Raw genomic sequence first — 71,661 nt, forward strand, 5'->3', positions numbered from 1 at the left:
CGGAGTCTCCGGGTAGCACAGAAAACCACGCACATAACCTGTCAGAACTAGCCGTTACACTAACATGGAGTATCCGGGTTCACCCGGAGTCTCCGGGTAACACTTTGAGGAAAAAAACGGCTAGAACACAAGTTCGGAGGATGCCCGGAAGATCCAAAAGTATCAGGACTCGGAGACTCCGAACCAAATCGGAGACTCCAGCTAAAAACCTTAGCTAACCAGGAGCCTTTCTCGGAGTCTCACTCGGAGACTCCGGGACATAACAGCATCCAGAGTATCCGAACTAACTCGGAGACTCCGGGCTTAAAATTAAATCAAAACCGAGAGCTCTTCTCGAAGTCTCACTCAGAGGCTCCTGGCAATCCCAGAGACTCTGGGCACAAAATTAAAGCCAAACCGAGAGCTCTTCATGGAGTCTCACTCGGAGACTCCGGAACACCTACAAAGTCCAGAGTTTCCAGACCAACCCGGAGACTTCGGAACCAGACAATTATGCCCTATGTTCCCGGTGTTCGTGAGTGATAGTGTCTCTCAAAAATTTATTTTCACAAAATACTTTGAGCACTGAGACACTACCAAAACTACAAAAAGCATCCCTCTTAATAGTACGACATTCCTAAAACTCTAATTTAAATTAAAAATGAGTTGGACTCTAAGAGTTTCTTCATGTTGCTTCTCCTTTCTTTTTGAGAGTCATTGACTTCTTTTATCCTTTTTCAATGGGACTAAAATATGTTCATACACTTGATAAAACTATTAATCCCTTAATCGTTTGTCATCAATTATTCAAAACCCACAAGGGGCCTAGATGCACTTTCAGTAAAGGCTGGTCGTAGGACCATATTATATTGCGAGGAGGCTAGCCGCACAAGCCTTGCGCTGGTCATACGAGCCAAGGGCTAGTCGCTTGATGGGCCATGGTTCAGGAAAAATCCCCCGCCGGTCGCCATATTTCTCATGGAACCCGTTAGCTAGAATGCCCCCTTACTCAATACTCCAACAAAGTACCACTTTTCCAACCGTACATCACATACCAGCCTTATCATACCACTTGCTCAAATTCTTATGCCATGTTGCTACAAATATTATTTGATCATATTTTATCATTGTTTCATTGGACCATTTTCAAGTTCATAGAGAAATTATCATAATCACCATCCCAAAGCAAGGCTAAGCATCATCTATCCTTTCATAACCCATAATCATACTATGACGACAAGGATGATAAGAGAAAACTATGGTAAAACCTAACTCTTAGGATTCCCAACTAAATTATTAGCATGCATGTTTGTAAAACAAAATATTTGTAAAACTAGGATAAATATGATCAAGAACATAACTTGCATTCACTAAACTCAGTTGGGTGTTCAAAATTCGGACTTGCAGACCTTCTAGCTCCTCCTGAACGTTGGCATCTACTCGCAACATACGCAGAAAAAACAACACATAAACACCAAGATCCAAAAAGAATCAAACATCACACAACAAATATCATCACTCACAAGTTTATAGTATTCCGGATAATCCGGCAAAAGAATGGGTCAAAATGGAGCTACAGTTAACAAGTTATGTTTTTATAAAGATTATCTATAGATGAAATTAAAAATCAATTAAAGCCAAACCGAGAGCTCTTCACGGAGTCTCGCTCGGAGACTCCGGAACACCTATAGAGTCCGGAGTTTCTGGACCAACCTGGAGACTCCGGAACCAGACAATTATGCCCTATGCTCCCGGTGTTCGTGAGTGATGGTGTCTCTCAAGAATTTGTTTCACAAAATACTTTGAGCACTGAGACACTACCAAAATTACAAAAATCATCCCTCTTAATAGTACGACATTCCTAAAACTCAAATTCAAATTAAAAATGAGTTGGACTCTAAGAGTTTCTTCATGTCGCTTTCTCCTTTCTTTTTTTAGGATCATTGACTTCTTTTATCCTTTTTCAACAGGACTAAAACATGTTCATACACTTGATAAAACCATTAGTCCCTTAATCGTTTGTCATTAATTATCCAAAACTCACAAGAGGCCTAGATGCACTTTCAATCTTCCCCTTTTTGGTGATTGATGACAACCCGATTAAAGCTTATAAAAGATAATAGAATTTAAAGGTTTTGAATTTTAAGATATTTGGTAAGATCCCCCTAAATGTGTGCATTGTCTTGAAATTAGAATTTAAGAGAATGCACATATTTAAAGAAAATTTGCGAGAGCTCCCTGTATATCTTAGAATTCGTGGGGTGCAAAGTGTGTGAACATTTATATACGTGATGCATATGACATGATATTTCACAAAATCTAAGAAATAGAGAAACAAACATTGCATCAACCAATTCATTGCATCACACTAGCACAAATTTAGTCTTATGAATTTAAAAAGTCTACTACAAGCACACCACATGGTTCATTACAATTATTACATATGTCTCAATTAACCCAAGGAAACGATGAAGGGATTAAGAAAGAAGATAGACAGGACATATCGGATTCCTCTCCCCCTTTGGCATCAAGCACCAAAAAGAAAGAGAAGCAGAATGAGAAATTAGTCGTTGTCTTCCTCATAGTCGTCATCGCCACCGTCATCGGATCCATCTTCATTGCCATCTTTCGAAGAACTTGCTTCAGCTTCTTCTATTTCCTCGTTGTCATCTGTCTCCTCATCACCTTGAGCATGGGAGGGACCCTTAGCAGGTCTTTGGGCTTCATCATACCAAGCCCAAGGGTTTTTGAACTCTGGCTCACTCGCTTCTGCTTCATGAATGATTGGAGAGCAAGGTGGTTGAATGCCAAGGTGAGTGTGAATTTCCTTCTACCTTGCTTCAATTTTATCCATCCTAATTTTGGTCTCTCGAATTTGAGTGGCATTGTGAGTGCAGACTCGAAATATTGCCTTGAGTGCACTCTTGATAAAAGACTGAGAGCCTCTAGAGGATGGAACACATTGAGGAGCCATTCGTTGTGCACTGGGAGCTGCAGGTGGAGGAGAGGGTGAAGGAGATGACCGAGAGCTCACAATTCTCATCCTATAAGGTTCGTACTTCACCTCCTTGAAGAATTTTTTCTTTGTCACCCTTTCAATCATATACATGATATAGGGTGCATATGCACAACTCTTGTTGGGAGTATATGAGGTTGCATGGATTTCCTCCCAAACAAAGTCTATCACACTGAAGGGTTTGCCCCCATTAGACATCCGTGCTAGGAGGTTTCTTGAGACTCCATGAACATTGGTCGCATCACCTCCTTTTGGATTCAATGTGAGACGAAATAGATTGTTCAAATATTTATAGTAGGGCTTCATCCATGTAGTTGTGCCATGTATCACCCTTCCTCGATCCAAGTACATAAAATCAATATCATCAGGTGATAACTGATTCTCATTGTGTATCTCGGAGTTGTGCAAGTCACGAATGTCAAAACCAAATATGTGAGCAAAGGTTTGATATGAGATCCTATATTTCTCTCCTTCAATCATCCAAAACATGGACTGATTCTCCTCATGATCATAAGAAAGTGTAGCATAAACTGGGCAATCACTTCTACGCTCCAATCACATTTCAGACTCATAAACTTCTTAATTTTCTTCTCTTCACATGCAGCAATGATAGCATTGAATGTTTGATCATTCTTCTGCTCCATGAACTCCCAATCAATCCACTGCATTGGAGTAACAGGGTTCTTCTTGGTGAGGATCACACTTTCATAGAAGTCGGCGTGAAACTCGTTCCAAAAGCGGGGGTCTGCCACGCTCTTCTCATATTCATAAGGATCTTCACCTCTATACTTCTTGTATTTAGCAGCTTTCTTCATATAATCAATCATCCTTCTTGGAATTTCATGTGCTTGATGAGCTCTGTAGGGCCTATGTAGCTTTAGGGGTGCTAACACAATGTTCTCCTCCTCTATTTCATCATCCTCCCCATGGATGCTAGAACCAGCATCCTTGGCTTTTCCTTTTCCACGGCCAGCAGTTACAGGAGCCATTCCTCTTGGCCTGAAAGTGCCTCTTCCTCTCATGGCTTGTAATTTAGTCGATCCGCCAGGCACATTTTCTAATTGTGCCGGCTCCTCAATCTGAATTCCTCTTGATTCAACTTGCTGAGGAGGGGCATCGCTTTGGCCTTGAGCATGAGAATCACTTTTCTGTTTCTTCCTCCTCTTATACCCATATCCCTTGTTTCTATCCATCTCAAAAGCCTTGAGATATACATGAAAGATATATAAGAGAAGGCACAAGGGTTGGTTGAGAAAGAATTTAGAATTGAAGGAATGCTGAAAATTTTTGACTGACCCAGAGTATCCGAGCCAACCCGGATACTCCAAGTAGCCTAACTCCAGGGCAAGAATTTGAAAATTTTGTGATTCTTCTTCCACATTGCAAAAACCTTTCTAGGGATTGATTCTAGGGACCATAAGGTATATTTTCACCGAAGGAATTTGATTTTAGACCAAGATATTTAGAGATCGGGTGAAAAGTACCTTTTAGGGCTAGATGAAGCACGAAGATTCAATCCGGAGGAAAGGTCAAAGATTCTGAGCTAGGAATGATGAAGAATCCAAGAACTTCATGAAAAATCCTTGGATGAAGCTTGAAATCGCCGGAGCTCTCTTTTTTGTGGAGAGGGGAAGGAAAAAGAAGTGAAAGGATGGAAGAGAGAGGAAAAACTGACGGGGTTTGCTATATAAACTAGGTAGCCCGGAGACTCCGGTCTGGCCTGGAGACTCCGGGTGGAGTCAGAAGTCCGAACCGAAAGCTCGTCCCAGAGGGTGACCCGGATCCTCCGGGTTGAGTAACAGAATCCGGATACTCCGGGTGGACCCGGAGACTCCGGGTTCTGTCAACTCAACAGAATCAGAAGCTCACAAAATAGTGTTAGATTCCGAATACTCCGAATAGTCCGGACATTCTGGGATATGTAGATTTTGCAGATTGAGCTAGGAGCTGAGATTCGACAGGAAGAAGATTATTGGACAATTGAGACATATATATTTACCACTTGTGATCAGCCAACAAACATCATTACATAACTATGATCAGAAGTAGAAAATTATGATCCAAAGATCAAAGATCCAAATTTTTCAAATATTGCACACAAGAGTTTTGAAAAAGCCTATCTATAAAACTACAAATCTACAACAATCAATTGTATGCAATATGTCAAGCCATGTTGCAAGAATCTAGGATATTGAGCTCACATCTCAACTCGCAAATCCTCCACTCATCTAATGGCTTTGTGAGGACATCGGCTAGTTATTTTTCAGTTCTCACATGGCGAATATCGATATCCCCTTTTGTAGAGTGGTCTCTCAAGAAGTGGTGATGTATATCTATGTGTTTAGTTTCTTGAGTGTTGTACGGGATTATTGGCTATTTTTACGGCACTTTCATTGTCACACAAAAGTGGGACTTTGGTCATGTTATAGCCATAATCTCTCAATGTTTGCCTCATCCAAAGTAGTTGAGCGCAACAAGCGTCTGCTGCAACATACTCAGCTTCGGCGGTGGATAGGGCTACGGAATTTAGTTTTTTGGATGACCAAGACACCAAGGACCTACCCAAGAATTGACAAGTCTCGGATTTACACTTCCTATCCACTTTACAATCAGCATAATCAGCGTCCGAATAGCCGATAAGTTCGAAGGATGAACTTTTGGGGTACCATAAGTCAAGGTATGGAGTATGAACTAAATATCTAAGAATTCTCTTAAAGGGCATTAAATGGCACAACTTATGAGCGGCTTGAAATCTTGCACACATGCACACACTAAGCATAATATCGAGCCTAGATGCGCAAAGGTAAAGTAAAGAACCAATCATAGAATGATATACCTTTTGATCCACGGCCTTGCCTTCTTCATATAGGTCGAGATGCCTATTTGATTGCATTGGAGTCTTGATGGGCTTTGCATTCTCCATATCAAACTTCTTAAGCATATCCTTGATATACTTCATTTGACAAATAAAAGTTCTTTCCTTGAGTTGTTTGATTTGAAATCCTAGGAAGACCTTTAATTCACCCATCATTGACATCTCAAACCTCTTGATCATAATCCTACTAAACTCTTCACAAAACATCTTGTTAGTAGAACCAAATATAATGTCATCGACATATATTTGGTAAATAAATAAATCATTATCAATATTTTTAGTAATGGGGAGTCACCCGCTGATGGGCGACAACGCGTGCTCGGGGAGAGAGACGACGGTCCTGCAATCTTGGGGATAGGATGGAGGAATCTGACGCCTTCCTACGCAGGGGAGGTCAGTGGTAGGGCTGCTTGCCCTCTTCTTGCTCTCGCCGGATGATGTTCTCCTCCTCTTGTGTGGTCACTTGGCTCTGGATCACGTCGCGGAGGTCACGTTGGCACAGAGAGTCATGCAGGTCAGAGGGTTGGATGTCCCAACACGACGGGGGTCTCCGAGTGCTCCCCGTTACTGGGGGAGGACGAGATCTTTCCTATCATGAGGGTTGTCATGATTCTTAACGATCGCGACCTTCACCAGTCCTAGTGACAGATGTGGAGTTCACCACTGTAGTTTGGCGTAATGCGGTCTCAACCAGGAGGACGAGGTCACGCAACCATGGCACAACTAGCGAAACCTTCGGTACTGCTACCAGTGGGTGGCTAAGAAGCATTCGCATGGTCTGCAGATTCGGTATAAGTGTCATGGCCTCATAGTCGAGCGTGAAGTGGTGACATATCGTGAGGGGGAGCCCCCGGCATTCGTGCGGTGTGACGGCCTCAGTGACGACACCGCCAAAGACTGGGTCCTCTGCGGTAGCTCCTTCGGGCGATGCTGTGGTGGTTGGGGCAATGCCAGAGCGTCCTCGTGTCTGGCGCCAGTATGGTTCCCCTGTGGGTGCGTGGCCTGGGGATCATCGTCGGCACCCGAAAAACGGGAGCTTCCGGTGCCTCCTGTTGCATGAACTGTCATGCAAGCATCCCGTTGAGCCTCAGGTCCCTCGGACTCCGATTCGATATCCCATTCCTAGAGCACACCAAGCTCATCTGGGTCGCATCCCATGATGAATATCTCACGGTGACCGGGGTCCTTCGAACGAGACTCAACGATTACCGTGGATCCAGTCATGGGTAGCCCAATCTAATCTTCAACACCTACCAAAAAGCAGAAATGCACCCCCTACCTAGCGTGCCAACTATGGAGGGTTAATTCCTGACAATGATTCTAGAGTGTACCGATCGATGGGCACGTAAACAACGCTTACGATGTGCATATATTTGTGATAAACTAAAGAACACGGGTATTATCCAGGTTTAGGTCTCCTTAAGGATAATAGCCCGACATCATGTGTATTTTGCTATCAATGTTTGTGAACTGGTTACCGATGAGTCCTTTTGACTCATGCCTCCTCCTATCTTTATATACTAGAAAGAAGGAGAACTTACAGGTGAGCCCTATTTAGCATAACCATGTTTAGATAGATATCTACTCTTATATCATTATCATGGAGAACCGGGTGAACCTAACTTTCCCTGAGAGCTTTGCCTATCCGTCCCATCTGTGGAACACCGCCGCACCTGCCTCCCCCGGTCACCTAGCCTGTCTCATCGCCGTGTGCCACAAGTTTGCCTGCCAGGCCATCCTGTCCCTGTGCTTCGTGAGTCTACCTACAAAATCATCCACTTGCCTGGTCGTTCTGCACATCCTATCCCATCCATCACGTGGCACAAGTCGGTAAGCAACACCCTACTCCATGGCAATTAATGCTACGAGATAGGGCATTGCCCATTTGCATCGGCCACGACTTTGTTAACAAGAGGAGGTGCTTCAGGAAGGAAAACACTTGAGTAGACACCAATAAATGCGATTAGACAAGTTAGGTATAGGCGTCCCGCAACCAGTAAGTGAAAGTCCTTGATATCGACTAGAGGGGGGTGAATAATCATTTCTGAAATTTAAAACTCAGCAGCGGATTAAACATTGTCCGAAGACTCCGGCTCAATCTGGATACTCCGGGTTCCGAAGTATCTGAATTCACCCGGATTATCCTTACTATACAGGAACTCAAAATCAAAGTAAGTTTAAGAAAATCTACTAGAGACTATGAGCTACCACTGAATCTCTAAGATGGATATGTTCTTCTCAACAATACTCCTGCACTCAAATACTAGCAAGCAACAATATTGAGGCAAATCATCAAATAACAATTTGAATGAATAACTTGCAAGAAATTAAATGGAGACAATATTTAAATCCGAAGTTCGACCACCTCACAAAGAAGTGCCTACGTCTCCGCTGAGAAGCTCACAAAGAGCCGGGTCTTTTCCAACCCTATCCTCACCTAAGCGACCACAAAGATCGAGCTAGGATTCTTACTCAATTCGTGGGTGATACAAACTTCCCGTGGCACTCCACTACGATTGGGTGCTCTACGGGTGACCTCTTGCCGTCTAGAAGCACAAAGCTTCAAGAGAAAAAGATTGCAATTCACAGCTTGGCATGAACTCAAAATTCTCATAGATTTTCTTTTTGCTCTCTTGCTCCAAATCTCACTCCCCAAACCAAACTCACAAATCTTAGCAAAGATTGGGCGCTAGAGGGGTTTGGGAGGGCTATTGAATGCTCTAGAGAGAGTGTATGCACTGATGGTTCAACAAGCATTGAATGAGACGGGGTGAAGAAGTATTTATACTCTTTCCCCAAAAACTAGTCGTTACTGTGCTATTCAGACAGACTAGGAGATCCGGGTTCACCCGGAGTCTCCAGGTAGCACAGAAAACCACGCACCTAACCTGTCAGAACTAGCTGTTACACTGACTTGGAGTATCCGGGTTCACCCGGAGTCTCCGGGTAACACTTTCAAAAAAAACGTCTAGAACACTAGTTCGGATGATGCCCGGAAGATCCGGAAGCATCAGGACTCGGAGACTCCGAACCAACTCGGAGACTCTGGCTAAAAACCTTAGCTAACCAAGAGCCTTTCTCGGAGTCTCACTCGGAGACTCCGGGACTTAAAAGCATCCGAAGTATCCGAACTAACTCGGAGACTCCAAGCTTAAAATTAAATCAAAACCGAGAGCTCTTCTCGGAGTCTCGCTCGGAGGCTCCGAAACATTTGCACTGTCCAGAGTATTCGGGCTATCCCGGAGACTTCAGGCACAAAATTAAAGCCAAACTGAGAGCTCTTCATGAAGTCTCACTCGGAGACTCCGGAACACCTACAGAGTTCGGAGTTTCCGGACCAACCCAGAGACTCCAGAACCAGACAATTCTGCCCTATGTTCCCGGTGTTCGTGAGTGATGATATCTCTCAAAATTTTGTTTTCACAACATACTTTGAGCATTGAGACACTACCAAAACTACAAAAAGCATCCCTCTTAATAGTACGACATTCCTAAAACTCAAATTCAAATTAAAAATGAGTTTGACTCTAAGAGTTTCTTCATGTCAATTCTCCTTTCTTTTTGAGGGTCATTGACTTCTTTTATCCTTTTTCAACGGGACTAAAACCTGTTCATACACTTGATAAAACCATTAGTCCCTTAATCGTTTGTCATCAATTATCCAAAACCCAAAAGGGGCCTAGATGCACTTTCAGTAAGGGCTGGTCATAGGACCATATTATATTGTGAGGAGGCTAGCCGCACAAGCCTTGCGCTAGTCATACGAGCCAAGGGCTAGTCGTTTGATGGGCCATAGTTCAGGAAAAATCCCCCGCCGGTCGCCATATTCCTCATGGAGACCATTTTCAAGTTCATAGAGAAATTATCATAATCACCATCCCAAAGCAAGGCTAAGCATCATCTATCCTTTCATAACCCATAATCAAACTATGACGACAAGGATGATAAGGGCAAACTATGATAAAACCTAACTCTTAGGATTCTCAACTAAATTATTAGCATGCATGTTTGTAAAATAAAATATTTGTAAAACTAGGATAAATATGATCAAGAATATAACTTGTCTTCACTAAACTCAGTTGAGTCTTCAAAATTCTGATCCTGCAGACCTTCTAGCTCCTCCTGAACGTTGGCATCTACTCGCAACATACGCAGAAAAAATAACACATAAACACCAAGATCTAAAAAGAACAAAACATCACACAACAAATATCATCACTCACAAGTTTATACTATTCCAGATAATCCGGCGAAAGAACGGGTCAAAACAAAGCTACAGTTAACAAGTTATATTTTTATAAAGATTAAAACAGGACTAAAAAGATTATTTACAGATAAAATTTTGATAGAAATTATCTAGAATTTTTCTAAAGCCATCTATGATTTTCTAGGATTTTTCTAGAATTTTCTAGCATTTATTTGAATTATAAACTATTTAAAAATATTAAATAGAATTAAATAAACATTATTAAATATTATCAAAAATAGTTTCCTAATGATTATTATTTTTGGAATTATTTTCATACTAAAAATCTATTTATTGTGTAATATTTACTATTTATGACATTAGCAAAAAAATTAAAAAAATTAAAAAAAAAAAGAAAAGCTAACTAGGCTACTGCTGAGCACTGCATGCTGCCATGGCACGACACGTCAGCAAAAGTGTTGACGTGGCTTGATGACGTGACAAGGCCGACTGGGATTATGTAAGACGCATGGCGCGCTACGGTTGGCTGACGAAGGGGTATGAGCTGATCTAATCTTCATCGTCGAATCTAGATCCAACTGCTCAAATGCAGTGGTGCTCGGCTCTGATGGAATAGAAGGCGGCGATGACCATCCTGCAGTGGAGCATCGCCGGAATCAGGACGGAACGGCACTCCGGTGATCTAAACTCAACAGCTAGTGGCGGAAAAGGATCGTGGCGGCATGGGGGAACTCACCTAGGGCACATGTCGACGTCGGTAATGCTTCAGCGAGGCTAGCAACGGCGAGGGGCGGCTCGAAGCTTCGGAGCTCGTCAAAGATGCGTTTTGGGCGTTGATTTCTCAGCGAGAAGTTGGGGGAAAGGCTTAAGATGCTCCAAGGGAGGTCTAGGGACACATATTTATAGGTAGGAGGCTTTCTTATCTCGAGTTCAATTCGGATTTTGAAAGAGAGGCGGCGGTGGCGATCTAGCACAGATCTGGTGGCTCAAACACGCTCGGGAGTCTATCTCTTGGGAAAAAGCTCGCAAATAGGTCCTAGAATCTTCATCCTTTTGATTCATTGCCCGTCTCTATCTCTATCTCGCGAATTCGAGTGGGATTTTAGGTGACCGACGGATGAACTCAAGTGTCCATGTCGGTTTTGGCTCAAACGCTGGGAAAAATGGCTCGGGCTTTAGCTTCTAGACGCTCTAGAGAGTCCATTTGGTGGTTATGTGATCGATCTCCAGCTCGGACACGTCGGCGTCTACGTGGGTAGCGGCCGGCTGCTTGTTGCTTCTGTGCTGTGAGCTGAAGCAGAGAGTAGAGAAGTGAGGGGAGATAGCGGGCTGGGCTAGGCCGAACATAGAAGAGAAGAGATAGGAGAGAAAGAGATGCACTTCAGCCTGATTCAAAATATTTTCTTTTTTATTTCCATTTTCTCTCATGTGTATATCTATGTTTGTGTACTAGCTCACAAAATTAAGCAATCAAACAAGCATTCAAATATAAACGCATATACTCTTAATATTCTTTAACTTTGTAAATTTTTTTATTTTCTCTGAAAAAGTTATAACTTTCTTAGTTTTGAGAATTTGGGCTGTTACAGGGTTACCAGAACTCTGGTGTCTTAGAAAATGGATTCCGGGAGGGAGGCATGACAGGCGGAGGAGGCGGCGCAGGGGTGGCACGGCGAGACGGTGGTGGCGTCGCCGGCCGCGGGCGAGCAATGGACCTCTGGTGGGCCAGCGTTGGGGCAGGGGCATCACATCTACCTTGGTTAGCGTGGCGGGGGCGGCGGAGGTGGACCCGGTGGCGGGGACGGGAGTAGGCTGGGGCGAGCACGCCGACAAGCACGCACACGAGAGAAAACGCGCGAGAGAGATGAGCTTAGGAGAGGGGGGTAGAAGAAAGAAGATCAGACATCAGATTGAGATCCAAGGGCTGAGCAACATTGAATAAAAAATTCTAAAATTTAGCATACCCACCCTTAGTTAAAAGAGAGAGAGATTCAAAGTGAGGAGCTAAAATGTTTTGAAACGCCTTTTCTATCATATAACTTAAAAGAATATCGGTTTCTCCATCGAAGTTCGTAATTTTCCCCATTGAAAGTTTCAAATTTAAAATTTTTGGTTCCAGTTCAAAATCTCAAAATAGGAATAAAAAAACTGAAATGCTACTTTTCAGATCATATGATTTCATATTATCTGCTGAAGTATAACGGGTTAAAATTGTACGCCAAAGACTATCGTAGAATAAACAGACAATATTATTTTGTAAACAAATTGTGCGTACCTTGCCTGCAGGCCTTTACAGAACTCGTAAATTTTAGGGAACAAAACAACTGTTTGATATAATATAGCGAAAGTCCTCATGGGGTTAGATTACATTTTTCATAATTGGCCGGTAAAGAAAATACCACCAGATCTACCACTTGGTCACCTTCTGCCTCACGGTGCCCTCCCACGGCACCCCCAAGCGCTGGTGAGGATCAAGTGAGAAATCAAAAAAGTAATGGAAGAACATATATTTTCAATGGAATCAGAATTCTGGTTGGACGATTCTTGTACGCAAAAAGCCAACTAAAATGGTAGGAACGAAATGCCTAAGCGAAGTCAATGGCACATATTTTCAACAACAAAAATGTGTATTTTCCGGTACCGGCTCAAGAATGGTGATGCGAATGTAAACCTCCATTTAGGACGCCTATGAAAACTCGTACATTATGCATACAAATGTTGAACGACAGCATTTGCAGGCCAAATTTTAAGAGGCCAGGTTACGCTCCATTGCATAGCAAAACCACAGTGCAGTGGCAAGGTACTGCAATCCTGCAATAGTATCTGAGACCATCAAGTTTAAACACGGAACACATACGAAGAACCCGGAAAACAAGAGTTACTGTTTGCAGTCCGATTTAAACAGCACAGATGACAACTCTTCCAGAGGCAGTAGTGACCTGACGACTTAACAAGCACCAGTGAAGATAGGACTTGCCCTTGGCACAAAATGGCAGTCCACAGGTAAGGTGGCCTCTCCATATGTCGGCACGGTTCGAGTAAGACTAAGCCTAACTGGCATATATGTACACCGAACAATTTGACACCAGGACATTTTAAGACATAATTCTAACCACAAACAAGTTAAGTTTATCAATTTTAGAGTCTGCGTCGATATCTGCAAGTCACCGGGTCAGGTGTCCCTGTACAGGAAAACGTCAGGGACAGAAGCTGGATCAAGCTCGTAGAAGCCCCGGAGCTTGCCACCTCTTTGTTCTGTCAGACGAAAAGAGGGAATACGGTGAGAAAACCTCAATCTCTCTCCAGCAGGTATCTCCAGGACACCCTTTCGCTTGTCAGATTTGAACACTGATCTGTAACCACCAACTTGAGCCAGGAAAGTGAGCTTTGTGCAAGCTTCAGTGCGCTCGATGATCTCGCCAATGGCAAATTCACAAGCATCAATGCTGAAAGGAGCCCAGTCAGGTGCCCAGTTCATGTAGATGGCCCATATATCACCTACTTGTGGAAGAATTTCAACCTGCCACTTAATGCCAGTTTGTTTGGCATCTACTAAATGAGAGAAAGTATCATTTGTACCATAATTGGTTCTCCAGTTTCGAACTTTAAATGTACCACAGCTGATTGGTATCTCCTGCTCCAACCACCATTTCTCCTGCTCCTCTTGAGGGCAAGCCTCAAGCCAGGTCAAATGCACTCTGAAAGGTTCTGACTCGACTTCTCTTATCCAGCCATAGAACTTGGGGAGTTTATCAATACCACTGTATAAAGCCCATATTTGTCCGCATTCAAACTTCTCACACGAGCGGCCTTCTTCAAAATTGTGGAAATCAGAATCAGGATATGTGTATATATTGGGGGAGAGGCAGTTTTGCTGAGAGGAATCACCAAATTCATTGGCACCACCAGCACTTTTCTGCGAGGGTGTATTTTGTTCAAAAGATATATCTTCATGATTATCTGTAGACATTGGGTGACAATCATGTGCTTCAGAGTGATTTTCCTTTTGAGCAATTTGCTCACCTCCAGAATCCATTCTACTACTTGTATTGTCAGTAACCATATCAACAAATGTGCTGTTTATTTTCTTGCCGAGAGATATGTAAGAGTCAAGAGTAACAGAAGAAAATGCTACATCCAGGTCAGCAGGGAGACATGCATTGTCGAGTTCCAGAAACCCTCCCGGGACACCAACTTTTTCATTTCCATTTGTCCTATAAAATGGGATGCAGTGAGAAAATCGAAGTAGCTCACTTGATGGTATCACAAATGAGGATTTGTCCTTAGCTGTCGCAAATAAACTGACAAAGCCCTTAATCCTGACCAGTGGGATAACAGTAGCACCATCATTGACTGACATATCTGACAGGACTTCCACAACCTCGTACTCGTATGATCTATGGTTACCTGCATCTGAGCTCCATTCCATGCTCCATCCCTTGTAAAGAGCCCATACCTCACCCTTATTAGGATATATGACATATGAGTTTCTTTTTTTACCTTTTGTCCATGCAACAATGTGAGAAAACATGGACCTGTCTTGTGATATATCTCTTGCTTTCCGAACGCAAAAGTTTCCACAAGCAATAGGCAGTTCTTCATAAATCCATTTCTCCTCGTCTTCATTCATTGTATCATACTCCAGCCAAGTCAAATGTACTTTGAAGTTGCAAGCATCAAAATGCTTTATTTGAGCATAATATCTTGGCATACCATCAAGGTTATCATAAAGGGCCCATATCTGACCAACTGCAAACAGATTGACATCCCTGAACTTCTCAAAATAAAAGAAGTCTGGATCAGGTAAGGAGACGCACTCGGAATAGCAAGGCATCTTCTCGCCAACAGTTTCAGTAGCTTCTTCCTTGATATTGCCCTGATCACTTATATCTGTAGTTTTCGCCTTCTCTTGGACGTCTACTTTGTTGGACACATGGGGTGGATCTGATTGTCTGTCAGAACAAGTGACATTATCATCAAATATTTGCTTACAGCTCATGTTAACATTAGATGGCAAATCATTCTTCCTCTGCCTCTTTTTGCTATCAGAGCTCAAGCAAATGTTGCCATCAGCATCTTGCTGCCTCCTACCTGACCTACGGGGACCGGAGGATCCTACAGCACTTGGCACTGTAGATGCATCTTCTCTACCCAAGTTCCTTCTGTCAATATTTAGATCGACAGGATCTGGCATGGACCTTCCACCTGCATTCTTATTTGTCATTGAAATTTCAACTCCCCCCCTCATCATCTCTGACCGGTTAGCTTTCTTCTCACCACCTGAGCTGCTATATCCTTTTATGTATTCATTGTGTCCTGCAACATTTATCCTTGGATCCCCATCCGCTTTTCCACCTGCAGAAGAAAGCTCTGCAGAACCCGGCACATTCATGGCATCTGGTACTGCAGACGCATCTTCTCCAACCGGTTTCTGTCTGTCGACAATGTTTGGATCAGCAGGATCTGGCATGGACCTTCCACGCATATTCCCATTTTCAGCTGGGACAGAAGATTTATCTTGCTTCAGTGTTGAAAACTGAAATTTCCCCCTTGTCACCTCTGAGTGATTAGCTTTCTCATCACTGCCTGGCCTTCTATACTCTTTCACATATTCATCACGTTGGGCCACATTCATCCTTGGCTTCGCATCTGCGTCTCCGCCAGAAGAAGGCTTCACAGGATGACCATGTTGACTGGGAATGCCATGCTGTTGATTTGGAAACATGTTTGCAGGGACTTGGGAAACATTTGGCTTCACAACTGTGTCTCTGCCTGCACACGAAGGCTTCACAGGGTGACCTTGTTGACTGAGAGTGTCACGCTGTTTATTTGGAAACATGTTTGCAGGAACTTGGGAACCATTAGGTACACTTGATGAAGTAGGCATGGGGTGTTCCTTTAGATGATACGCAAAGAAATTCTTTTTGCAGTTCAGACAGAGGACCATGTTGTTCAGGATATAGCTGTAGTACTGGTATCGTATCTGACAGTGTGGGCATATGGTCCAAAATGTTGGTCCGGATCCAGGCACACTCCCTTTATTTGCATCAGTTCTCTTTGATGGCTGCTGTTTAGATTGCTTTGGCACATTCCTAAACCCATTCTTCCTTTTGATGTCATATTGAGAACGCTTTGCTCGATCACATAGTACAGAATGAGCTTCAGAAACCAACTTGAAAGCTGCTTCAGCACCAGCATAACTATTTTTATCAGGATGAAGTGAAAATGCAAGCTTGCGGTATTGCTTTCTTATCATGGCTTCATCCGCTCCTTCCTCCACTTGAAGGATTCCATACAAGTCCTTCTCTCCGTTCACCCTTACCTCTGCTGCGCAGTGCACATTACAGATAGTTAACAGCTGAGATACACTCTCAAGCTCTGGAAAAAGCTTTTGAGCTTTAAGTACAATCTTCTCAGCACCAACAAAATCTTTATTCTCCATCTTCTTTACAGCAACTTCCCTGGCCCTGAAGGCCTCTTCTCTGTTGCACTCGACCATATTCTCTGAAAAAAAAACAGCAGAAAAAGGCCTCAGATAAAGTTCTATCAGCTGCAAATCAGTATGCTCTGAGTCATTCTTTAAGCAGAAATTATCTGAAAGTGGATACACACCTTTGGATCACTTTCTCAAACAATATTATGCCAAAACCTTAAGTGCATCAGGCCATGAAATTTACAAAGGAGATAATAATTCTTAGTAACTGAAACCATGCCCCTAAAAAAATAGCATTAGTAGCACCTGAAAATACACATTTATTTGAATTCTATAAGGGGTTTGCTCACCAAACTCAGCTATGATCAGAGCCTCTTCTCTATGGGAGAAGCCCGGCGATTTGAGGGCGATCTGCCCCTATCCTATCTGTTGCTCTGATGCCAAATATTATGGTATGAGAACAACAGATACGATAGGGGCAGATCACCCTCTAATTGCCAGGCTTCTCCCGTCGAGAAGAGGCTCTAATCATAGCCGAGTTTGGTGGGAAAAGCCCTTTACTAGATTGACTCTTGATTGATTCCTAAACAAGACTAAGGCTACCTTTATATACTAGGAGTCATCTAAATAAAGTAAGGAACAGACTAGGACTAAGAGCTAATTGACTAGGACTAATAGCAATCAATCTAACAAACTTGGAAAGTATTAATATGGTTTCCATAACAGAAAAATACTAACATGAAACTAATGATGGAGTAATGACAAATTAAGTAATTCAAGGAGAAATGCAAAACCATGCCAAAAATGCCATCCTCTTTCCAACATAACTCACTTGACTGCAATGCTAGTTCTGTTCTGTTGATAGTTGAATTGAAAACAATAAAAAATACAATGAGATCAAGCAGGAAAGAATACTCAGTGATTCTATCTGTCATTCGGCATGATGCAATCAATATTTTCTTTACATATGCAAAACCAATGTATAAATTAAACTCATATGATCTTGCCCATAATTGTGCTTGAACATTTGGATAATATTTTCAATATATCCCTTTTCCAAATATAAGCTATTTAGCTGCACAATTATCATATGAGGGCAGAATGACGAATGATCCAAATTCCAAACATTGATTATAAATGGGGAAAAGACACTCTCCTTGCAAATGAATAGCAAATTCACAAGTACGTATATGACCTCACAAACTATTGCAGCATCTGGCATATCATTGAGCCAACAAACATAAGTGAACAGTCTACATATAAACCTACTGAGACTGTATATGATATATCACTGTAAATAACATGTTTTTCAACACATCCAATGGCATGTCATTACAAAGGCAATAATAGAATAACACAAGACCAAGAAAAATAAACACACATTGGTAAAGTGTGCACAGGATCAAGATTGACAAAATGAACATTTACATCAGTATGGAATCACTTACAGTGACAAGTTCAAGTGGAGAAGTATTCTTTATCCTCTAGACGTATCAACGTTCGTGAGGAAGTAGTATATATGGCTTCTGTGGTTGGCTGTCATCAAAGAATAGCACGAGGTAGCAGGTTTCAATGGATAAGACCTGTTAACATCATTCGTGTTGTGCATGATTTAATAACCCAAAAAAAACATGCTACAAATGGCTTAAGGTGCTCTATTCTAGCTCACTGATTTTTTAATTTGACTACTAAATAAATCAGGGTAACAAAGATATTCAAGTATTCGTAGTTACATTTATTTCGACCAGTTTGTAACGAAGTTTATCCTTCACCTCTCTTACCCAATACGAAATTTTGTTATAAACTAGTCCATATGGGACATATGATCAAAGGATGATCAACTTTGAACATATTATCAAAGGTTGATCAACTTGGGGACATATAATCAATTTTCCCACTTAAAAAATCAGTGAGCTAGAATAGAGTTAAGAAAGTGGCATCCCCACCGATTCTAGAGAGTAGAAGCAAAGGAAAACTCACCAGAGAAAGGTTAACACCAGCTACCAAATTGCAACTGTAATGGCGTGTTCAAAGGGTAGGGAAGGAGTTTGATGGGGCCCCAAGTAAGAGAAGTGAACAGGGGAGCTGTCTGAGGGGACTCACAGCAGGCTCACAGCAAAACTGACACTTGATTTCAAATCTACAGGTTTAAACGTGCAGCTGTTGCAAAAAAATATTGGATATGTTCTTCATGGTGAAAGAAGGGAAAATAAAAGGGAAAAACGAGGGGGTTCCTGAGAGTTGAAAGGCAGGATTAATTCCCAATTGAAAGAGGGAGTGGCATTTTGGCAGACTGGGGGTTCGAAACTTTGAATAGCCTGCAGTAGTGCAGTGTGAAAAAATCACCCTAGGCTGAGAAAATTATCTAACTGCTACACCCGATTACAATACACTCACTGTGTATAGGGCTCTCCTACAAGATATGTAAACTAACTTTATGGAATCCTAACAAGTATGGAAAGTAACAACTCTACAAGGCAGAACGTCTGAGTAACCACTATTACTTGCAAGCTTCTAAACAGCAAAAAGCGGTGTTCATTCGATCACCCACCTCATTATGATCATACAGTCTAATCAGCCTGATTAGGCCTAAACAACAATTACACAGTAACAAGGAGACCCAAACATACTATATGGCCAAGAAGCCTTGTTTTAGAATACTGATTATTTGTGCATATAATTCAATCTAAGCCCATCCAAAGTCTTCAATTCCCAGACAAATATGTATCAATGTACTTTCAAGTTTTTGGGCCTTCCCAATGACAGTGTTAAGACTGCACTCTCTGCATTAAAAAATGATACAGCATAGGGCTACATATAGCTAGAAACCGTACTTATTTACGTGACCAAAATGCAGGCTTATCATACAACATGCAGATGAAACTAGAAACAAAATCATCAATATCTACAGACCAAGCCAAACGCCAAACGCCTACAGCTACTTCAGAATGAGCATATCAGGTAAACAGCACCAAAGATAAGATTCCCTGATTTTGATGTATAAAACCGTCAAACAATACTGGTTCATTTTAGTACCCCCAAAAGCTCGACCATCTCCTTCATGTACCATTCCCTCGCAATCCTCTAACCGACGTTCTTTTATCCTCCATTTCTCTTCCCCCTCTCCTCTTCTGCTTCCACCATCACACTGCTCTGTCCTCCTGCATGGTCACGGACTCACAGACATGCGAAGTGCAGCAGGGAAGTTCTCGCAAATGGGGCACAGCCCAAACCCTTTCGCGTTTCTGAGACAATGCCGCTGGAAGCCCCGCCGGAATCCTCACCGGCAACCTCAAACACCGCTGCGACTCGACTCCACTGTCCACTCGCCTCAAAATGCACGTCTCCTGGCAGCAACCCTACGCGCCGCCCCAGGATCTCCCGCCGTCCCCCGCACTCCCGCGCCTCCCTCACTCTACCCAGGCCCCATTGAAGTGTTCTTCCCTCAAATGTGCATTGCTGGTCACAGCGTGAGAAGACGATGCAATAGCGAACAAACTCGATTAAGATTTAGCCGAAGCTGGCGGTGCCGTACCTGAGCAGGCCGTCGCGGTCGGTCGTGGCGGCGCTCCGGCGAGCCGTCTGTCGTTCGCCGCGGCGGAGGGCGGAGGAAGCCGGAGGGAGCGCGGTGAGGCGGTGGAGGTTTGGGCGGAGGGGAATTGGAATTTGTGGGTGATCGCTTTAGTGCTTTTGGTGAGGCTAGTGAAATTACAAATTTGGCCATTATATGAAATGACTTAAAGTGTCTACTGGGCCGGCCTCACGGCCCAGGCACGGTACGACCCGATTATCGATGGACCGGGCCGGCACGGCACGACGCCACGGGTCGTGCCTGAGCCGAGCGTGCGGCACGACGGGCCGGCACGGCACGGCCCGGTCAAGTCGGGCCGGCACGGGCACGGTCCGGCCCGGCACTATTTTCTTTTTTTTATTTATATTTTTAAATATTTTTATCTATTTTTAAATATTTTTTATCTATTTTTATATTTTTATCTATTTTCTATATATTTTTATGTATTTTTTCATTTTTTAATATTTTTATCTATTTCGGCCCGTCGGGCCGACCGGGCCATCGGGCCGAAATCGTGCCCGGACCGGCCCGGCACGGCACGGTCACCGACGGGCCGTGCCGTGGGCCAAGGGGAAGGCACGCGGGCCGGCACGGCACGGCCCGTTACTGTAGATGGGTCGTTTGGGCCGTGTCATAACCGAGCCGTGCCGAGTCGGGCCGGCACGAACGGCCCATTTAACCATATTTAAAATGACTATTTTGCTCTGAAAATTAGGAATAGCATATGGGTTACCCCTTATGCTTTGAGTAGATATGCTAATTGTACCTATCTATTTATGGCAAAATATACTAATAGAGCTATATATAATCCTTCTTCTCTGTCTATGGGCAAATCCTTGGGCAAGCATGTCTGCTTGGCGGGCAGACAAGCAAGGGTATGGGTAAAGATTACTTTACCTCTATCCACTGTTTAATTATGTATTTATATGGTATGTAGGTTAAAAATAAAATACTAAGTCACAAACGGGCGGTAGACACAGGTAAAGCTATTTCATTCCGATACCCGCTAGATTGTTCTCACCCGTAGACGACGAGTATACTTTCTTTACCCATCGCTATTAACGGGTGAGAAAAATTTAACATGACATGGATAGCAGGGAGCATTATCTATGTCCCTTGCATTCGTTTATCTATGAGATTGAAGAATGAGAACTCTACATGTAACTTTTGTATCAAATTTATCATAGTAGAAATAAAAGTATAAATGCTTAGTTGGTGAGTAAAGGTCCATCGTGTACTAGTAACGGTGTTTTCTACCTACCTAAAATGTCCTTCATAATTTGGAGATGAAGCCACAGGTGTTACTTCTGGGGCTTTGTTCTAGGCTAAATATGGCCAGGTTGCCCTTAATAATTGTATGATATAGGCCACCTTAAATAAGAAGAATGAGAACTCTTTTCTTAATACAAAATTACAGCTCCCGGTCTATGCACCAGAAAGGCATCTAAGACATCAAAGATGCACATAACTATTACACTGTCATAACTCAAAAAATAAAACAAATCTGCTTTAGGATACTAGAAAGAAACAAAAAGAAATTAAGGGCATGCCTGCTAGGATTAAGGTTCTCTTAGAAACGTTTCAATTCTAAATTTTCTATGAAAATATTTTCCAGTGAATCAAAATCACCTCTGAAAATCGTTTGTCTAGTTGGCTAGATTCGGTTTGTTGAAAGAGAGGATAGTGATGTAATTGACCACTTTTGTCCTATACTGATATGCTGTTTTTTGGTTTTTATTTGATTTTTGTTTTTAACACAAATAATATTTATTTGATTTTTCTTTTAACACAAGTAATATATATCTCTCTCCCTTATTTCTCCTTATCTCTCCCCTTATCTCCCTCCCTCATCTCTCTCTTCCTTATCCATTCGACATGTCGGGCAGAGCAGCAGTGACCGGACGAGCGGCACGGGCGGCAGCCGAGCAGCGAGGGCAAGGTACAAACTGGGTGAGAAAATTGGCTAAAACACCTCCAATCCTGTTTCAGCGATTCACCCTGATTCTCCGAAACATTTTGCAGCGCCCTGTTTGGCATTCGATTCTCCGGAATCGGAATTGATGGAGTGTGCCCTTAGTATGCACACAACAATACTAAATTTCAAAGCACCACACTCCCTTGGTGCCAAGACGCTTGTTTGTTGTAACTTCCAACTCTCACTTAAAAAGAGGAATACCAGCCTCTAGTGTCTTCCTTTGTGGATTAGCAAAACTATCGGTTCCCCAAAACTTCAATATACTCCGTCATAAATGGGAGAGAGAAGGATAGGAGCATATGCCAATGCAAGCAATCTATCAGGCGGTCAAAGCAAAGTACAATATCTAAGTCTGCCCCAGCATGAAGAGTGAGAACTTTATATAGTGCAAATTGTTGGTTCAATATGACCGAGTTCTACTCCATCCGTTAAAGAATGCAAGACGTATTTTGTTTTCGAAAAAGTCAAACTTTATAAGTTTTTACTGACAATTAGTTAAATTATATCCATATTTAGTATACAAACTGTGTTTCAATATATTTGTATTTCATTATACTTTTAATATGATATTGATTTTATAGCAATTGATAATATATTTAAAAAATTAACGATCAAAGTTTACTTTTTGTGAATTTTTAAAATAAAATACACCTTACATTCTTAAATGGATGGAGTATTAATGATGATATGATGGGTTTATGGTAGTGTAGAGCCATTAGGTCGAGAGGGGGGTTGTGGTTGGGGAGGGGGAGGGGGATAGAGGATGGGCAAAACACTCCTCACAAGAATTATAGAAAATGGTTACTAAATTGGAATAAGTCATCAACTCGTATAAGGAAATTAATATACGAGCATAAAATATGAAGATACAAAATGACTTATAATCGTATAAGAAATTTAGTATTGGATTATGCCTATCAATACAACCAAACCTCAAAACCTACCAGTCGTCCCATACCATGAATTGTCCGACCATCACTACCGATAAAATTATCGATGGTAGAGCAAAGAAGGGGTGGATCCAACAGGGGGACAAGGGGCGATCATCTCCCCCCTACCCAAGCGTGTACCTGTTTTCACGTACATGTTTCGCAACCTGCGTAGTAAAAGATCACACTCTTTTTCGAGGGCCTTCGAGTTTGAATCAGCCAAGTCCATAATAACAAAAGTTGTAAAGGATTCCATAAGCTTTCCGGGTTGTATTTTATGAGTTTTTTGGCTAAGTAAATTGACAGATACGGATTTCACAAGTTTATTGAATAATATGTCATCAACAGACTAGGTTGTCTCGATTTTGAGTAGTTTTGGGGGCCTTAGAGCCTGAATCACTTCTGAGTGTAGTTGAAGATGTTGTATATCGTTTAATTATCTTTCTAAGTAGCTCTCACACATCTTTTTTATCTTGAGTAATTTGAGTGATATGGAGCTCTAAAATTTGCCATAAGCGTTAAGGGTGTTTTGAAGTTCAGTTTAAGCATGCTAGTTGTTCGAATTAAATTAGGGCATGAACAGAGAAGTTGAATTTCTTTTTGCGTATATGATTAAAATGTATTTATTTACCCCATAGCTTCTGTAGAAAAAATGATGCAATTGTTAAGTGATAGTACTGCAATGAACTGAAGGTTGTCGGGGCTGTTTTGGGGAAACTGAGGCATTTGAGCATAGGAACGTGTTATGTTCTGTACTTAGTTGATAATGTAGTTTTAAATATGCCGTCACTACTATGAAACTTGTCAAGACACCAGCGAGGATTTTCATCTATGAAACTTGTGACACGTCTTTGAAATAAAATGGGACATGACTTTCTTTGGCATTACATGATCATCTATATCGAGAAGAAACTGGCTGCAAAGGTCACCATTTAAGAGGTCATCAACTTGTTCGATGAGCTTAGTAGTCGTAGACCTAAACTTAAACTCATAGAAATATAGCTTTCTTTTGTATTACCAAACAATGATGCTATACGATATCAATGCTATATTTGAGACTTAATATATTGCTATATTACATCTCTTGATTGCTCTCTTCTTCGCCCCCTCATCTTCAAATCCTGGCTCTGCCGACAAACTAGTTGACCCCCTCATAGCTAAATCCTAGCTCCACCCCTGGAGCCGAGAGTAAGGCACAGTTTGAACTAGTTGACCCCCTCATTTTCAAATCCTAGCTCCACCCCTAGAGCTGAGGGTAAGGCATAGTTTAAACTTCTGTTAGAGTAGCACGACAAACTTGTTGGGTCAACCCCTTGGAATGAATGGTTGACTAAGGGACACTACGTGGTGGCAAAGAAGCAACATGAGCCATATGATAAGGGGCATATTTGCGTGTGTGAATACACATGTGGTGATGTGTGCCTGTAAGTTGTCCTTGTAATCACAAAATAACATGAGCCGCATTTGAGCCTAGTGATGTAGAATGAGCCGAGGGCACGATGCAGACTAAGTGCAACGGTGAGGCACAACGCGGGTAAGTACCAGCTGGCAGTTTGTAACGATGGATGCCATGCCATGTCACGCGACACCAGCATACCTCCAAGACTCGTACCTCCGCTGCCTACCACATCATGGTAGTCCAATACGGAACAGGCAACTTTGCAGTTGCAAATAAGGATGGTAGTTGCTGCCAACCTATTGCATTCAAGAATGGCAGCCGCTGCACGCTGCTGTCTTTCAACGTTACCAAGCCAATATCCATCTAGATTGCCTTCAGTATTTCAGCTAGAACTGAAGTTCCACTTGCATCGGTATAACACACCAGGAAAGAACTCGTAAGTCCCACAAAAGATATCAGCTCAACCCAAAATCTTCTACAGAATCAAACCTAGACAAGATGGAGAAACGTCTTCTGCTCTGAAAACTCAAGCGTGATACAACGAGAACCGGAGTACAAAGATGAGACTAATCTTCGTCCATCCCACCAGGACCAGGCTGGGCATCTCTTCTTGGCCCTCCGGCTGGCTTCGCCATGATGATCTGTGCAGTGAAGGAATGCAACTATTAGCATACAAACTACAAACAATCCTATTTCATATAAATGAACGATAACATAAGATTGACACTCTTACCTGGTCAACCCGTAGCACAGTGCATGCAGCATCGGCAGAGTATTTTAGGGCATATAACCTGAACAGTGAAGGAAGTAAAGTAAGACATCTGCTAAGTAATTAGCGAAAGCAGCTTAAACGACTACAGAAGTTATGCAAACTCATGTCCCGAATTTGAAAACACAAAATGCATGCATGACCACCATGGTGTAGCATTTTCCACAACATCTAAGACGCAAAACCAGCACCAATAAAATGAATGTAAAATGAATACATGTTTTAGTACCATGGCATAAACAGCTTAAAAACATACTTAACCAGCTCCCCACATAATTTCTACATCTGTTTTTCAAAACTATTGAAACATAGGCTTACTTTGTGACGTAGAGGTCCCATATTTTCAAGACTGAGACATCCTTGCAAGCACCTTCCTCCAAGTCAATGCCGACTTTTGTGTTGCCACCAGCATGCTCAGCATAAAGAGATGATATTATCTCCATTGCATTAAGTCCAGCATTGTCAGCCAGGGTTCTTGGAACCATTTCAAAGCTTTCAGCAAATTTTGCAATAGCATACTGGTCCAACCTGCATAACCATTCCATCAACAAACGATGGGAAAAAGCATAGTATATAATTCAACATTTCTTGGCATCATCAACCAAACTACATAAATCGATAAAAGTAACAACACTGTTGACAGATCAAATGTACCAGACCCAACTAAACAATATAACTCTAGATACTCGCAGGTTGTCTCTAGATAATTAAGATTTACAACCTCATGGTTCAAAAAGTTGCATCTTTGACTTCAGAAAGTTTTATTCCATCTGTCTTGTCACAATAAAAACAGGAGAACATGAACAATAACTTATTTATGACAAGTACTGAAAACCGTACAGCTCAACAACACTTGTCAATTAAGACTAGCAATCCAATCCAAGATCCTTTTCTTTTAAACTAGCACCATGTTTCACAGTTTCAGAAGTGTCAGTTTACCTAGTACATGAAAAAATTACTATCACATTAGAAATATATAATTACCCTGTTTCCTTCAAAGAAAACTCCTTCAATCTCCTTGCCAGTTCTATTTCCGTTGCAGCAGCACCAGGAATTATCCGACTGTCCCTGCACATTGACTAGTACAAACACCAACAGTCAAATAATCTTAGCTAATCAGACAACAACAAAGTATTAAGTATGGATGTTCCAAAACAAAGAAAAGTTTATTTCAATCTACTCTATATATATCACAGATATACCTTGTAAGTATTGACGCCATCATCAACAGCTCTTTCAAGATCATCTAGTATACTGTCAGTACTGCCTCTCAAGACAACGGTAGCCACAGCATTTCCACCTTCTTCATTCTTGACGACGGTCACCTATAAAACAAACAAAATATGGTGAGGAAGAATATCGACACATCTTCTATGAAAACACTAAGGCACGGAATATACTCGAACACCGCCAATCTCTTCCACCGAAACAGAGTCTGCATAACCTAATTCGTCCACATTTGGTCGGCTAAGTTTCAACTGTTTGAAAAGGCACAAAACATCAGAATAAGTAGGCTATACCATGCTATGCAACAAGCATATTTTGGAATCATAACTTACAACTGCTACAGCCCCAGTAGTACGGCAGAATCTTCTCAGTTCAAACTTCGAGCTGATTTTCAAAACCATTAGTCTGCAAACAAAACGTCAATAAGGAAAAGGTCATGACCAGGGTCAACTGCTAAACATCAAATAAACCCAACTTTGAGATGCTTTCCTATACGACAACCTCCAGTTGGGGTTTTTTATCGCGAATCAAATATATTCAATAACTCTCCCGTCAAAAAGAAGTTTTCAACAAAGAAAACTAGCGTACAGAAAAATTAGATAATCCATTCAGATCATGACTCATATAAGCAAAACACTGACTTGTAACGTTCACAGAAATGTAACGCCATATCGCCAACTGCTCCTCCACTGACAATAACCTTGGCACCTGAGTCAGCAACAGCTTTGATAAGTTCCTCCACCTTAGCTTCCTCAGTCTTAGCATAATTTTCTAGCTGCAAAAAGCACTAGTGTTATAGGCTGCAGCAGATACTTATAGATAATGGAGTTTCGAATGAACTATAGAAGCAAAGCAATATCATGTGCTCCAAAGAACATATTAGGACATCGAGAGTTCAAAATACCATTTAACTTCAGCATATTTACAAGACAAGAACCCAAGAATTATGCACAAGGTATCTACTGTTGGATGTACATATATTACAGAATTAGAAACATATCTATCAAACAGAAGCCAACTATACAGTTTGCAACGCTCGAAACTATACTGAGTGAAGTGAAACTAGGAACAAGTTGATAACAGAAGGGAGCAGATTTCTCACGGTAAGAACATACCTGTTCGGCGGAATGTATCAACACAGTTCCCTTTGTTTCAGTGGCAGAGGTATCAACACCGCCAGCAAATACTGCAATCTGAATATTGATAGCTTTTAGAATTTAGAAAGAAACACTGGCAGATAACATATAGGAACCATGAGTATTTATATTAGTGTAAGATTCCTATGTGCATATTAAATACAATGAACACAACATATTACTGCCCATATTATTTAAAATTAGGAAGCCATTACTCCATAATTTGTGGTAACTTGTGGAGAATATAACCATCCAGTAACTTTACTTAGTGCAAAAAAATAACGCAAGCGCATAAATGTATCGTGCTGCGACTGCTCTAAGAAAGAACTGATTCATGAGGGTGCCACTTAGGGAACTGGAGACTTATGAGGATGTAATGCTATGTAGGCATACAGGCCCTGAGGCCCTACTTAACCGTATACATTAAAAAAAAAACAGTCCATGACTACGGTGCAATATGAAAACAAGGATTATCCCTGAGTACCCCAATAGCAAAATAATCATAACATCAAGAACTATATCATCTAAGCCTCCATTCACAGTACCTCCTCTCATTGGAAAAACATCGAAATTGATAGAACAGAAAAAAGGCATAAACATTGACAGATAACCAACAAGTATGCCATTCCAACGAAGTGCAGCATATTGAACTCACCTTTGCCTTCTCCACTTTTTTTATGCTCCCAACAGCGTCATTTTTCAGAACCATCCCACGGACCACAGAAGAATTATGCAAACCACCTCCAGTCAGCTTAGCCACTCTGACATTGTCCACGTTGAAGTTTGCAGGATTTTTGGGGCAAACTTGCATGCAGGCCTAAAAGGCCACGATAAAACAAACCAATTAAGAGTTGGTATCAGGATTGAGTGAAAAATAAAATACTCCCTCAAGAGTAAGATGGTACAGATTAGCTTACATCAGCGACAAGAGGGCACAGTATATCCTCCTGGCCAAATTGCTTGCTCGCAACAGCAGATTTCATCCTTAACACAACCTCCTCCTTGTTCCTTACATCCATGTTCTCAGAGCCTTTCTCTACAAGATCCTCCAAGACCTCAGTTGTCTGCATTCCAAATACAAAGGTACAAAGAGGCAGCCATCAGATTGCAGGTTGTAAAGATACAAAGCTTATAGGAACGGGTGGGTAGGTCACCTTGTTGATGGCTTTGGTGTAGCCAATGATGATCTCACTTGGATGCAAGCCCATCCTGATGAGCTCTGCAGCCTTCTCAAGCAGTTCACCGGCGAACGATATGGTGAGATTAGCACCATCCCCAATCTCCTCCTGCTGAGCTCGGCCAGCTAGGACCAAGATCTTAGCAGCCGGGTGCTGAACCTCAAGCTCATTCACGATGGTCGCAGCATCGTTTGTCACAAAGAGCTTGTCCAAGTGATTGATAACCATCTTGTTCATTCCTACACAAAGAGAACCAGATCAGTGATACTGTCCGGTAACCAACCACCGAAACCTCTCAGCATCTTAAGTAAAAAGAAGTCAAATGTTATCTACAGAGAGTAGTAGACTAGTTGTGCTGGACAAACAAATTGCTCGTGATCCAAACATTCCAAACAAATGAACGCAATTTCAAATGGCACACCACGGACTGACATCTTTCGTACTACCCAAACATTCAGCAGCAGCATCACCTAAGCCTAATAAGCTCTAACAATCAGAGCAGCATCGGCATAGTCTCTTTAAACTCTCGCTGCTCCTCAACAAGCGCAAGCTCAGCCTCGCCACATCTGCAGCAGAAACAAGCTGTTTGCCCCGTCGATGCATCAAAGGCCGCCGCTACCCTGAACACCCCCCCTACAGCACGATACGGTGGGCCTCACGCTACCCAACGAGTCCGTTCTACTCGCTCCAGATCCCCCTGCTCCTCGAGCGACCAAACCCAAAAGCCACGCGACGAACGGGAGCACCGCATGAGAGCATACTACCCACCGTTGGGGCCGAGGGAGGTACGCGTGATGGCGGAGAGCTCGCGGCAGGCGTCGATGTTCTTGAGCACGGCCTCGTCGAGCCCCGAGAGGTGGCGGTGGCCCTCCTTGAGCATCGACTGGATCCCGTACCCCGGCATCGCGCCCAGGCCCACCATCTTCGTCGGCGGCGATCCGGCGGCGGGCGCCGAGGGGGATCGGGGAGAAGTTTAAAACCCTAGCTGCCGCGGCCGCTGCTGGTGGGAGGGAGTGCGAGTGCGGGCGGGGAGAGGGGCGAGTGGGAGGGAGGGAGGGAGATGCAGAGGCAGAGGCCGCCGAGCTGTTCTAGAATGGTGGGGAGAGGAAGCCCTAGGAGGCCAGGAGCTTCGGCCCGGGTAGGAAGGTCTGATGGGCTGGTTGGGCCAGGCCGTAAGTGTGTCGCGGATTTATGCCGGGCCGTAAGTGTGTTGCATTTTTGGGTCGGACTGGGCTGGGTTGGGCTTAGACGGGATTAAAATTTTACGAATTTGAGAATTTTAGAGGAGAACGAAATATTTAATTTTGGAATGTTCTTTCATTGATATATAGGACCCACAGAGCATAAGACGATAAATGATTGAAATTTTGACGAAATTTCATAAATTTCGGTCTTTTCGTCTGTGAACGAAAAAAAATGTACAATAAAATTGAAATCCCGATTCCTTCACTCCCTTAAAAAAAAAACAGGTCGGTCACTGACAAGCGGACTGTAGTATCTGAAACAGTGATGGGACGCAGAGCCTGTTTGGTTTTGCACACGAATTTGCCATATGGAAGCTGAATTTGAGGGTTGTCTTGCTAAATTTGGCCAAATATGAAGGTTGTATTACCAAATTTAAATTTTGGATCCAAGCCAAATTTGGGTGTGCGAACTTGGGCACCATTGGTGCCAGCTCCCAATATATGTCATTGTTCGGAGAAAAGGAACTAACATGCTTGTATTTCTCGTGCGTGTTAAACCATGCTTCTGAAGGGAAAAAAAAAAGCATGCTTGCAAGCGCCATTATGAAATGTTGAAGAAATTTAGTGGTATACTTTATGTTTGCGAACAAGTTCTCTTGCGGGACATTAGACAGATGGTGATAATTTAAGCTCACTCAGGCTATGCTTTTTGATTATTGCAATGTGACGACTCGTGCAATTTAAGTTCATTGTTTCTGTCACTGCAATTTACGCTTAAATTTTCTTGTCAACGAGATCAATGTGCTAGGTTTAATGTCAATTAACGATGATCAAGTAGTGAGAAGAATACTTTAAGCTCTTTTTCTAAAGTACAAGTTGATAGTCTACATCATCTACGACAACAACGACATCAAAAATATGACTTCAAGTCAAATGTTCGACAAGATCACTGCCTATAAGATGACCATAAATATGGAAGTGAAAGCTTCTTCCTCATCTAACGTCAAGAATCTTGCTCTCACAAGCAAGCAAGCACCATGCCACAGGAATGTCACGTTCTCACCGTAGGACGTGCATGTGGCGCTAGCGCTCATGGCTGCGGACACGCGCCGCGACACACTTGACCAGCTACAAAACTTCCTCGGGGCGCCATGCACCGCCGACCTCGCCACCTTCGCCGCCCACGTGATGAACGACGTCATCGCTGACTGGTTGGCCTCTAGCGGGCTGAAGGTGCTGTTCAGCGGCGCGCTCCGGAAGGCCTTCCATGATGCGGCCGTTGGTGCCTACCGCTCGGAGGCCATGACGGTGGATTTCCAGAACAAGGTCAGCGCGCGCAGCCTGGCTGCTCTCTCGAAAGTAGACATTGTGTCGAAAGTAGAAACTAGCTATATTGTGATTTCTTTCTATGGATAAATCCTTATCTGCCATTGCAAACTCCTCCGATCCCAGATATGCCACTGTAAATACGCTTATCCTCTCAATGCCATGGTTCTTAAATTTCATGCCCCTAAATTCCACAACCGTCGCTTCCGTTCGGTCTGACTATCAGTCATGAATTGACTGCCAAAAAACGGTCAATAATGCCATGAACGAGCATAAAGTTTAAGGATAGTAGCACTGGAGAGATAGGGTGGTTCTCAGTGGCATATATGAGATTGGAGAAGTTTTAGTGGCATAAAAAAATCTCCCTTTTTTCTATACATTTTCACTATCGTTTTCGATGACGTGAAGCCGGAGGATGCCACGAAGATGATCAATGACTTCATCAAGAGAGCTACCAACAACCATGTCAAATCGGTCATCTCTGCCGATGACATTGTCGGAGCTGAAATGGACATCGTGCTCGCAAACGCAATCTACTTCAGTGGCCAATGGCCCGAGCGCACATTCCACCCGTGGAACACAAAGCCCGGGCAGTTCTACTGCCTCGACGGTAGCTGCGTCGACACGCCCTTCATGTGGAGCGGCATACACCAATACACCAAGCCCATGGACAGGTTCGAGGTGCTCAAGATTCCCTACAAGAAGGGATGGCGCACGAAATACTCCATGTGTGTCTTCCTCCTGGACAAGCGCGATGGCATTTGCTCCATGGTGGATGTGGTCACCGCGCTCCAAGGAGGCCTGCGCAACGCGAACCCCAAGAAACAGGTGAGGGTGATTCACTACATGAAGTTATGAATGATGGGTGATAATCGTCATGTGTGAAGCGTCCCGTATTCGTTATCTCAAAAACATCACCGATGACTAATCATAAGTAACTGATAAGAATCTGTCACTAATGAGATTATTGGTGATAGGTCATAATTTGATCTATCACTAATGAAGATAATAAGTGATAGGTTATAACTGTGATGTTAGGATCCTCAGCCCGTGTGAAGGTAGGCGGCTGAGTCCTAAGAAAATCTGAGAAGTCATCTCGGCGCCCAACCCCACCTCCTCCTTGAGAGGCCATGTTATGCACGAGAGCTTCGAGAAGCGCCGTTTGAGCTTGACGGTTTTGCTTGATTTGCATAAGCATCTCCGCTATGCTCAGCGGTGGAGATGGGTTATTCTCATTAGAACTCTCAGGAAGATCTCTCAAACTGTCATGGGTTCTCATCCTGTTGTGACGATGAGAAGGAAGAAAGACGAAGGTTAAATTCTGACATAGGTAAAAAATCAAACTCCAACTAATGCTACTTTACTATGTCGGATCTCGCTTACTTGGATCCGTATACTATATAATGATGAAAATACATGTTCAAAGACATGATGCAAAATGAGCAATGAAACATAAAAGCATACTCGCTTCTGAACTACACGTATCTTTCTCAAATACATCTCACCCCATCAAGTATCGCAACTACATACGTTATACTTAGGGGCATAATATAGCAGGCTCATACATATTGGCAAGAAGATGCACAAAAAATTTTTTAGTGAGTTGCTTAGTGAAGTTAACCACTTACTAAACAACGTTCTAATTATGTTTAGGCTACTTAATTAAACCAAGCTCTGATACTACGTTATGAGAAACCGTCCAAATAGTATTGTAATTAATTACCAAGAGGATCATTATTCATAATCACAACCTCGATGATTGACCAGAATATTATCCCGGTAGTCCCGGCACGTATTTTGTGCCCAAGATCGGAACACATGCCTTTAAACATTTAGTATCACAACATAGCTTAGGAAAGAGTAAGTAATTAACATTTATATTACAAGTTCTTAAGCATACAACCATTTTCAATAATTTACATCAAAAGATAACAACATCTACGCAGCGAAAACATAAACATATATAACAAAAGAGAGTGGAGCCACATACCCTTAGGCTTCACCCCAAAAGCACGATCTCCGAGAGTAGAATGCACTACTCTTGCCAGTCACCTTGATCGGTAGGCACGAAGTAGCCAAACACCAGCTCTTCCTCACCAGCAGCACTGAAAACGCAGGCATGAGTACGAAGGTGCTCGCAAGACTTAAACTATATAGAGCACATATACATAGCTCGACACCAAGGATTATGCATTGAGCCATTAGTAAGGAAAAAGCCACATGGTTAAATTAAACATAAACGGTAAGCAACTTGGACACATGTGTGAGCAACTAATTTAACCAACAACAACATAACTCTACCCTGCCACAACCAACTGAACATAAATAATTAGAATCATTATGAACATACATGTGTCGGAGGGTGAACTCCTGTCGTAGGGATCCCGAGAGACCCCCTTTTAGAGATTCGGCCGGGGGGATGATTCTGAACGAGCTTGTTTTGGGAAATAAGCGGGAAACGGAAATAAATGCAGTGGCTAGTGGGAGATGATCGTCCTAGTGCGAGAAAGATGGGTGCACCGGGGTTTAGACAGGTTCGGGCCGCACGGGGGCGTAACACCCTACTCCTGTGTGAGTGTTATATCTGCCCTTGAAGGGAATTCTTCAAGGATGTATCTGGTTACAAGAGAGAGCCACTTACTGAGAGCTTGAGGCTCTCGTGTTCTAGCTTGGCTTGGGCTGGTTTGAGCGTCTGCGTCCTCTTCTTCCCACCCCCTTTTACGTGTTCTCCATCCTTTCCTTTTATAGGCGCGCCGACCTCGACATATCCTGAATGGGAAAGAGGGGATGCGAATCCCAAGGTGCCACGGAGAAAGGCGTCATCATTTCGTCTTGGCGAAATGACACGGGCGGTGGAAAAATGCGGCGCGCATCCGACCACCCGCCATTGTGGAGGCCCTTCGGCGCCATTGAGGGGGCCCACCGGGCAGCCTCAGAGGTGCCCGGTGCGCCCACCCTGTCTTGTTCTTCTGCCAGGGTAGGGTGGCAGGCGGAACGCTTCGATTCTGGCAACGTTATCCCGAGGCACCCGGGTGAAACGGGACGGGACCCATGCATTTAATGGACCCACGCCCCCCTGCCAGTGCATGGCAGGGTCTGACACTGGGGCGTGGGCAGCTGAGAATGTCAGGATGTCAGGATGTCAGGCCGCGCGTGCCCATTAAATGCGGTATTGGGCCTTTGACTGGCTGACACCCCGACGATGGGACTCTTCGAGTCGTCGGACGACCTTGCGCGAACCTTCAGGGAAACGAGTCCTCGGGGGTTGCCACGTGCAACCCCGAGCACTCTCTCCCGGGCACTTCGGCGAAACCTTCGGGGCACCGAGTTCTCGGGGGCTGCCACGTGCAGCCCCGAGCACTCTCTCCCGAGCACTTCGATGGGACCTTCGGGGCACCGAGTCCTCGGGGGCTGCCACGTGCAGCCCCGAGCACTTGGTGGGACATTCGGGGAACCGAGTGCTCGGGGGCTGCCACGTGCAGCCCCGAGCACTCTCTCCCGAGCACTTGGTGGGACCTTCGGGGAACCGAGTCCTCGGGGGCTGCCACGTGCAGCCCCGAGCACTCTCTCCCGAGCACTTGGTGGGACCTTCGGGGAACCGAGTCCTCGGGGGCTGCCACGTGCAGCCCCGAGCACTCTCTCCCGAGCACTTGGTGGGACCTTCGGGGAACCGAGTCCTCGGGGGCTGCCACGTGCAGCCCCGAGCACTCTCTCCCGAGCACTTCCTTCCCGGTATTTGGGCTCTGCGGATCATCGGGGAACTAGGGTGCTCGGGAACCAGAGGCGGCGGCCTCGAGCACCTTCTCCCGGAACTTAGCTTCTTCTTATCTTGCAGGGTGGACCTCGCGGGATGGTGACGCGTGGCGGATGGCTGGCCCGGTCTCGGGACTCAGGGACCCCTGGTTCCTTATACACCGACAGTAGCCCCCGGGCCCATTGGTAGGCGACGGGACGGAGACGGCGGATGGGCGCTTCGTCGCGGCCGAGGCCGAGGCTGGTGCAGACGCCATGCGTCAGGCTTTCGAGAGGTGGTCTTTACGGACCCAGACCTCAAGTACCCCCCAACGGAAAAATGAATGGACGCGTGTCCACACAACTTTCGAAGGGTATGATGACCGTACGGACGGCACGCGCGGTCGCCGCGCGGATCGAGGAAAATACGCCTGGCAGCCGCTGACATTACGCGATCGGCGGGAGATTCGCCTGGTGGTTGCGCCGATCGAGACGACGCTTCGCCGAGCGAACCGTCTGGGCGGCAGTTTTTGAACGTTGAGATATAAAAGGGGGAATGGATCGGTCCGTTCCCCTCTTTACGCTTTCTTGCGCTCGTGCTCTTGCTTTCCTTGCGCTCCGAAGCCCTTAGGAGACTCCCAGGCGACCGGAGCATTCTCCCTTCTCTCTCTCTTCACCACCAAAACACCTTCCATCTTTGCCGAGATGACGAGGGTTGGAGGAGGACGCCGGGACAAGGCTTCGGACAGCATCTTGCCGGAGTCTCGTCTGAGGAACGAGGAGGTGGCGGACAAAATCAGGAAGCTGCTGGTGCCAGAGGGGCAAGAAGGTGCTGTGGCAGTGAGGCCGGCGAGCCTGACGCCGGCGACGACCGTCCCTGGGCGGACCGTCCTCTTCACTTCCTTCGTGGCGGCGGGGTTGGTGCCGCCATTCTCCGCCTTCTTTCTGCAAGTGCTGGAGACGTACGGTATTCAACTAGTGCACCTAAGCCCCAACTCCGTGGTGGTGTTGGCGACTTTTGCGCATCTCTGCGAAATGTTCGTGGGGGTGTTGCCGTCGGCGACGCTGCTTCGCCATTTTTTCGTCCTTCGGCCGGTGGGGAAGAAGAGGGGGCACTCCACGGCGGACGTCGCGGGGTGCTGCAACCTTCGGCTCCGGGACGGCCTGAGGGATCGTTACATTCCCCAGGTGCTGCGCAGCAAGTGGGAGGAGTGGCGACGGGACTGGTTCTTCGTCGACGTCGACCCCCATGAGCGCCTCGAGCTGCCGGAGGCGGCAGCGGAACCTCGGCGATCGACGTGGGAGGCGCCGCCGCCAGAAGACGCGAGGCTGAAGCCGGTGCTGGAGCGCATCCTGGAATTGCGCGAGTCCGGGTTGACCTCCGTCATGGTGGTCGTGGACTTCCTGCGCCGTCGGCTGGCGCCCTTGCGAGAGCGGGCCCGACCGAGCTGGTTTTATACCGGGCCGGAGGACATTACCAGGACCCAGATCGGCGCGAGCTGGGATCTGGGGCAGGCGGAGCTGCGGGGAATGACACGGGTGATCACCGGAACGGAGGACATGAGCCGGACGGAGCTCCCGTGGCCGGAGATGGTGCTCTGCGCCAACCCCAACCGGGTGGCCATTATGGCGGGTCTGCCGGAATTCGACGCCCAGGGGCCTGTGGACCGGCCTAGAAGCCGGAGTCCCGAGGCCTCCGAACTCCCCGGGCTAGAGGAGCTCCTGGGCGAGGAGACTACTGCTAGCTCGGCGCGGGCTGGCGACGGGGCCGCCGCAAGCAGCAGCCGCCGTGCCAGAGAGGAGGGCGCCACTGAAGTCGTCGAGGAGGTGGCGCCGGGAGATCGGGGAAAGCGTCCCCGGGCCCTGATCTTGGTGCCGGACTCTCCGCCGTCGTCAACGGCAGTGGCGGCATTTCCGGTGCTGGAGCCGCGGCTGGTGCGGATGGGGCCCGCACCGGCGCCCGCGACCCGCATGGCGGCACCCGAGGCTCGCACGACGGCGCCCGAGACCCGCGCGGCGGCACCCGAGGCCCGCGCAGCGGTTCAGGCGAGCCACCAGCGGAAGAGGCGGCGGGAGGAGTCCGGACCGACGGCGCCGGACCCGGACATCAGGCTCCCAGCGGCCAAATGGCGGTATCGGTGAGTCTTCTTTCTCGCTTTTCCATGGGCATCTCTGGCCCGAACTAAGCTTCGGTGTTTTTCATTTGTCTCCCGTAGGCCGGCCGCAGGTGCTACTACGACGGAGAAAGAGCGGGCGCCGAGACCAGAGACGAGCCCGCCTGCCGTTGCAGCGGAGGCGGGCACCAGAACGGCGGAGGCGCCAATCGTCATGGCGGCCAGCGGGAGAGAGATGGAGGCGGCGGCCGAGAGGAGGACGGAGCAAGCGTCCGGATCCTTGGCGCCGGCGGAACCTACCCCGGGCGCAGAGAGCCTGGGGCGGATGCAGGAATGCGGCCGCCGTCCGAGACCTCGGCGCCGGCGGAGCCTACCCCGGGTAGGCAGAGCCCGGGGCGGATGGCAGCGCAGGGCCCTGCAGAGAGCTCGGCCCCCCTGGAGGCACTCTGCGGAGAAGCCTGGGCCCCACTGGCGCTCGGCCAGCCCGCCAACCCCTTCCTGGCCGCCATTGAAGGCGTCCAAGTAGCGGTCGGGCGGCTGGGCGCGGCGGTGAACGCCAAGGAGGGGGAGCTTGAAGCCGAGCGCGCCCGCCTGGCGTTGGAGAAGGCGCAGCTGGCGGGCGCCCAGGAGGAGGCCCGTGCGGCGGCTGCGCGGGAGCAGAAGCTCCTAGAAGATATCCGCGCGGAAGTCGCGCGGGCAGAAGCCGCGCGGGAGCGAGAAGACGCCGCCCGCCTGGCTGAGGCGTCGAGGCAGCAAGCTGCCGAGGCCCTTGCCAGGATGGGGCAGGCGCAGGAGAGGGAGGCGGCAGTCGCAACTCGGGAGCAGGCGGCGGAGGAGCGGCAAGCCGAGCTGATCCGCCGGGAGGGCGCGGTCGAGAAGACGCGCGCCGACCTCCAGCGCTGGGAAGATGACCTCCGGAAGATCAGAGAAGAAATCAAGCGCTGGGAGGAGGACGTCTCCATCTGGGAAGTGGACAATGAGCTATCGGCGTCGGATCTCGGTGCCCGGGAGGATTCGGTGGCCCAGCAGGAGGATGTGCTGGCCCGGCGGGAGGATGAGCTGAGTCGCCGAGAAGGCGAACTGAGTCGCCGAGAGGGCGAAGCTGTCGCGGCGGCGGCGGCCATGGCGATCAGGGCGGAGCAGAACGCGAAGCACGAGGCGGAACTGGCCGCCCGCGAACGCGCTTTGTCCGAGATAGTGGCCAAGACGAAGCAGGCTGCCGCCCCGGCAGCAGTTGGCAGTTCTTCCGGTCCGGTCGGGGACCAGGGACTCGAGGCACAGCTGCGGGCCGCCAAGGAGAAAATCGAGACCGCCTTTGTCTCGCGGGTCAACCTCGAGCATATGCTGGAAGACATACTCCGGCGGATGCGGCGGGCCGTAGAGAAAGGTGGTCTCGGACGGCTCGTTGACGACAAGAAGGGCGACGCCACCGCACGACAAGTGTTGGGGCTGCAGCAGGTCTGCGAGTGCCTCGAGGCCCTGCCTTGGGCGGTCTAGGAACTCGCCGCCCGGGAGGGACGTGGCTTGGCACATGCAGTGGCCGAGCACGTTCTGGCTTGCTACCGAAGCAGGGACCCAAACTTCCCGCTGGAGCCAGCGCGAGAGGGAGTGGTCGAGGCTGAGGGAGAGGCTGCCCGGGCAGCGGTCCGGAGTACCGCCGCCGAGGTGGCGGCAGGCTTCAGGCGAGAAGTGCCGCCACCGCTAGCCCCTGGGGACGACTCGGAGGATTCAGCCGACGCTTCTGCCGCCGACTAGGCCTTTTGTACCCTTTTTTCATTTGTTGTAGATGTAGGAGTGAACCCTTAGAAAATGCCTTGTATATATCCTGTGAATATTAAATGGCAGTTTTTCCTTGGGCTCGCAACTCCAGTTTCTCTAAGTGTATGATGCTTCTTCTGGTGTTTTGCCCAGAAGTCCCGGGGAGTACTCAGTCGGGCCGTTCCCGACCTTCCCGTCCCCGAGGATAAAGTGGTCCTGATCGTTGTTGCTGGCGCAGTCGGCCTTCGAGCTCTCGCGAGTCCGTATTTACCTAAGTTAAGAAACAAAGACACAGACTCCCTTGCCCGGGAGATAGATTGATCCCGCTCGGAACACGCCATACCTAGTGAACACTTTTTCACTTTGCGACCACCCAGTTAGCAGAAGGGAGACACGTGTGGGCGAGAATGTGACCAAGAGTCCTCGTGGTCCGGTGGTGCCCGAGCTTAAAACGGGCCGAACCGAGCACTGACAGCCCGCCCCTGAGGCCTGAGCTCCGGACTACCCGAGTAGCTCGAGCGATAGGATTACCCAGGGTACCCGAGGACTCGGTAGTGCTCGGGGTCCTTAAAAGCGGACCGAACACCATGACCACCACGTAGGGCTTCGGTCAGACATTATCGCACGCGCGCTACTCTTTTCTGCAAACCGCTCTGTCGTTCTGGGAAAAAGGCGCGAGAGCCCCCGAGAATGACTCGGGAACATAAATTTACTGAAAGCAGACTTGTCTGAATATAACCACTCACCGAACAGCTGTCGGCCTTTCGGCCCACCGATCCAGGAGGGATGTGCTTTCGAGCTCGGGTGCCCGGCAACTTAATTCTTTCAACGGGGCGCCCGAGCGCTCGGAGGCGCACGAGGCTCCTAGGGTCGGGTGATCTCGACCACCCAAGCCTAAGTGGTAGGACCACCCGAGGACCCTTGGGGCCGACCAGAGACCGGGGCATTGAAGCCCTTGCGGCCGAGCTGCTTGCGATCGCCAGCCTGTGACTTAAGAGAAAAAAATAGGATTTCTTTGTCTGGTGCGCTCTGTTAGTGCGGTACTAGCTATAGACTGCTCTCGTTTTCGACCCGAGACCTCTCGAACACCCAAACCGGCGGAGAAGAGCGGGCAGAGGCATAACCCAGAGGTCCTATGGTTTGGTGGCGCCCGGGTATGACAAACCAGACCGAGCACCGACAGCCCGCTCCGGGGGCCCGAGCTCCGGACTACTCGAGCAGCTCGAGCGATGGGATTACCCAGAGCACCCCGAAACTTGGTAGTGCCCGGGAGCCTGCCACGACACCGAACCCCACAGCCTACCATGCTGGACGTAAGTCAGCGGCGACTGCTCGCATGCATACCGATTGTGATTCTTTTATCAGCGGGGAAAATGAGAGAGCGAAATTTTTCTTGCACAGCCGAGCACCTCACCAGACAGATTAAACATACGGAATCCAGAAAAAATATTTCGACATAGCGATTGCTTATTGAAATACTGAATGTGCAATATTTACAAGGTTGGGCGACAGCGACTTACCCAAGGGGCGGAGCCCTCGGACTGCTTGGGCGGGGAGAAGCCCCCGGCCTTGCTGACCTGAGCCGTGAGCACGACCATCTACGGGTAGAAGCATCGGAGATGCTCGATGTTCCACGGATTCGGGAGTGGCTGTCCTTCCTCCGTCGCCAACCTGAAAGAACATGCCCGCGGGACCGCGATCACGGTGAAGGGACCCTCCCACACAGGGGACAGCTTATTCATTCCTTCGCGCGACTGGACGCATCGGAGAACTAGGTCCCCCACCTCGAGAGACCGGGCCCGGACATGGCGCAGATGATAACGCCGCAGACTCTGCTGGTACCTAGCCGCGCGGACGGCGGCACGCCACCGACTCTCTTCCAGGTAGTCCACGTCGTCGCGTCTTTGCCGCTCCTGCTCACCCTCAGAGTATGCATGCACTCGAGGGGAGCCCAAAGTGAGCTCGGAGGGGAGGACTGCTTCGGCGCCATAGACGAGGAAAAACGGAGTCTCCCCGGTGGCGCGGCTTGGCGTAGTCCGATTGGCCCACAGCACAGCTGGCAGCTCGTCTACCCATCCCTTCCCGTGCCTAGCGAGCACGTTATAGGTCCGGGTTTTGAGGCCCTTCAGTATCTCCGCGTTGGCGCGCTCGACCTGCCCGTTACTCCGAGGATGAGCGACGGAAGCGAAGCAAAGCTTGATGCCGAGATCTTCGCAATAGTCCCCGAACAAGGCACTAGTGAATTGGGTGCCGTTGTCGGTGATGATCCGGTTCGGGACGCCAAAGCGGCTGGTGATGCCGCGGATAAACTGGAGCGCTGTGTTTTTGGTCACCTTGATGACTGGGACCGCCTCCGGCCACTTGGTGAACTTGTCGATAGCGACATATAGGTATGCATAGCCCCCGACTGCTCGGGGGAATGGACCCAGAATGTCCAAACCCCAGACCGCGAAAGGCCATGACAGGGGAATGGTATGGAGAGCCTGAGCTGGCTGGTGAATCTGCTTTGCATGGAACTGGCACGCCCTGCAGTGCCGAACCAGCTCGAAAGCATCCTGGAGAGCTGTAGGCCAGTAGAAACCTTGCCGGAAGGCCTTCCCGACCAGCGTGCGGAACGATGAATGGCCACCGCACTCGCCCTCGTGGAACTCAGCGAGAAGATCGCCGCCTTCTGCCCGAGAGATGCATTTCAGGAGGACACCTCCTGCGCTACGCCGGTAGAGATCCCCATCTACTATGGCATAGCGCCTGGACTGCCGAGCAACTCTTTCGGCAGACGCCTCATCCTCGGGTAGGAACTTTTTTTTCAAGTACCCTCGGATGTCAGACATCCACGAGGCATCTTGAGAACATTCGGCGAGCACAGCGCACTCGCCGGACGGCGGCGTCCTGACGGGGCTTCCCACTGAGGGCACCGCCGGGGTCCCCTGAATTGAGTTCGAGGTTTCCCCTTCATCCTGTTCGGCAGGCAGGACGGAAGGCCGTGCGAGTCTTTCTTCAAAGACTCCGGTAGGGACGCGCGCACGTGAGGAGGCCAGGCGAGAGAGCTCGTCGGCCGGAGCATTGTCGCGGCGAGGGATATGCCGCAATTCGAGGCCGTCGAAGCGTCTCTCGAGCTTTCTGACTGCAGCCACGTACGCCGCCATTTGAGGATCCGTGCACTGGTACTCCTTGGATACCTAGTTGACGACCAGTTGGGAGTCCCCTTTGACCAGGAGGCGACGAATCCTGAGCCCCACCGCAGCCCGGAGGCCGGCGATGAGACCTTCATACTCCGCCATGTTGTTGGATGCGCGGAACTGCAACTGTACGACGTACCGGAGCTCTTCACCTGTTGGGGAGGTGAGAACCACTCCGGCCCCTGCGCCTTTAAGCGAAAGGGAACCATCGAAGTGCATGACCCAGTACCCGGGCGCGTCGTGCCCGGGATAGGTAGAGATCTCTTCTGGGACGACGCAGGGGACGGGTGTCCATTCTGCCAAGAAGTCGGAGAGCGCCTGGCTTTTGATTGACTGGCGACAGACGAAGTGTAGGTCGAACTCCGCCAGCTCGACCGCCCATTTGACAACGCGCCCGGTGCCTTCCCGGTTCCGGAGAATGGGTCCCAGTGGATAAGTGGTAACCACCGAGACCTTGTGCGCCTGAAAGTAGTGGCGCAGCTTCCGGGAGAAGATGAGCACGGCATAGAGTAGCTTCTGCGCCTGGGGATACCTTGTCTTGGCTTCCCGGAGGACTTCGCTGACGAAGTATACCGGTCGCTGTATCCGGCGGGCCCGGACAGTGGTGCCACTCGGGGGGCTACCGCAGCCCCCAGGGTTGGCGGCACGGTCGGGGCTGGCCGGGCACTTGGGCTCGACTCCTTGGCTGGGAAGAGCAGTGTGCTCGGGCTCGACCCCTTGCCTAGGGGGAGCCGCGAGGACAAGTGAGTGGTCGGGGGCCTCTGGGAGCTGGGACCCAGCACCCGGCCCCGAACACTCGTCGCGCTCCACCACCAGCACTATGCTCACGACCTGAGGAGTGGCCGACACATAAAGTAGCGGGGGCTCACCTTGAGAGGGAGCCACCAACACGGGTGGCGAAGTAAGGTATTTCTTTAAGTCACGGAAGGCCTGCTCGGCCTCCGGCGTCCAGTCAAAACGACCGGATTTCTTCAAAAGCTTGAAGAGGGGGAGCCCTCGCTCCCCGAGCTTGGGGATGAAGCGCCCGAGGGCTGCCATGCAGCCGGCGAGGCGCTGGACCTCCTTGAGTCGAACTGGGGGTCGCATCTGCTCGATGGCCCGGATCTTCTCTGGATTGACCTCGATCCCTCAGCCAGAGACCAAGAAACCAAGGAGCTTGCCCGCTGGCACCCCGAAGACACATTTCTCCGGGTTGAGCTTGAGGCGGGTAGAGCGGAGACTGTTGAAAGTCTCGGCAAGGTCCTCGAGCAGGGTGGCGCGGTCTCGGGTTTTGACCATGAGATCGTCGATGTAAGCTTCGACGTTGCGGCCAACCTGCGAGTTAAGAGTGATACGAATAGCGCGCTGGAAAGAGGATCCAGCGTTGCGCAGGCCGAAAGGCATGGACATGTAGCAATAAGTCCCCACTGGAGTGGTAAAAGCAGTTTTTTCCTCGTCCCCTATAGCCATGCGAATCTGGTGATACCCAGAGTTTGCATCTAGGAAGCATAAAAGATCACATCCCGCAGTTGAATCTATAATTTGATCAATGCGAGGTAATGGGAAGGGATCTTTAGGGCAAGCCTTGTTAAGGTCGGTGTAGTCCACGCACATGCGAAGCTTGCCGTTGGCCTTCGGGACGATGACTGGGTTTGCTAGCCAGTCGTGGTGGAGGACTTCTCGGATGAATCCGGCGTCGAGGAGCTTGCTGACCTGCTCGCGGATAAACTCCTGGCGCTCTAGCGCCTGCCGCCGGGCCTTCTGCTTCACCGGGCGGGCGTCCGGACGCACGGCCAAGTGATGCTCGATCACCTCCCTAGGGATCCCGGGCATGTCGGACGGTTGCCAGGCAAACACGTATATGTTAGCCCGGAGGAAGGCGATGAGCGCGCTTTCCTATTTGCTGCCCAGGTCGCTGCCGATACGGACAACCTGGGTAGCGTCTTCGCCCACCACGACCTCCTTCGTTGGAAAAGAGGTATCGGCGGTGAGTCGGGGTTTGGATGAAGAGGGTCCCGGGCCCCCTATAGAGCCATCGACCTCGGCCTGCGCTGAGACCAGAGCCATGTATGATTGTTCAGCGTAGGAGACGGCGCCGCCGGAGTCGGCGATCACAGAGATAGAGCCTGCGGGGCCGGGCATCTTAACCGTAAGGTATGCATAATGCACGGCCATCATAAACTTGGCAAGCGCCGGACGCCCGAGGATGGCGTTGTAGGGGAGAGGGAGTTCCGCGACATCGAAGAGGACGCATTCCGTGCGGAAGTTGTCTCGGCTCCCGAACGTGACAGGCAACTCAACCTGCCCGAGGGGCAGGGAGTGCCCAGGGGTCACTCCACAGAAGGGGAGCGACGACTTTAGGCGTCGGGAGGACACCTGCAGCTTCTCAAAAGCCTCTTTGGAAAGGAGGTTGAGGCCGGCACCACCGTCGATCAGCACTCTGCCGACCTTGACATTGCAGATAGTGGGAGACACTACCAGAGGTAGCCGTCCCACGGCTGCAGTACTGGCGGGGTGATCAGCCATGCTGAACGTGATCGGAGCATCCGACCACCTCAGGGGCCTTGTGGCCTCCTCGCTCGGGGTTGCCGAGCACACCTCGCGTCGCATGACCTTGATGCCACGACGCGAGCAGGGTGTGTAAGCGCCCCCGTCGATGAAGGCGACGGCATGCTCGGGCTCCTGGAAGCCGAGCTCGGCGTTGTTGGGGGCGACCTCAATATCGCCTCCTCCGCGAGACTCGTCGCGCTCCCTCTGGCGCTGCTCCACGAGTCCTTTGATCATACGACACTCCGTGAGGTCGTGCCATCTGGTCAGGTGTATGGGACACCATTTACCTGGCTCGGGCCCCGCGGGAGCGGGGGCCCTCGCTGGAACGGGAACTCGGCGGGGGGCCGGGGCTCTTGCTGGAGCCGGGGCCCTTGCTGGAGCCGAGGCCCTGGTGGGTACGGAAGCCCGAGGAGGAGCCCGAGCAGGGGCCCTGACGGGGCGTCGATCGACACCCGGCCGGCGCTCTTGCCGGTGGTCGGGCTCTTGCGGCACCCTATGAGCGGGGACCTGGGTTGGCTCAACGGGAGCGGCCTCACGCTTCCTCCTTCTCTTCTTTTCCCGCTTGTCAGAGCGGGAAGAACTTGGCTGGTCGGAGGTGGGGCGAGGAGCATGCCACGCCCTGGCTTCCGCAGCCTTGGCGCACTTATCGGCCAGTGCGAAGAGTTCCGCAGTGGTGTCGATCTCGTACGTACCTAGCTTTTCGAGCATCCGCTCATCGCGGACACCCTGTCGGAAAGCAACAATAACAGCATGGGGGGCCACTCGAGGAATGGTGTTGCGAACCTGGCTGAAGCGTTGTATAAAGCGCCGTAGCGTTTCCCCCTCCTGCTGTTGGACGGCGTGAAGGTCGCACTCCAAACCGGGGCGCGTAAACGTGCCCTGAAAGTTGGCCACGAACTGGTGGCACAGGTCATCCCAGGAGCCGATAGACCCTGGGGGTAAATTCATAAGCCAAGAGCGGGCGGAGCCCCTCAGGGCAACATGAAAGTAGTTTACCATCACCTTTTCGCTGCCTCCGGCCGCTTGGACGGCCGTCGTGTAGATTTGGAGGAACTCGACGGGGTCGATGGACCCGTCGTACTTCTCCGGCAGCTCGGGGCGGAACTTGGAAGGCCACCTGACCCGGCGGAGCTCGGTGGTGAAGGCACGGTAGCCGGTGCCGTACCCTGCAGCGCGAGTGGGGGTCCTTGGTGGCGAGTGGCGGTGAGCCGGGGATCCCCGGTGGCCTTGGGCCGGGAGAGAGGAAGCCTGGTCCTCTGCCCCGACCCCCTGCCGGGTCTCCCGCTGACGCTCGAGAGTAACCCGGGCATCATCGCGGCCCCTGCGCTCGTCAAGGCGCAAACGAAGATCCCGGGCTTCAGATACGGCCAGGGGGACGGCACTCCGCCTAGAGACCCCTCGGCCCGTGCGAGTGTTGCCCGCTGAGGAGCCGACTCTGGCGGCACCATGCTGGGAAGTGGTGCGAGGACTCCCGACCTGTACCTGGCGACGAGCAGTGCCGACCAAAGCAACGACATCTTGGATCCACCGACCTTCCAGAGTGTTCGGCGTGGCCTGAACGGGCGGGTGCCTAAGGAGAGCATGTGCCGCAAGCAGCGCGCTCCCTAGGCTGGCCTCGCTAAAAGCGAGCCTGCGCCGAGGTGGCACCCGACGTGGTCCAGAGGCGGACCTAGCGGCCGGGGTCCCGACCACCTGCTGGGGGTCAGAAAGTGAGTCGGCAGTGGCGGCGGTGGCCCTGAAGGGCCCAGCGCCTTGATCCCCTTGAGCGGGAAAAACCACGCCCGCGGATGGCGGCTGCTGCTAGCATGCAGCAGCGACTGGGCTCCTTCTGACATCGAGCAGCGCTCCGTCACTGGAAGTGGAGCCGGAACACTGGAGACGGTGCCCACCGGCCATCTTTTCCTGTGGAAAAAAGTGAAACAAACAATCCAGGGATATTCCCCCCTACCTGGCGCGCCAGCTGTCGGAGGGTGAACTCCTGTCGCAGGGATCCCGAGAGACCCCCTTTTAGAGATTCGGCCGGGGGGATGATCCTGAACGAGCTTGTTTTGGGAAATAAGCGGGAAACGGAAATAAATGCAGTGGCTGGTGGGAGATGATCGTCCTAGTGCGAGAAAGATGGGTGCACCGGGGTTTAGACAGGTTCGGACCGCACGGGGGCGTAACACCCTACTCTTGTGTGAGTGTTATATCTGCCCTTGAAGGGAATTCTTCAAGGATGTATCTGGTTACAAGAGAGAGCCACTTACTGAGAGCTTGAGGCTCTCGTGTTCTAGCTTGGCTTGAGCTGGTTTGAGAGTCTGCGTCTTCTTCTTCCCACCCCCTTTTACGTGTTCTCCATCCTTTCCTTTTATAGGCGCGCCGACCTCGACATATCCTGAATGGGAAAGAGGGGATGCGAATCCCAAGGTGCCACGGAGAAAGGCGTCATCATTTCGTCTTGGCGAAGTAACAGGGGCGGTGGAAAAATGCGGCGCGCATCCGACCACCCGCCATTGTGGAGGCCCTTCGGCGCCATTGAGGGGGCCCACCGGGCAGCCTCAGAGGTGCCCGGTGCGCCCACCCTGTCTTGTTCTTCTGCCAGGGCAGGGTGGCAGGCGGAGCGCTTCGATTCTGGCAACGTTATCCCGAGGCACCCGGGTGAAACGGGACGGGACCCGTCCGTTTAATGGATCCACGCCCCCCTGCTAGTGCATGGCAGGGTCTGACACTGGGGCGTGGGCAGCTGAGAATGTCAGGATGTCAGGATGTCAGGCCGCGCGTGCCCATTAAATGCGATATTGGGCCTTTGACTGGCTGACACCCCGACGATGGGACTCTTCGAGTCGTCGGACGACCTTGCGCGAACCTTCAGGGAAACGAGTCCTCGGGGGCTGCCACGTGCAACCCCGAGCACTCTCTCCCGAGCACTTCGGCGGAACCTTTGGGGCACCGAGTCCTCGGGGGCTGCCACGTGCAGCCCCGAGCACTCTCTCCCGAGCACTTCGATGGGACCTTCGGGGCACCGAGTCCTCGGGGGCTGCCACGTGCAGCCCCGAGCACTCTCTCCCGAGCACTTGGTGGGACCTTCGGGGAACCGAGTGCTCGGGGGCTGCCACGTGCAGCCCCGAGCACTCTCTCCCGAGCACTTGGTGGGACCTTCGGGGAACCGAGTCCTCGGGGGCTGCCACGTGCAGCCCCGAGCACTCTCTCCCGAGCACTTGGTGGGACCTTCGGGGAACCGAGTCCTCGGGGGCTGCCACGTGCAGCCCCGAGCACTCTCTCCCGAGCACTTGGTGGGACCTTCGGGGAACCGAGTCCTCGGGGGCTTCCTCGTGCAGCCCCGAGCACTTTCTCCCGAGCACTTGGTGGGACCTTCGGGGAACCGAGTCCTCGGGGGCTGCTATGTGCAGCCCCGAGCACTCTCTCCCGAGCACTTCCTTCCCGGTATTTGGGCTCTGCGGATCATCGGGGAACTAGGGTGCTCGGGAACCAGAGGCGGCGGCCCCGAGCACCTTCTCCTGGAACTTAGCTTCTTCTTATCTTGCAGGGTGGACCTCGCGGGATGGTGACGCGTGGCGGATGGCCGGCCCGGTCTCGGGACTCAGGGACCCCTGGTTCCTGATACACCGACAACATGTAACAAAGACCATCTCAACCATCCCCACATATCCAACCATCAAACACAAGCAAAAACTCTACGACCGATGCAGATGAACAGAACCATGCTCATGACCAAGAGCGCGACATTTCAAAATGTTTTACACCATGTAGGGGGATACTCCTAGACCCACACGACTTGAGGACCATACGGCTTGCATGACCACATAGATCCATACAAGGGGGTACTCATGTCAACCTTTCCCAATAAGCTCCGATCATTTGAAACATGCATCACTCGGCACGACGGTACTAGAACTACTCCCAGAGCAAACTAGTACCACTACAAGCCTGCCCGCTCACACCGTCGATGTTCAGGCCCCAAATGACCACAGCCACAAAGGTATTCAGCTCGCCTTACCATTAGATCGGCATGTGGTGAGTATGGTAAGTGCTAAAGCCAACTACACCAACGATCGATGCTTAAACGACGCAAGCAGTCTACGGTGTCCGGTTTCCTCTTCCGACCTATCCAGGAGAACTCCACATCCGAGTAAGATAAACACCTCCTAGCACCGCCCACGTCTCGTCTCATACTCATCACTCATACAACCATCATCAACCCATATCCAATATTGTGATCATTACGAAATAAATAACGCCTATGCTCGCGAACGATGAAACAATTCACTGCTCGACTTCTACCAAATGACCTATGCATTGCTAAACATTTCGATTTAACTTGTAATTTAGACACCAACAACATACTCAAGGCGAAAAGAAAAGGATGAACAACAATTCAAGGTATAAGTAATGCATTCAACATAGGCTCTACCCATTTGTACCCGATCTTGACTCGACACATGCAAACATACATAAGTATAGTTTATCAATTTTAGACTTCATTCAATTGAACAAATGTGCAATATACCTAGTTGCTTGCCTTGCTGCTCAGGTGGCTACCTATAATTATCCACGTAACACTCGCAGAAATCCGAAACATTGGAGTCATCTTCGACCACGATCGTCTCCCGTTCCGGCTCCTTGTTCACTAAAGAAGAGCGCATGCAATAATAAGCATGAGTGAATGCAACAAAGTATGCCATAATGCTTAACAACATGCTAAAAGTACGAGACATGCGAATCAATGCCATACTAAACGATCTAAATGAAATCTAGAAAATAACAGCCACCCGGAGTATTCGGATCCATACCCTCCGGGTGAACCTCCGAAAGAGGCGCTCGGTTACTACCTTTATATTTGACTGGCCCAAAGTATCCGGGTGAATCCGGAGTATCTGGGTTCCGGACCCTCTGGGTGAACCTCCGAAAGAGGCTCTCGGCTAATCGTTAACGCAACTACCTGGAGTCTCCGAGTTTACCCAGATTATCCGGGTGAGGCAGACTTAGGTTTTTCCACAAATTTTCCCTCGGTCGATTCGACTCGCTTTACAAATCCGTGCTACACAAACGTGTATATGCCCTATCTAAAGGATTATAAAACTATCTTGCACCCTAAACCCTAATAAATTTTGAACACAATTCGACAGACGATTTCTGCTGAACCCAGAGTATCCAGGTCAACCCAGAAAAATCGTTCTTAAGTGAATTTTTGGTCGATTCAAGTTGCGATCTTCTCCAAGCCTAAAGAGAATATGTTAGGGATAGTCCAAGGGTCCTAGAGCTCACTCATCAATTAGCAACAAGACTCTATAGCTCAAATTTGTTTAGAACTCCATGTTTGCTCCAAAAAGCTCAAGAACTTCAAGAACTACTTGATTCTTCCACGAAAACAAAAATGAATTGGATAGACGAGTAGCTCATGAGCTAGAGAATGTAATGGTACCACATGCATACCTTGACCTTGCTCCTAGAGAGAGAAATCCAAGGAAGAGTGAGAGAGCTTGAGAGGGGAGTGAGAAGGGTGTGGTGTGTGTGAGTCACGTGCGTCATCGGTTGTACCCTAGATAAAAAAAACCTGAGCCAAAGAAACACTGAAAAACCTCATGAAAACTCATGCAGCTTCCCTACATGTCACATCGCTTCAGTCAGAATTACTTGCCAGGAGCTTCAGAGTGTCCCATAGGCACCAACAAACAGTAGTTCCTCTCTCATGCAAGGAACCAACAGAACTGCCCATGGAGTAAGGAGTTAATGGCGATCATGAAATGAGCCATGATCTCTCTGATAAAGAACTTTTCTAGATTGTGTTTTGCACATTTTGAATTAAGAGAAGGGAGTTTTTCTAGACCAAAGCATGAGCTTGTCAACAATCCTAGATCCAATGCCACCAGTTGCTGCATAGAACCCCTGAGCACCCGCGAATTCCTCTCCTTCTAGATGCGCCATATCACCAGCATCACGAGGGAGTTAAAAGATTTACAACGATGCTTGAACGCCTCCTTCCCTTGATTGGAGCCACCCAGTCCGTAAAGATATCGTTTGACAATGGAGTGAGCCTTTGCCATCGATAGTGACATAGGATCCTAAAACCAGATCTCCCTGCTATAAACTTACCCAAAAAGGAGGTGATCTAGGGATTCCATATCCTAGTAACAGAGCACACATGACTGTTGTTTCTGTAAAAGGAAAATTTCACATGCCATTGCGCACACATGGTTTATAAAGACCATTTATTTGTGTTGAGATTCGTACTGAAGAAGTGAAAAAAACTATAGGGTATGTGAGAAGAATCAATAGATTGATGAGTTTCAGGTGGGAAGGATGGGCTACTGAGATAAGCCGTGTGTGCATAAGTACATGCAATTTTGCATTTTCTATTGTTTTAGACCGTGACGTTGTAGCCACTCTGAGGTCTAACACCAATTATGTAGCACCGATTAGGCAAGGTAGACATGTTTGGAGAGGAGCGGTTGTGCAGGTGGCAGCTTGAGATGGCAGCATCAATGAGGAGCATAAGAAGATGACAAAGTTTGCTAGTGGTTGCACTTGAACTATGGAGGCCTGATATGGAGATGCGGCTCTAGCAACTTGAGACCAAATAGGAAGTAGACAACGTAGAATGAACCGAGACGAAAAAAGTTTGGGTTAAAAAAAAACAGTATGCCCTCCCAGTTAAATCCGTGGAGATGAGATGGATGAAACTACTCGTTACGTGAGCAACCTTAGACACAATGCAAACCGAAGGATCAAAGACACTCGAGACATGTAGCCATGTACTATATTGAGCTACATAAACTAACCAGTTCACTCAAAAACCTAAGCTAATGAAAAAATTGAGCAATTCACTTAAATTTCAACATTTCTAATAAATCATGTTAGCAACCTAACCACACAACCTCTATTAACAAGCACAACCAAGCACTGAGAGAGATTCGGTACAAACAGAGAGAGGTGGAATTAAGGATAGGCAACAAAGCAGGGGAATCAGAGATACATCAGGGGAGGAGACAGAAGGGAATCTGGATACAGAAGAACAGTAGAGGGGAAGAAGAAGCATGGGAAACAGGAGCCATGTCGGTTCAATTCATCGATGCCCCCACCCCATCTCTATACTACCAGGGGAGGTGAGAGGAGGAGCCACCACTCTTGCGTTGTGGCGGGAAGCTAGAAAGATACTCCTTTCGACCATAACTAATTATTTTTTTATTTTTTACGGTATTCGATGTGTAAATTTGATTATTATTTTTTATTAAAATATAGCTGTAATATCCAATAAAAATATAATATTATGAAAATATTTTTCAAGATAAATCTATACGTGTGTTTAGTTTGGAAGCTATTAACGGTTAAAGTTCTTAATCAGACGATATGTATCTATAACCAGAGGGAATATGATGAGTTAACCATGTAAGCTACTCTATTGTCCACCGCAAGTGATAGTGTCTGTAGTATCTTCATGGATTGGAGCACAACATTTGTAGGCAGACCCAAAGGGCCGCTAAATTTTCGAGTTGGATGGCATTTGAGCGGTGGCGGATCTACAATAAAAATAATTGGTTGTTCACTTGTTAGGCTAGAGGTCTGGTAACCCACTTATTAAGCTAGGGTGTCATATGAGTACGGTACATATGATGAATTAGTAAAAAAAAACTGGTATCCTATACATCTTCCATCTAAAAAATACTCAATGGTCTGTACACCCTCTACCTGTAAGATTATAAGATGGGTCCATCCCTGTGTTTGAGATTCTACCCTTGAAGGTCTTTGATCCAATTATCATGTGCCAACTCCTGTTGAACTGTTTTTTAATTGTGGAGAACAATCCCCTTGACGTAAATTTATTGCCTCACCAATTCGTTTCTTGGTCAATTCTGTCGTAAATTTTCAGATCCAGGGTAGGAAGTATTAGTATCTGCACAGTTCCAAGTTCCAGTTTACTTCTTGTTTTTCCCCTGCTGCTCTTCACGAAAGCTTAAGAGAAGTTTTCTTTTTTCAGAGAGAAAAGCTTAAGAGAAGTGTTACCGCCTGGCTCTCTGGGCCCAACATGCACGGCCCATTATGAATTGGAAGTCTGTTCGAATTCGGCCCATCCATAATATGTCGCCCCACGGCTGCCGCATGACGCTCTCGTTTAGTACCACCTCGCCTAGGAAGAAGTATCGCGTGGGAGAGCTGGCTATATGATAAGAGGTTGGGACCTCGTTGCAACATACTTACCTGGACGGGGTCGACGGCCGATCATGAAGGGCCGTGGCCTAGATCAATGGCTCACATTGCACTTGGTGAGCGCGTTGGTCTACCATCTCCCCAAGCGGGAGAGTGGACGTCGTAATTTGTGTTAGAGGGGGTACGCGTTCGCGCGGCCCCTGCCAAATCTTGTAAATTAAATTTTGGCCCATATATAAAGGAAAGGAAGCGGTAGCCGTCGGATGGGTTCATTTGGGCCCTCGGAATTCGATTTTGTTTTACCTAGTCGATCGTTCGTTCCTGCTGGCTCGTTCAATCCTAAACCACATTGAAAACATGGATGAGACAAAACCTAAAACTGCACTGTATAAAGGTCTCACAACGACCGGTAAGTAAAAAGTTGAAAGACATCTGTTGTTTGTCCTTGTGATGACATTGCTTTTTGTCCATCCTTGATACTGAAGGTAGATACTTAGATATTTAGTGTGTGTTTGATTGTTCGAATCTTTCTTAACCTGACTCAGTAGATACGTATAATTTTAAAGAGAAATGTGTTTATCTGCATTCACTTCCATTATACTAAAAAAAGGACAGCTATTCTGAGAGATCACTTCCATATTTACATCAAGTCAAAGGAAAAGAAAAGTACAAAAGCCTAATCTAAGTTGGCGGGCTCAGGAGGCGGCGAAGAGTCCCCGTTGCTGCTACCAGTGCTCGGCGGCGGCGGCGGCTCCCGCATGAAGCAAGCCGCCACCTCGGCGGCGACGCCCCGGACAGCCTCCCGGGCGGCCTCCTCCTCGGCCTCGACCACCCCTTCCCGAGCTGGCTCCAGCGAGAAGTTTGGGTCCCGGCTCTGATAGTAGGCCAGGACGTGCTCGACCACCGCTTGGGCCAGACCACACCCTTCCCGGGTGGCTAACTCCTGCATGGTCCGGGGAAGCGCCTTGAGTCGCTGGCTGATCTCCTCGAAGCCGAGGGCGATGTGGCCGATGGTTGCTTGCTCCATCCCCTTCTCGCCCCACGTAGACTCGCCCGAGCCTGGCCACCCTCACGGACCTCCATGCCTGCCGAAGGATGTCTCGCATCATCAGCTTCACGTTGGTCTGCTCGGCGTTAGTGGTCTCGAGCTCACCCTTCAAGATCTACAGCCGCTCCTCAAGGCTCAGCTCCTCGGCCGCGCTGGTCGGGACGACGATGGGCGCCGAAACTTTGGCTTGCTTCTGCTTCACCTGCTCGGCGAGGGCAGAGAGGGCCTGCTCCCGAGCAGTCAGCTCCGACTCCCACTTGGCGGCCTGCTCCTCCTGAGCAGTTAAAGCCGCCGACACCGCGGCAGCTTTCGCCTCCCGACGAGTCAGCTGCTCCTCCCGGGCATCCAAAGCCATCGCCATAATGCCGACATCGGTCTCACGGATCGCGACGTCCTCCTCCCGAGAGTGGACTTCCGCGCGGCTCCGCTCGACCTCATCCTTCTGGCGGGCTAAGTCTGCCTGGGAGGCCTCCACCGCCTTCTCGCGTGGCAGGATGGCATCCTCCCGAGCCCGCACTAGTCGCTCCCTAGCGAGCAGCTCGGCAGCCCGCCGCCGCGATATCTCACCCTGGCGGGTAGCTTCCTCTTGCGTGGCGACGGCCTACTCGCGCACTTCGTCCAGGGTCGCCCGCTCCGCATCCATCACGCGCCTTTCGCTCTCATGGGCGGCACGGGTCGCGGCGACGCGCCCCTCCAAAAGCCGTCTGACCTCCGCCAGCCACTCCCACTCCTCAACGAGGGCGGTGCGATACGCCTCAAGCTGCGCCCGCTCCCCTGCCTTGGCCGCCTCCAGTCGCTCGATCACCTCCCGGGCGCTTCCTAGCACGTCCGGGAGGGGTTCTGCGGCCCAGCTGGACGACGGCCGGGCGCTGGGTCCCCTACGAGCCCCCTCTGCCGAGGTGCTCGGGGTCCCCGATTGTTGCCCCATTGGCACCGCCCTCGCCGAGGCCGTCCGCCCCATCCTCGAAGTGCTCGGGGTGGGCTCGGCCGGCTCCGGCTGCTCCGGCACGGCCTCTGCCATCGGCTCAGGGTAGGGTGGCGCCAGCGGCTCCAGCTCGGTCGGCGCGCTCTGCGGCTCCGGTTCGGTTGGCGCGCTCTGTGGCTCCAGCTCGGCTGGCGCGCTCGGCTCAGGCGCGCTCGGCTCGGGGGCAGGGGCTGGCCTCGGAGCCTCCGGCCGTCCCTGGTCTCCGGCGGCGTTCTTGGGCGGCCTGAAAGCAAAAATAGGTCAGTCTCCTAATCCACTCCTGGCGAAGCATGCTCGGGGAAAAGAAGAAGCTTACGCAGTCTTCAGTCTTCGGTATTGCCATCGCGATTCCGGGATCTTGAAGTTCGGGCCCAACGGCTTCGACCCGGAATCTTCCCTCCTCCTCTTCGGCGGGGGGCTCTGCGGGGCCGTCGTGGAACTCGTCTCTGGCAGCGGGCCAGCTTGGGTAGTCATTGTAGACGCACTTTCGTGCCGGCCTTGGTCTCTGGGCTCCGGAGCCCGGGGCCTTGCCTCCGCCGAAGTATCCGTCACCGGCGGCGGGCCGGCTTGGGCACTCGTTGTAGACCCGCTCGACCGCCGGCCTTGGTCTCCAGGTTCTAGAGCCCCGGACCTCGTCTCTGTCGTGGACCCCGCGCCGAACGACTCGCCGCCCCGGCGTCCCTCCTTCGCGCCGCCCGCCGACGACCGCGGCCGTGGAGGCGATGGCGACGACGAGGATGTCGGCGTAGGCACGAACGCCCGGGGGTGCTTTCCTTTGTCCCCCGGTGCCGCCGCTGCTCCACTACCAGCGGCGCTTCCTCCGTCGGCCTGGTGGCTACTGCCCGTAGCAGCCCCACGTCCGACCTGCGACCTGCTGCCTGCGGCGCCCGCGCCGCTGGTCTGCGCTCGGCCGCCCGTGGCCCCCCTGCCGCTCGCCTGCGGCCTGCTACTGGCAGCGTCCCCACCGGAGGCCCTCGGAGCGCGATCGGTCGTCTCGTCCACCCCGGGGATCTGGATAGTCCCAGGGTTCTGGCGCCCTGGCCTGTCGACCAGGCCCTGGGCGTCGAACTCGGGCAGCGTCGCTTGCAGCGCCACCCGGTTTGGGTCGGTGCAGAGCGCTAGCTGCTCCCGGGGGAGCACTTCCCGAGTCAGGTCCTCCACACCGGTCACCACCCGGAGCAGGCCCGCCAGCGCCGCCTCGTCCAGGTCCCAGTCCTCAGCGATCTGGGTCCTGGTGATGTCCTGGGAGCCCGTGTACATCCAGCAGGGGCGGATCCGCTCCCGCAGAGGCGCCAGGCGGCGGCGTAGGTAGTCCGCCACCACCATCACCGACGTAAGACCGGCCTGGCGCTGGTACTCGATGCGGTCCAGGACCGGCTGCATCCGCTTGTCCTCCGGCGACGCCGCCTCCTAGATTGACCTCTGGGGCTCCGCAGCCAACTCTGGCAGCGTGAGGCGGTCGTGGGGGCTGACGTCGACGTAGACCCAGTCGTGCCGCCAGTCGTCCCACTTGCTCCGCAGCACTTGCGGGATGTACTGCTCCGCCAAGCCGTCCCGCAGCCGGAAGTTGCAGCAGCCGGCGACGTCCGCGGTGGAGTAGCCCCTCTTCTTCCCGGCCGGTCGCAGCACGAAGAAGTGTCAGAACAGCGACACAGACGGTGGCACCCGACGAACATCTCGCAGAAGTGTGCGAAGATCGCCAAGATGACGACCGAGTTCGGGCTGAGGTGCGCCAGATGGATCCCGTACGTGTTGAGGATCTGGAGGAAGAAGGTGGAGAACGGTGGCACCAGCCCGGCCGCCACGAATGAGACGAAGATGACGATCCGCTCCAGCCGGTGGGAAGCTCGCCGGCCTCACCAACGAGGCCTCCCGCTGGCCTTCGGGCACCATCATCTTCCGCACTCTATCCGCCGCCTCCTCGTTGACAAACCGGGACTCCGGCAACACACTGTAGGGTGTCTTGTCGTGGCGGCTACCTCCCGCTCTCGGCATTGTGTCGGGGTGGGGGATGTGTTGGGATGGAGGGGGAAGAAAGGTGTGCTGATCGCCTAAGGGAGGGCGAGAGCTCAGGAGCGCAAGGAAGAAGAAGAAGGAGAAGACTTGATCGCAAAGATGGCGTAAAGAGGGGGGCGGTTCGCTCCGCTCCCCCTTTTATACCCTAGGGAATTCAAACGTCGCCTGCCGCGGCCCTTTCGGTGAGGCAACTTCCTCGGCCGGCGCAACCGCCAGGTGAATCTCCCTCGGGCCGCGTGGTTGTCAGCGATTGCCAGCGCACTACCCTCGATCTGCACGGTTGCCACGCGCGCCGCCTGCCTCGTTATCACGCGTCGCCCGCCTCGTTATCACGCGCCTCGGGAGTCGGCTGGACACTTGTCCGTTCGGCTCCCCGTTGGGCCATACCAGAAACCTGGGCCGGAGAGGCCAGCGCCTAAAAGCACGCCACGTGGTGTCGTTACTGGGTTCGGCCTCGATGAAGACGACGGCCCCATCCGCAGTCTCTGGGCCATCGCCTACCAATGGGCCTGGGGGCTGCTGTCGGTGAATCAGGAACCAGGGGTCCCCGAATCCCGAGGCCAGGCCAGCAATCCGCCACGTGGCGCCTTCCCGCAGGGTTCACCTCTGCGAGGTACGAATAGACTAAGTCCCGGGAGAGGGCGCTCGGGGCCACGATCAGTGGTTCCCGAGTACCCGGGTTCCCCGATGATCTGCGAAGACTAAGTAACCGGGAAGAGAGTGCTTGGGGAGGTGAACAGTGACCCCCGAGCACCTAAGTCCCCCGACGACCAGGAAAGCCGAGTACCGGGAAGAGAGTGCTCGGAGAGGTGAACAGTGACCCCCGAGCACCCGAGTACCCCGAGGACCTAAGGAAGGTAGTTCCGGGAGAGAGTGCTCGGGGCCGTGAACAGTGGCCCCCGAGCACTCGGTTCCCCGAGGACCAAGAGAGGGCGTTTCCGGGAGAGAGTGCTCGGGGAGGTGAACAGTGACCCCCGAGAACTCAGTTCCCCGACGGCCCAAGGAGTCCTTCGCCGGCGGCCCCCACAGGGGTCCAGCGATGAGGTGTCAGCCTGTGAAAGGCCCGATGTCGCATTTAAGAGCGCGCGTGGCCTGTCACCTCCTACTGCTCCTACGACGCTCGGTGTCAGTCCCTACCACATTTTGGCAGAAGGGCGTGGGGACATTTAATGCACGAGTCCCATCCCACGTCATCCGGCGTGCCTCGGGATAGCTTCGCAAGACCCGAGGTGCCCCGTCTGCCGCCCTGCTGTGGCAGGCGTACAAGACCGAACGGGCACGCTGGACCGCTCTGCGGCTACCCGGTGGGCCCTCTCCACGGCGCCCATTACCAGCGCCATTATGACGATCGAAGACCGGGCGGGGGGCGCGTTTTCAACCCACCATCACTTCGCGCAGAGGCCATGATGACTGCCTTTCCATTTATGGCGCCTTGGAACTCGTGCCCTCCCTTTCGGGGCACGCTACCACCGATGGGTATTTAAGGCAGCCGGCGGGCACGAACAAAGACAGACCCGAATCTGAGTGAACCCAGAACAGAAGAACGCCCAAACTCTCAGGCATTTGCTCAGAGACCGAAGAACATCTTCGTACAAGCATAGAAGCTAAGATCACCGAAAAACAAGGAGCCTAAAGCTCTAGGATAGACAAACATTCTTGTAACCAGCAGCATTCCTGGGAGACATCATCAGGGCATTTATAGTATCCACACAGGAGTAGGGTATTACGCTCAGTGCAGCCTGAACTTGTCTAAATCCCTCTAGAGCATTTACTTCATCTTGCATCCGATCATTCCACCACACCTGTCATTGCATTTACACCCATTTATTTCCTCCACAAACATATTCAGAATCATCCCCCTGACCGAATCTCAAAAAAGGGTCCATCAGGATCCCTGCGATAGGAGTTAACCCTCCGACAATGACCCTCTTTTTGTGAACTGAAGTTAAGATCCTCCTTAATTCCCTTTTCTTTTGGTCTGAGAAATTGCTGACCATGCTTGCTGCTCAGTGTAAGATCCACTCGAGTCCTAAAAATCTAGATCTAGAAATATTGATCTCGGTCAGCTGATATGCAACCTGGAACACAAAGGGACACGAAAAATATGTAAAGAGGAAAGTAAACAATTTGATCTGCATAGCTTTTCTATAGTATTTGGAACAATCTTCAACAACCATTGAGTGAATCCCATTATAGCCTTCCAAATCATGATAGGAAAAGAAGAAACATAGTATGCGCTTGAAAATTTGTCTAAGCCCTATTGAATCAACAAATCTTCTAATGCTTCCTCATGATCGGTGCACCAAAGGTGTTCACAAATCGGCACAAGTAGGAGAAGGCTTGTGATTCCTTGAGATTTCTACCCTCCCCCTCTGGTGCAAATAATCACCTTCTGTCTACTCCGTATTCCTGATCTCGTCATCCTATTTTTGATGAACACACCCTTAGATCCTAGCCCGATCCGAAAAGGGGGTAAATCTAAAAATACAAATCTTCATCTAATGATTTCCAATCTAAAGAGCACAAAAGGGCAATGAAAACATGGGGATTTTTTTTCTTGTGAAATACCTCATCTGTTTATTGTTTTTTCTCCTCCATAGGAACTTCATCGAACATCGATACTCACTATAGATGATTTTTTAGCAGTAATCATACAGAAGATGCTAGACCATATGAGAATAAGAACCAAAGATGTTATAGAAGTGAAGTACTTGTACCAAAACCTTACATATATGCAAGTCTTCCTTGTGTACACCATCGTAGCCTACCTGCTCTTGCTACACCTTATCAAGGGAGGGAAGGAAGAAACCAAACCCTGGATGCACAAAAGTCTTTCTTACGCCGCCACTCAACTACCCTTCTCACATCCGCCCTTATCAAGGGAGGGAATGAGGAAACCAAACCCTAGATGCGCAAAAGTCTTTCTTGCGTTGCCACTCCATTGCCATTCTCACATCCTCTCTTATCGAGGGAAGGAGGAAACCAAACCCTAGATGTGCAAAGTCTTTCTTGCACCGCCACTCCACTGCCCTTCTCACATCTGCTCTTATCAAGGGTATATACAGCCAACTAGAGGTACAAACAATGATGGGCCGAAATTGCCTAAAAAGCATTTTCCAACCGCACATACCTCCTTCGGTAATCTAAGCCCAAGCCCAAGTTAGTCCCATAAGTTTTGATGCCATTGCCGAGTCTATTTTTTTTTTTTAGTCTCTCTTAAGGTAACCCCAATGCGTAGCTCAACACTCACTTTGCCTACCAAAATAATCGATATGATATTCCACAGGTCATTGCACAATAGAGTCTACTCCTTTCCTTGGAGTCCTTTAAGAAGTGTAATATACACCTCACCTGTACTATCATTTTCTTCTAAGGACCTCTTTGGGTATATAGTAGTTCTGTTTTTTAGAGAAAGAAGGGAACAATGGGAATTTTTTTTATCCCTTCTCCTTGATTCAATGAGCTCATACATTCTTTCCCTTATAATTGTTGTCTTAAATTCTTCTATTCTTATTCTCTCCCATTATTTAATTTTCCTTTTCAAAATTTTTATTTTTTATTTTTTTGAATGATATCTTTCTTTTATTCAGATTTCATTGTTACAAAACAATATAATTGGTCAAACTCAAATGGTACTGCTAAGTTTTAAGTTAACGATGATAATTTTATTGTGGCACCAAGATATACTTCTTGCTCTCAAAACACTAAACAGCATATGTTAGCTTCTATTGTTCTTGTCAGCCAAATGTGCAGCACCCAAGTTTTCATAAAATAAAAAAAGTTTTTTGTAGGCCTACACTCTGTTGCGGCTCATTGAAGAAAATATAAATTGTATAAAGAATGATAGTAAATAATCAGATTTGAAGTGATGGTTTATTTGAAACAATTTTTTGTGAGGGGTTTGTTTCAAACTGTTACGCAAGGTTATTATTCGTTCGCATCATGAGTATAAATGTTGTTTTTCAGTTACAACTATCCTAGAGACCACTATTTAGAGGCTGGTCCTTTAGGTCACTTTGTCATTCCTCAAATGAATGTCAGAGCTCCCATCCATGCTTTCAAACAGGTTGCATAATACAAATATATCTAAAACGCCCAAAAACCAACTGAGCATATGATTAGAACAAACAGGGATTTGATTTAGCAACAACTCTAATGAACATTTCATTCAAAGGGCGACAGCTCAAGACTCACAACTAAGTTCGGGTACAGTACATTATCGGCCTCACAAGGGCATTCACTCGCCAAACATGAGAGTCTCAACCAAAAGTACAAAAAAAGAAAAAATATACTACAATAAGACATAATTTGATAAAAACAACATATAAGGCGTCCTCAGTGATGACTTTTCTAGCTCTAGCTAATTAGGCGCAGACATCTGTGGAGTTTTTTTTTCCCCGCTTGCGTAGTCATGACTTGATCTTCTTCCTCTCAAGCAGCAAGGCCATCCGATAGTTGCAAGGAAAAAATACGCCTCATTATTAATGAATAGATCAATAATTTTTTGCTCAAAGACAAGGCTATTTCTGTTGGTGCAAACTAATCAACTCACAACAGCAAGACCAATTAAAACAGGCAGTTTTGATTACTTCCCTTGAGCCAAAAACAAGGTTGATTTCTTATTAAGCTGCATGCACCCACTAATTTATAAAAAACCTAAGTTAATAGAAAAAGACAGGTAAGTCACTTATACTTCAACACTCTCACTTACGTGTAGGCTCTCTCAGGTCTCAAACGTAAAAATAGGAGTCGATTGTAATTTTTTTATTTCATTGTGTTTACCAGGACTCGATCTCGAGACATCTAACCCTGATACTATATTGAGCTGCATGAACTAGCTAATTCACTCAAAAAAACCTAAACTAATAAAAAAAATAATTCACTTAGATTTCAACATTTCTAATAAATCATGTTAGCAACCTAATCACACAACATCCATTAACAAGCACAACCAATCACTGAGAGAGATTCGGTACAAATGGAGAGAGGTGGAATTAAGGATAGGCCACAAAGCAGGGGAATTAGAGATACGTCAGGGGAGGAGACAGAAGGGAATCTGGATACAGAAGAACAGTAGAGGGGAAGAAGAAGCATGGGAAAGAGGAGCCATGGCGGTTCAATTCATCAATGCCCCCACCCCATCTCTATACTAGCAGGGGAGGTGCCAACAAAGCAGGGGAAGTGTTGCCTTCTTTGCTTGCAGCTGGGCCAAGCCCATAACCCATAGCCTAATATGGCCCGTAGAAGCATGCCCTAACAAATCAGGCATGGGATCCTCAATCCACAAGCGGCAGCTACAGAAGCCGCGAAGGACGTAGGTCTACACGCCGGATTTCACTTTGGACACCACTCTTGCGGTGTGGCGGGGAAAGCTAGAAAGATACTCCTTCTCATCATAAATAATTATTTTTTACGCTCTTCGATGTATAAATTTGATTATTACTTTTTATTAAAATATAGTTGTAATATCTAATAAAAATATAATATTATGAAAGTATTTTTCAAGATAAATCTACGTGTATTTTTTATATTTCTAAACTAAATATTTTGAAAGCTATTTATAGTTAAAGTTTTTAAGGTTGATCGAATCATAATCAGAATGACATGTATATATGACCAGAGAGAGTATGATGAGTTATCCGTGTAAACTACTCTATTGTCCACCACAACTGATAGCGTCTGTAGTATTTCATGGACCAGAGCACAACATTTTGTAGGTAGACACAAAGGGGCGCTAAATTTTCGAGTTGGATGGCATTTGAGCGGTGGCGGATCTAGAATAAAAATAACCAGGTATATCATTTGTTAGACTAGAGATATGGTGACTCACTTGTTAAGCTAGAAGTATCGTATGAATATGGTACGTATGATGAATACAAAAAATATAATGTCCTGCATATCTTTTACCTAAAAATATTCTGTACACCCTCCACCTATAAGATTATAAGATGGGTCCACCCCTGCATTCGATATTCTACCCTTGAAGGTCTTTGATCCAATTATCATGTGCCAGCTCCTGTTAAACTGTTTTTTACTTGTGGAGAACAATCCCCTTGTCGTAAATTTATTGCCTCACCAGTTCTTTTCTTGGTCAATTCTGTCGTAAATTTTCAGATCCAGGGTAGGAAGTATTAGTATCTGCACAGTTCCAAGTTCCAGTTTACTTCTTGTTTTTCCCCTGCTGCTCTTCACGAAAGCTTAAGAGAAGTTTTCTTTTTTTAGAGAGAAAAGCTTAAGAGAAGTGTTACCGCATGGCTCTCTGGGCCCAACATGCACGGCCCATTATGAATTGGAAGTCTGTTCGAATTCGGCCCATCCATAATATGTCGCCCCACGGCTGCCGCATGACGCTCTCGTTTAGTACCACCTCGCCTAGGAAGAAGTATCGCGTGGGAGAGCTGGCTATATGATAAGAGGTTGGGACCTCGTTGCAACATACTTACCTGGACGGGGTCGACGGCCGATCATGAAGGGCCGTGGCCTAGATCAATGGCTCACATTGCACTTGGTGAGCGCGTTGGTCTACCATCTCCCCAAGCGGGAGAGTGGACGTCGTAATTTGTGTTAGAGGGGGTACGCGTTCGCGCGGCCCCTGCCAAATCTTGTAAATTAAATTTTGGTCCATATAAAGGAAAGGAAGCAGTAGCCGTCGGATGGGTTCATTTGGGCCCTCAGAATTCGTTTTTGTTTTACCTAGTCGATCGTTCGTTCCTGCTGGCTCGTTCAATACTAAAACCACATTGAAAACATGGATGAGACAAAAAACCTAAAACTGCACTGTATAAAGCTTTAAGCAACTTAATATGTTCATCTGAACTGTGCTTGCAACGTGTCTGATCACGCATGCTGATGGATTATGTGTTTTTTTTAAGCATGCTGATGGATTATGTGTTTTTTTTAAGGGAAACGCTGATGATTAATGGCTTCTTCATGTGATATGAGTATATGACAAGTTCTAATCCGGTCCTGGTCACTGGAATGATATGTGATCATACGAATGCCTCTTGCGTATGAATCGTCGACCTAGAGACACCATGGTTGTCACTAGATTTATTTGAAGGTCTCACAACGACCGGGGAGACTCCTTTCTTCCTGATGTACGGCGCTGAGGCGGTCCTCCCCTCCGAGCTCACTCTTGATTCCCTTCGGGTGCATGTCTACTCCGAAGGCGAACAAGAACAGCGAATGCACGACGACGTCAGCTACTTAGAAGAGCGTCGGTGGCGTGCCGCCGTCCGAGCAGCCCGCTACCAGCAAAGCCTGTGGCGCTATCATCAGCGCCACATCTGAGCTCGGTCTCTCGATGTGGGGGATCTAGTTCTCCGACGCGTCCAATCGCGCGAAGGAAGGAATAAACTATCCCCTATGTGGAAAGACCCCTTTACCGTGATCGGAGTCCCGCGAGAAGGCTCTTTTTCGGCTGGCTGCAGAGGACGGGCAGCCGCTCCCCAATGCGTGGAACATCAAGCATTTACGCAAGTTCTATCCGTAGGTGACCTGTATGTGCTCCGGCCAACCAAGCTCCACCCCCGCCCAAGTTGGCCTGGGGCTACCACTAACCGGTTAAGTCATCCAGTTTTGTATAAAATTATCAATATATAAATTTTTATTTTCCAGGTCTTATTTCAAATTTTATTTTTTTGGAATCCATATGTTTAACCTGTCTGGTGAGATGCTCGACTGTGTGAGAAAAACATGCTCTCTCATTTTCCTCGTTGATAAAAGAATCCCGATCGGTATGCGCGCGGGTAGTTGTCACTGACCTATGTCTGTCATGGTAAGCTGTGGCGTTCGGTGTCAGTGGTTAGTGGGAGGCTAGGGGCAAAATACGTGGAAGCAGGGTGCCAACAATCAGGAAGAGTATAGTTGTAAGTTTCCCAAACCGAGTTGCAACATTTTGATTCGAGTTAAAAAAAATCCAAATAAAATAAAATTGGTTGGAAATTTTGTGGTTGGTCTTGAACAAATGAATCAAGCAATGAGATACGTCACTCACCAAAGGTGGGATTGGGTTTACGTAATCCAAAGTCCAATTGGACTTAACCTGCTTTGGACTTACTTGATGGACCTTATTAAGGCATGGATATCCATCACCACGGGATCCAATAAACACTGAAGTCATTTGGATGGCAGCCCTAAATAACCAACAATCCATTGGACTTCGTTGGACTCAATAGGTGGTTGATGTGACATCCTCTCCCAACTGGGCATCCTCATAGATCGTCACAACGCTTTGTGATGTTATCTCGTTTGCACCGGCTCCTCTCTCACCTCTCTCATTGAGGACCAGAATGCGAGTCCTCACTCTAAGCCCCACAACTACAGCTGTAGTGCCGCTCATCTCTTGGGTTGGAACCCTTTTTTGCTAATGAGTGATCAATCCTGGCTTGCTTGCTTGGAATAGATGTATTCATTTGTCATAGGAGGAGTTTGTTTTGTTCTCAAATTGAATCCAAATCTTTCTCCCCCTTTTCTCTCACCGTTACTTTTTTTGTTTTGTTATAAAATCCAATCAAGTCCATCCATGGTTTGATTAGGTTCTTCTTCATCACAACTCAAGATCGGCATTAGTTTGTTTACCAAAGAGTCTAGGGGTTCATCTAGCCCCAATGCCCCATGCTGTCAGTGGGGAGTAGGGGAATTGAGAAAGCAAGATTTAGAGGGTTCAACTTCAGTCTCATCTACGACAGTCTTGACTCCGCCTATAATTAGGAGCAAAGAACCGACTCACAAGGATATGTGTTTCATGCTTGGTTGCTCACTAACTTGGTACTCTAAATCTTTAATTTTTTGTGCTAAATTTTTAGCTAATTTTTGCAACAATGCTTGTTTGGTCTAGCTAGTTAGCAATATGATGGCCAAATCTAGCAGCAACTTGCTGATCATTTTCAGAGTGCTATGATAAAACCACTAGTAATTATTATGATTAAAGATGGCCAACTGATCCTGATAGGTCGGCCCAGCATGGGCACAAAAATAGCCCGACCCATCAAGCACAGCCCACAAGGCACGACATATAGGCCCACAATCCTGAGCGGCGACTGAAAGTGCATCTAGGCCCCCTAAGTCGGTTTTGACTTATTGATGACAAAACGATTAAGGAACTAATATGTTTATCTAAGTTATGAACAGGTTTAAGTATTAGTTGAGAAGACATATGACGTTTGATGCCCGTCGAAACAAAAGGAGAAGCAACTAAGAGTACTCAATAGGATTTAAATTCTTTTATTTTTGAAATTGAGTCTAGGATAGCCGCTCTATTAAGAGGGTTGAATTTGATTGCTTGGTTAGTGTCTCAATGCTCAAGATATCCTTTAGAACCAACAAGTTGAGAGACACACTCACCCACGGACACCGAGTTAGTTCTGTAAAAGCTCACTGAGTCCGGATACTCCGGTGTTCACTGGATACTCCGGTATTCAGTGTTTAGTCCGGAGTCTCCGAGGTAGACTGCGGCAGAGAGTCTCGGTTCCGATTTATTTTTATTGGAAAAAGACCGGAGTCTCCGGTGTTCACCGGATACTCCGGTAGTTTATGGGTTTTGAGGCCGGAGTCTCCGAGGGAGACTCCGCCAGAGAGTCTCGGTTAAGTCTTTATTTTAATTAAAAAAGATCGGAGTCTACAGTGTTCACCGGATACTCCGGTAGGAGAATAAGTTTTAACTGGAGTTTCCGAGAGAGACTCCGGCAGGGGTGTCTCGGTTAGCATTTAATCTTTTTGATAAAAGACCGGAGTCTCCGGTGTTCACCGGATACTCCAATACCTGGAGAGGCCGGAGGGTCCGGCTAGTCTCCGGACTTAGTCTTTTTGAAAGCCCTATCAGGACCGGAGACTCTGGTGTTCACCGGAGACTCCGGTAACTTAACAGAAGTGTAACGGCTAGTTCTGACACGTTCTGTGACCATTCTGACACCGTTTTTGGATTTGGGGCCGGATATTCCGGTCAGGTCTGACAGAACAGTAACGGCTAGTTTTTGAGAGAGGGCTATAAGCTAGTTTTTGAGAGAGGGCTATAAATACCCCCACACCCCATGGCATTTAAAGCTTGTTGTTGCTGGTGAACTCTAGACTCTTTGAGCACTTTAAGAGCATTCAAAGACCCTCCAACCACCTTTAGTGCAAAATTTGCAAAATTTAGTGAGTTTGTGTTTGGAGAGGGTTTAAGCCACTTGAGCATTGAGTTCTTCCTCGAGCATTCGTTGCGATCATTACTCTTGAAGCTTCGTGCTTCTAGACGGTAAGGCATCGCCCGTAGAGCACCCAAACTTTGTGGAGTGCCACGGAAAGTTTGTAATCATCTTCGAATTGAGTAAGGAAATTCTAGCTTGATCTTTGTGGTCGCTAGAAGAGGATAGGGTTGGAAAAGACCCGGCTCTTTGTGAGCTCCTGAATGGAGACGTAGGCACTTCTTTGTAAGGTGGCCGAACTCCGGGATAATCTCTCGCGTTCTTATTTGTGCAATTTGCTTAATCGTGTGAATTTATGATTCTTTATACAAATTGCCCTAGTGATCATCTAGCTAGTGTTAATTGTTATTTTAGCTCTGTGATATCTAGTAGACCTAGGTTCAACTATAGATTCTAGCTACTTGCTTTAATTCATAGTTGTTCTAGATTTCCTGTATAGACCAGAGACTCCGGACTAGACCGGATACTCCGGACCAGACCGGAGTATCCGACCTTCACCAGAGTATCCGGCAGATTTAATCCGCTGTTTTAGTTTTAATTTTCAGAAAAGCCTATTCACCCCCCTCTAGGCACTTTCAATTGGTATCAGAGCCTAACCTCCTACAAGGCTTCACCGCTTGGAGAAAATTATAATGTCGACATCCGGAAGTCCGAGGGGTTTTAAAGATGATCCATCAAAGAGTGATGACGGTAATGGTAAAGGAAAGAGAAGTGAAATTCCTTTCAATTATGATCGTTTAAATTCTTCAAGGAACTATATCTTCGTGCCTTCCGGACGTGCACCATTCTTCGATGGTACACATTATGCCGCTTGGAGGCACAAAATGAAAATGCATTTAATCTCTCTTCATCCTAGTATTTGGAAGATTGTTTGGACATGATTTGAGTTACCGGAGGAAGATCAAGAGCTCACCTCAAGTGAAGAACAAAATATGCATCGCAATGCTCAAGCCACAAGTGTGTTGCTTAGTGCTTTGAGTCCGAAAGAATTCAATAAAGTGGATGGACTTGAAGAAGCCAAGCAAATTTGGGATACTCTTCAAGTTGCTCATGAAGGGACAACAAGTGTAAGAGAATCCAAGATAGAGCTGCTTGAGGGGAAGCTAGGAAGATTTGTGATGGAAGATCATGAAACTCCTCAAGCCATGTATGATCGGATGATGGTGCTTATGAACACGCTAAGAGGGCTCAGGAGTGAGGATATTGATGATCACAAAGTGGTGAAGAGATTGCTTAGAGCATTTGCTCCTAGAAACCCCACTTTGGTGACACTCTTCCAAGAGAGAAGGGACTACAAGAGGCTTACACTAAGCGATGTGCTTGGAAGGATCCTTGCTCATGAGCTTATGGAAGAAGAAGCAAATGAAGTGAAGATTCATGCAAAACAAAGCTCAACCTCAAAGAATAAGGAGGTTGCATTCAAGGCAAGCAAAAGCAAGCAAGCTCAAGAATCAAGTACAAGTGAAGACGAAAGCTCCGAAGATGAAGAAATGGCCTTCTTTGTGAAAAGATTCAAAAAATTCATTAGAAAGGGAGGCTATTCAAAATACAAGAGAGACATGCCCAAGAAGAGAACATCAAGGAGGGCATGCTATGAATGTGACGAAGTTGGTCACTTCATAGCCGATTGTCCGAACAAAAAGAAAGGAAAAGACAAAGAAGACAATAAAATCAAGCCATACAAGAAGGACAAGAGCAAGATATACAAGAAGAAGTATTTGAGCCAAGCACACATTGGAGAAGAGTGGGATTCAAACTCCGACTCCGACTCCGACTCCGATGATGAAGGAGTCGCCACCATTGCCATTCATGGGCCAACACCAAGAAAATCACTCTTAATGAGTGATGATGATGACGACTCCCCAAAGTGCTTCATGGCTAAAAGCCGCAAGGTAAAATCTCAATCCAAGCTTTTAGATAGTGATAGTGAATATGATAGTGATTGTGATAACTTGTTTAAAGGTTTGAATAAAAATGTCATAGCTAAAATAAAGGAGCTAATAGATACAATAGATAGTCATGAAGAGACCCTCGAGAGACAAGATGACTTGCTCATCCTTGAAAAGGAGAGAAACCTTGAACTCGAGGAGCTCTTTGCTAAAGAGAAGGAGAAAGTTGAGAAATTGTCAAATGATTATGATTTGACCAATTCCTCAATTGTCGACCTTAAGAGTAACAATTTCTTGCTTCAAGAGAAATTATCTTGTTTAGATGAAAATTATAAAACTCTTGAAACACAAATTGATATCCTTAAGAAAGGCTCATCCAACTCTATTGAAGCAAATTTACAATCTAGTGCATCTACTAGCAATGGATGCTCTCGTTGTTTCAACTTTGATATAAATGCTTGTACAACTAATGTTGAATCCTTGCAAGCGTTACAAAAGGAAAATGAGAGGCTAAATAACTTGGTCAAATATGGGTGCATCAAAACCTATAAATCAAAAGATGCACTTTACAAGACCATCCAAGCCAAGGACAACAAGCAAAAGAGAGATCTTGGATTTGACCAATACACGAGCAAGCCAAATGGTCATATGCTATTGAATGGAGTGGAATACCTCAAGTTTGTCAAAGGAGGCAAGCAAGTTGATCACACGGCTCAAACAAGGCAACCAAAGGACCATGCTCCTCAATGTTCATTCTATGCCTCATATATGCTCAAGAGAGATCACCGTGGTAAAGTGGTTGCTCTCTATGTTGGTCCCCGCACAAGAGATAGAATTGTTAAAAGGAATGTGTGGGTGCCAAAAGTGCTTGTGACTAACGCTAAAGGACCCAAACAAATTTGGGTACCTAAAATAAAAGCATAACTTTGTTTTCTAGGCATACTCCTCTGGTGGATCAAGTTGGGTCATTGATAGTGGATGTACAAATCACATGACCGGAGAAAAGAGTATACTTTCGTCTTTTGAAGAAAATGGAGGACCTCATGAAAACATCATTTTTGGCGATAATGGAAAAGGAGAGGTAATAGGCCTAGGTAAAATCGCCATCTCAAATGATCATTCTATTTCAAATGTCTTGTTAGTCAAATTTCTTAACTACAATTTATTATCCGTATCCCAATTATGTGAGATAGGTTATAATTGTCTTTTTTACAAATGAGGGTGTGATTGTCTCTAGAAGGGAAGACGCCTCAATAGCTTTCACCGGTAAGCTGAAGGGTAAACTTTATCTTGTTGATTTTTCAACGGATGAAATGAAGCCTAAAACTTACTTGATGGCTAAGTCTAGCATGGGTTGGCTTTGGCATCGCCGACTAGCTCATGTTGGCATGAGGAATTTGTCTAAACTTCAAAAGGGCGAACACATCCTAGGACTAACAAATATTTTTTTTGAGAAAAATAGAATTTGTAGTGCTTGTCAAGCGGGAAAGCAAGTTGGAGCATCTCATCCCGTGAAAAATATGATGACAACTGCAAGACCTTTGGAACTCCTCCACATAGACTTATTTGGGCCGATTGCCTACATAAGTATTGGAGGTAACAAATATAGTTTAGTTATTGTTTATGACTTTTCACGTTTCACTTGGGTATTCTTCTTGCATGATAAAAGTGAAACACAAGCTATTTTTAAAAAGTTTGTAAGAAGAGCCCAAAATGAGTTCGAAGTGAAGATCAAGAGAGTGAGAAGTGATAATGGAAGTGAGTTCAAGAATATACAAGTTGAAGAGTTTCTTGATGAAGAGGGAATCAAGCATGAATTCTCGGCTCCTTACTCCCCTCAACAAAATGGAGTGGTCGAGAGGAAGAATAGGACTCTAATTGAGTCCACAAGAACAATGTTTGATGAATACAAGGTATCGGATCAATTTTGGACGAAAGCAATCAACACCGCATGCCATGCCATCAACCGGTTGTATCTACACAAGATATTGAACAAGACCGCATATGAGCTTCGAATCGGTAACAAACCAAATGTTTCCTACTTTAAGGTTTTTGGTAGCAAATGCTTTATTTTAAACAAGAAAGCTAGAAGTTCAAAATTTGCTCCAAAAGTAGATGAAGGTTTTATGCTTGGTTATGGATCAAATGCCTACACCTACCGTATTTTCAACAAAACCACCGGTTGCATTGAAATTACGAGAGATGTAATATTTGATGAATCTAATGGCTCCCAAGTGAATCACCAAAAAGGGGGAGATTGAAAGTGCATCTAGGCCCCATAAGTGGGTTTTAGCTTATTGATGACAAAACAATTAAGGAACTAATATGTTTATCTAAGTTATGAACAGGTTTAAGTATTAGTTGAGAAGACATATGACGTTTGACGCCTGTCGAAACAAAAGGAGAAGCAACTAAGAGTACTCAATATGATTTAAATTCTTTTATTTTTGAAATTGAGTCTAGGATAGCCGCTCTATTAAGAGGGTTGCATTTGATTGCTTGGTTAGTGTCTCAATGCTCAAGATATCCTTTAGAACCAACAAGTTGAGAGACACACTCACCCACGGACATCGAGTTAGTTCTGCAAAAGCTCACTGCGTCCGGATACTCCAGTGTTCACCGGATACTCCGGTACTCAGTGTTTAGTCTGGAGTCTCCGAGGTAGACTTCGGCAGAGAGTCTCGGTTCCGATTTATTTTTATTGGAAAAAGACCGGAGTCTCCGGTGTTCACCGGATACTCCGGTAGTTTATGGGTTTTGAGGTCGGAGTCTCTGAGGGAGACTTTGCCAGAGAGTCTCGGTTAAGTCTTTATTTTAATTGAAAAAGACCGGAGTCTCCGGTGTTCACCGGATACTCCGGTAGGAGAATAAGTTTTAACCGGAGTTTCCGAGA

At 48.0% G+C, this 71,661-nt stretch overlaps 2 protein-coding genes and 2 non-coding genes across 7 annotated transcripts; 2 read left to right on the plus strand and 2 right to left on the minus strand.

The window, feature by feature from the left end:
- Window positions 1–12,819: 12,819 nt before the first annotated feature.
- Window positions 12,820–20,183, minus strand: LOC133886669 (uncharacterized). Of its 4 annotated transcripts, none has more exons than XM_062326446.1 (4): window positions 20,046–20,183; window positions 17,959–18,046; window positions 16,690–16,726; window positions 12,820–16,581 (listed from the first exon to the last, which is right to left on the minus strand). In XM_062326446.1, the coding sequence occupies exon 4, from the start codon at window positions 16,574–16,576 to the stop codon at window positions 13,250–13,252; it is 3,327 nt and encodes a 1,108-aa protein (XP_062182430.1). In that variant the 5' UTR covers window positions 16,577–16,581; window positions 16,690–16,726; window positions 17,959–18,046; window positions 20,046–20,183; the 3' UTR covers window positions 12,820–13,249. The 4 variants fall into 4 exon arrangements, with proteins under 4 accessions (XP_062182430.1, XP_062182428.1, XP_062182429.1 ...); XM_062326444.1 differs by having other exon boundaries at window positions 17,959–18,093; XM_062326445.1 differs by lacking the exon at window positions 16,690–16,726.
- A 4,533-nt stretch (window positions 20,184–24,716) lies between these two features.
- On the minus strand, window positions 24,717–29,761 carry LOC133886671 (T-complex protein 1 subunit theta-like). Its single transcript, XM_062326447.1, has 13 exons — window positions 29,463–29,761; window positions 28,671–28,933; window positions 28,434–28,580; window positions 28,172–28,333; window positions 27,496–27,573; window positions 27,022–27,155; window positions 26,713–26,785; window positions 26,554–26,631; window positions 26,356–26,478; window positions 26,138–26,232; window positions 25,472–25,681; window positions 25,118–25,175; window positions 24,717–25,025 (listed from the first exon to the last, which is right to left on the minus strand). The coding sequence occupies exons 1-13, from the start codon at window positions 29,614–29,616 to the stop codon at window positions 24,951–24,953; spliced, it is 1,650 nt and encodes a 549-aa protein (XP_062182431.1). The 5' UTR covers window positions 29,617–29,761; the 3' UTR covers window positions 24,717–24,950.
- A 22,946-nt stretch (window positions 29,762–52,707) lies between these two features.
- Window positions 52,708–52,867, plus strand: LOC133887566 (U1 spliceosomal RNA). Its single transcript, XR_009903603.1, has one exon. It is a non-coding gene; the product is annotated as a U1 spliceosomal RNA (small nuclear RNA).
- Window positions 52,868–63,127: 10,260 nt separating this feature from the next.
- On the plus strand, window positions 63,128–63,287 carry LOC133887578 (U1 spliceosomal RNA). Its single transcript, XR_009903614.1, has one exon. It is a non-coding gene; the product is annotated as a U1 spliceosomal RNA (small nuclear RNA).
- The last annotated feature ends 8,374 nt before the right edge of the window (window positions 63,288–71,661 follow it).

The sequence above is a fragment of the Phragmites australis genome, chromosome 12 (assembly GCF_958298935.1).
Source record: "Phragmites australis chromosome 12, lpPhrAust1.1, whole genome shotgun sequence".
Lineage (NCBI taxonomy): Eukaryota > Viridiplantae > Streptophyta > Magnoliopsida > Poales > Poaceae > Phragmites > Phragmites australis.

Bases quoted from the DNA above. Each gene is read 5' to 3' on its own strand.
- LOC133886669 (XM_062326445.1), bottom strand. From the start codon at position 16,576: ATGGTCGAGTGCAACAGAGAAGAGGCCTTCAGGGCCAGGGAAGTTGCT.
- LOC133886671 (XM_062326447.1), bottom strand. From the start codon at position 29,616: ATGGTGGGCCTGGGCGCGATGCCGGGGTACGGGATCCAGTCGATGCTC. The intron at 28,581-28,670 runs GTGACCTACCCA...TTTGGAATGCAG, and splicing joins ACACCAAAGCCATCAACAAG to ACAACTGAGGTCTTGGAGGA. The intron at 25,176-25,471 runs GTAAGCCTATGT...TTCACTGTTCAG, and splicing joins TGGGACCTCTACGTCACAAA to GTTATATGCCCTAAAATACT.